Raw genomic sequence first — 72089 nt, forward strand, 5'->3', positions numbered from 1 at the left:
TGAGTGTCGGTTTCTCATCATTATAGAAAGGCGTCTGTTTCTATATAATTCCAAATTCTAATTCCCCATAAGTGATTCTATTCGTTTATATAAAATTAAAAACACACCTACTAAGTCGGCCATTTCAACAGAGTCTAGTGACTTATTGCTATAAGTTTATGGATTTCTTTTTTTTCAATTGCTCGTATATATATATATATATATATATATATATATATATATATATATATATATATATTAGAACGCTGAAGGACACTTTGGGTCCTTAAAATTGTGCGATTGCCTTGCTTCTCTAATATCAATATAATATGCCATTTCAAGTAACCATTTCATGTTTTAAACATTGTATTCTCAGAAATCTAAACTGGGAATACATGCACAGTGATAGATCACATCGGATTGTAGAGGATTTTGCCTAGTAATTAGAGAATGTGCTATTGCATGCCAATTGTGTAAAGGAATATAATTATTTGCTTTCTTAAGCGTTAGCATATATTACTGTTCTTTTACCTTGAAAATAATCTATCAGCATCAGTTGTTAATACTATTAAATCGTGACCACAACTTTGTACGGGACTAATTTTGTTTTAAGTTATATGATTCTTGAAAATCCACGTTGCAGCATTTATTTTGAATGTTTGTTTGGCTCAAGATTATACTGTTTAATCTGGATTAAAATTATTCTGTTAAGTTTCGCCAGTATTGTTCCCCAATGCTTCGAATTGTTCAATAATTATTAAATAGAGATAACTTAGAAAATTCTGTCTCAAAGGCCGAAATGCTCCTTGCAGTCACTATATAGAAAGCCTGTCCCAAATGTTCATGCAGATCAATTTGCTGTAGTACATGTAATATAGAACGATCTATCAATCTGGTGTATTTATATTCGCCGATCTTGCTGAATCAAAATTTTAAGATGTTTTCGTCATTTCTGAGGTACGCATTCTATAGAGTATTATGGTATTGTTTTGAATCACTGTATCTACTTTGACATTATAGTGTATTTTCACAAACGCGTTCTATTATGTTTCTACAAACCTGAATAATATGTATTCATTTGCATTCACGTTTTAATTTAAAAAAATCATGTGATATTATCTCCAAATATATGTTTTAAATTGCTGAAAAAGTAAGTGCAATTCATTGTACACTATTTTTTTAACTTGACAATTTTAATGATATTGAAATATTTATCACAACAAGCATGACGTTCATTCGTAATGCCATTTACATATGGATTTGGGTTATATCACCCAAGTTAAACAACGATTCATCTCGACAGGCTAGATAAGTCAACATTTGCTATAACTCGTACTGAATTTAGGTACCTAGCACGATGTCTAGGATGGCGATATTTGCCCAACGACTTCATTGCAGATATATGTATGGTAAACGGTAACTGAGGATAATCTTCACGATAATGATCATGATGATGATGATGATGATTATGATGGTGCATGATGTTCTAAAGGCTTAAACTGATTTTTATTTTAAACAAACGAGCAACTATCGGCAAACTAGGAAAGACGTGTACTAATAATTATGCGGCTTATTGATTAATACCTTAAATGCCCTGATTGACCGTATTGGCCGTGTTCCAACGAGTTCGGTTTTGAGGTGACATACCGCCTGCACTAGTCCAAGCCTATGTTAAATTTCCGTTTACTTTGAGATTCCTAATACGCGAAATGGATTGCACTTGTTTCTTTACTAGTTACCTATTTGACCTGTCATTGGTTAATCCTATTTCACGAAAGCCAATCTGTGCAGTCCCATTGATGTGATTTTCTCAACGTAAGTTTTCTTTCATAAAAGTAACCGCGCATAATTTGCTTACCCGTATTTTCCACGTTGTTCATAATCTTAAGAAACACCATTAACAATTAAAGATGTATTGCCACTGGATGCGATCAATTCAGACGAATTGTCCGGATAATACGCAGGCAGATACTTCAATTCCGGTTAATTTTATTGATGGACAGACAAGGATGTTTATTTCCTGAATTTATATTAATATTAGCAACCTCTGAACCTTTCACAGTCCCAGATTTTTATTGTCATCGAAATGCGGTACATCGTCCAGCTTTCAATCAAATTGATAGATTGCCTACATTAGTTGGAGATCGATCGCGTTGCACCGAGTTGAGATTCGAATGCCTCATCACAGTGATTAATTTACAATATATTTTTGTATGCTGTGCATTAAAAAGAACTTTCTTCTGATTTTACACAATTGTTTTTATAATGGTTTCAATTAAAATTTAAGATGCAAAATTTAAGTAGCATTTTCAAAATTTAAGTAGCATTTGTCAATCGTACGCCAAAGAAAACATTGATTAAAGGCGCGCCTCTATTTAAAATAAGCTATAACTTCTATAACTGCGCTTTCTACTTAACCAGTGATATTGGTTTAAATTAAAGTTTACAATGAAAAAAACACACACAAGTATCAGAGTTCACTTGCGCTTTAAACAGACACATTCATTTCCAACGTGACACTGAGATATCCACGAATATACAGTTGTTTTTATGTGGCACAGGTTTGTCTCAGCAGCCATGTTTATTTATATTAAAAAAACGATATAAACAAACGTGGCTATTTAACAAGTACACATTGTTGAGCCTTCTCTGGACTTTTTTTCTTCTTGCAGCATTATATAGTCATGTATATGCATTTTTCTATCTGAGCAAAAAAAATATTTTTTTTCTTGAAAGTATATGCACGTAACAGAGACGGTATTAACATAAGAATAACTGTTTGTTTTTGTATAACGAAACGGATCTGTAAGAAAATGTACCAAAGTTTTCAAGGACTCTTGTTCTCTTGTTGTAACTAGGTGCATCGAACTAAATACCTCGTATTTGATGCATATGCGGAGGAATATAGATAGTATTAAACAAATACAGCAAAAACTTTAAATACATAAAACCCTAAATTGGAGTACTCACACTAAGTAAACTGGCTATAACGTTTGCTCGTTCAACGTGCTAAAAAACCTGATCATGGATATTATTGAACGGAATTTAATGTTCGTAGTAAGTTATCATCTTTCACATCCAATCGAAAAAGAAATATTCCGCTCTGCACTATATGGCGATTGTGGTGTTTTTTAAATGTCGTTAATGTAAACGATTTCGTCTTTATCTATTTGCAAATGACGTTCTATGAGTTGGCGAATATTTATCTGACAATACGTAAATCAAAAATACTTATAATAAAATTATATTGCTACATTTGGAATAAAATTATCATCAGATATCTAATGGTTTTATTAATTTAAAGAATTACTAACAATAACTTATTTAACCGGCAAATAATATCTTTAAAAAAGCAGTGTCCTAGCAGTGTATTATATATCTGATTATAAAATAATGTGATGTGACCATACTGATTTTTCCGTTTCCATTTCCGATACGGATCATGTTCTAAATCGTTTATTGTAGTTACGTTACGTATTCCGATACCTCGACAATCGTTAAATCTAATACTTGATATTTGTTTTTGTGCTTGTTATATTGAGAGTAAAATAAAACCTCATGTAATATATGCATATATTTTCAGAATTGTGAGAATATACACTTGCGTAAGGAATTGCATATAGTGACTAGTTTTACTGGTTGTTAAAAATAAAAAATTAAATATGAAAAATAATAATTTAAATATTAAAAATAATAATTTAATTATGAAAATAATAATTTATTCGAAATATAAAAAAAAACTGCTTTATTCAATAATTTCATGCAATAAAAAACAAGCCTTACACACCGGCTAATTTAAGGCTGTTCTCATTAGTCTGTCGTTTTACCAAACATGTCTCCTGATATTCTTCGTTTAAAAAAAAAACTACAAGAGACAGGTTTTTACGAGCATGAAATATCTCTTATGTTAAACGCTAAAACAGAACATCCTAGTTTGTTTCATATCTTTTCTCAAAACCTTCACATGGTAAAAGCCGTTCTTTGACGTACTTTAATCAGGAATTATACCGACGATACAGTATCTTAAGCTATATTGTAATTAATGATTATTGGTAGTTTTATGGCGTCATTTCACTGGTGTTCGATCTTTAAAATGTAAAAGAAAATGCTACTGCCATAACATATCAAGGACTATTTTAATCGAGATATTTGGTAATAAATAAGTGTGATGATAATTCCACCGTATCGCTGAGAAACTTGTTAACTCAGTTCGAAAAATGCTTGCGATCCGACTGATATTATCAATGCATTACAAATAGTCCGACACTCTAATTAAATTTAACACCTGCTTGGCAACCGCCATTCATTTACATGAATTATTATTTAAACACGATAATTTAGCGCTCACGTATCAATAACTACTTTAGGTTATAATAGAAAAGTTGATTACTCATTATTGAGCTCGCCTCGCGCTGATCTTTGTCGTAGGCATTGCATAGCAGGAGATCATGGTTTGATCAAGATAAAATGAGAATACTGCTGGAATCAGATTTTTTAAACAAATGTTTCCTAGAGGAAATTACATGATCTAGTTGAACATCGGGGAAAACATCCTTGATTGATTATAATTCAATTATAATTAAAGGATCTTCTTGGAGGATTTATTTCGATTAAATCTTATAAAGGAAATGTATGCATGTAAAGCTGCTTTCTACATTTATAATTTTGTGGCACCTACACGGTGTCTTCAAGAAATTTTCACAGTTTTTTTCCTATGGACACTTTTATTGATAGTACACATTTGAAACTGTATCCCCCTTCGAAGTATTCTCCTCCTGCTTCAATGCACTTGTGGTACCGCTGCAACAACTAATTGAAGGTGCCATAAATGTCCTATTTTGGGAACGTGTAAATTACCCTCGTCACAGCCCCTTTCATCCTCTCAATTGTCCAATGACGAGAGGATCTAAGGTTTTCGTTTAGCTTAGGCATTAACTAAAATCGCAACGAGTAATGTCTGGACTATAGGTAAAATAAGCAACTGTCTTCATGCCCAACCTGGTCAAATAGTCTGTGACAAAGATGAAGTTTTGGACTGATGCATCTTCCTGGTGGAATGCCATTGATTCGATTTGAAAGTGCTGAATTCTTCCACTAGAATTCTATTCCTAAACTCCCTTAAAACTTCAGCATATTATTCCTTATTGGTTGCTTGTCAAGTTGAAACGAAAGCATATTGATGAGGATTGTAATATAAAACCGGATCACCATAAGTTTTGGGTGCGTTTGCCCTGTTTGGCCTTCTTAGGTCTGGGAGCTCCAACACACTTCCAATGGAGACTCATAGCACTATATTCTACTTTCATGTAGGTAACAAAAGCATTAAGAAAAGCGAGGTTTGAATTGATCAGGTCGACCATTACTCTAGTGTTATGATATTGCTTTTCTTTCTGATCTTCTCTGAGCCCTATTGCGCCAGACTTTGCGCAAATCTGCTCCATGTTTAGTTCCTCGCGAATCATTTCTGTACAGTTACCACACTGACATCCAACTATGCAATTTTTGTCTCTATAGACGCATGACGGTCCTTATTCATAAAAACATTTTATTTCGCTAATCAACTTTGGTGTTCTGATTTCCTCACTCCTTACACACCCTATCCTCTCTCAGAGACTACCTGCATTCTTTGAATCTTTTATGCCACTAGGAAACTGAGGTTGATAAATGCAAGATGGTCTAAAAGCAATTGTAAGCATTCCGTACGTTTCAGGAACTATTTTCCAAGGTTTTTAATAACATTTTATTGAACAAAATTTATTTACAGGATTTAATAGGCTATATACCAATTCCTTCCGCAGTGCTTCCTTTAAAACTGCAATTATAAAAATTAGCCAGTCCTCTCATGAGACATATAACAATAACATACTTTATTTTCAAGAGTCTACGTCAATTTAAAATACCTGTACTAAAAAGTGTGAGAGGTTATTTAGAGTACCGCGTATACACAAAAATAACCACCCAGATTTTCAAAATGCGCGACACGCGTAACCTATCCGGCTTCATAAAAAAACCCGGAGTTAACATCACGCGGACTCTTCATCGAACTATCTCCCACTACATCATGTCGTGGAAGAAGAGAAAAAAAACTGATTGATAAAGGAGTCTTACTCCGAAATATATTTCTTTAAAAATAAACACCTGTTTATTTCATAAAAAAAATTCGCGTTGCAGTTTTGGCTTCAAATGTATTTATACATGTTTTATTCTTCAAATTTCACTCAACGCTTCGAACGGATATACACAAAAATAACCACCTATATATATATATATACATATATATATATATATATATATATATATATATATATATGTAGTGTGTGTGCGTGCGTGTGTGTGTGCTTGTATACAGAGGGAGAGAGAGTGTGACATGGAGAGAGAGAGAGAGAGAATGAATTAGATCGGAAATACACATGTAAGATCAAATATGTATCTATATCATGGTTATAATATTTTATGTTTATTCGTTTCGTTGGATGATAAAAATTAAAATAGACTTATGTTCCTCGAAAAGAAGACACAGTTGTTAGTATTGATTTTCTTTCTTTAGTTAAAAAACTTTAAAATAGTGAAAGCAAATAGAAATCCCTAAAAGTCTAACAGGTAAAGTTTTATTTCTTTAATAATTTGTGAGTAGCTTTCTAGAGAAACCTCATAGGAATTCAAAACACACTGAGTTTAATTTATATATCTTCATATTGATTCATGTCTTTCTCCATAAATATTATATAAGAAGGAATAGCTTTATTATTATGATAATTTTAATTTCTATTTACTTCCACATTTTTTTCAAATTTTTCAATCAAAATGAAAAAAAAATATCTTAAACTCTGGTAGTTTTATCAGAGGTTATAAGTCTATCTTTGATTAATTTCTTGGTAATTGTTCAGCATTCCTCTAAACATGTGTAAGACGAACTATATAAAATAAAAAATACAATGCTTATGACATATTTTATTTGAATGTTTATTTCCGATACATATGCTGTGATTTATTTTATTAAGTCCAACTATTTGTGGCTATTTTGAAGAAAAACATAACATATACAAGATTGAGATTGCGGAAGTTTAAATTTTGATTTTAAATTATGTATTTCCAAATAATATCTCGTTATAAAGCTTATAATTTATATATCATTTTAAAAATGATTTTTCGCTCTATCTAATCGTTTATATTACACACGTTTTAAAATAATTATGTCTGCTTATCAGAACGTTTAATATATGATAGAAAAAAGCAATTTGCCCAATTTACTTTTTTTATTATTAAAGCATGGTAAAACAGTTGCTGAAACACCTCGCGATATTAACAAATCGTTTGTCCCAGGACCCACGATTGAACCCATGATACGAGGGTTTTCAAGAAATTTCGCGGCAGCGACGAGAGTCTTGAATATAAGCGTACTTGCCCGCTATCGAATGCTGACGAAAATCAATTAAGAAGCTTCGTCGAAGCTAACCGATGGACAACTGTTCGGGAAAATGTTTCTCAGTTAGAGGAAACGCATTCGACTATTTCGAACAACCGAGAAAGATTGTGATATTTGATAAATATGTGCCTCACTAATTAACCCACAACCAAAAGAATCGAAGTGTTATTTTCTCTTCTTTTACGAAAAAAAAAACACCAATTTCTCGACCGGGATGAGACTTGCGATGAAAAGTGTATTCTCTACGAAAACCGGCGACGTTTAGCTCAAGTGATAGACCCCAACAAAGCTCCATGATAATCCCCAAAGCCAGAATTGCATTAATCCAAAGTAAGGCTTATCTACGAGGGGAGTGCAATAAGTAGTGCTTCTGACCCACTTTCAGTTGTCTGATCTAGCTGAAATTTTGCACATGCAATGAGTTTTATCTTTATGGAGTATGTGGCAAATTGCAGCTCTGAACTATCGGTGATTTCTGTTTTACAGCTATTTAAACTGAGTCAGGTGTGACATGGAGCCTGTTGAATGCCGAGCAGTGATCCGGTTTTTGTATTTAAAAAGACGCCTACGACAGGAGACTTTTAATGAAATGAAAGAAACTTATGGTTGTAATGTCCCATCATATGACTTTGTAAAACTCTGGTATCGTGAACTCAGACATGGCCAGAAGTCTGTGGAAACAACTCCCAGACCTGGTCGCCCTTCTTCTGCAATTGATGAGGCATCTGTCCGTCAAGTTGAGGCTGCCATTTTGGAAAATAGGCGCATTACTATTCGCCAAATAGCCCAAAATGTCAAGATTAGTGCGCAGTCTGTGGACGTTATCATTCATGACCATTTGCATATGCATAAGGTGTCTGCACGATGGATTCCCAGGTTGCTCACACCATTCCAGAAGCGAGAACGCGTCCAGTACTCGAGGATGAATTTGGAGATGTGCCAAGAGGATGAGTCAAAGTTTTTTGAAAGACTGATTAAACAGGATGAAACCTGGGTCCATTACTATGATCCAAAGACCAAAGCCCAGTCAATGTTGTGGAAGCACTTGGACTCACCACCGCTTGCAAGGTCATGATAACAGTCTTCTTGGACCAGGACAGAGTAGTGATGACAGATTCCCTGGCAAAGGGTACCACAATTAAAGGAGCCTATTATGCTTCACTTTTGAGGAAATTAAGGGCAGATATCAAAATCAATAGGTGGGACAAGATCAGCAAAGTCATTTCCTCCTGCGGGACAACGCTCCGGTTCACAACTCGCATGTCATCAGATCAGAAGCCCGGGCGTGTGGTTATGAAATCCTGACCATCCTCCCTACTCTACTGGCGTTGCACCCTCTGACTTTAATATCTTCCCAACCATGAAGTTGTGTTTGAAAGGAAAGCGTTTCCCAGATGATGCAGCTTCATTTCTGAAGTCACGTCGTTGTTGGGGGACCAACCCGGAGTGTTCTACAAAAACGGTCTCCAGAGTTGCATCAAACGATGGTAGAAATGCATAACTCTGCGTGGTTCCTATGTAGAGAAAGACTAATAACTATGCCAAGTTCCGTTGCTCTATTGCTATGAGCAGGGTGTCAGGGCCAATACTTATTGCACACCTTTCGTATTTCAGTGTTTTGAATACATTAAAAATAGTTATATCCGCGAAGTACTTTGACCTAATGGAGGAATGACATCAGAAATTTCGACAGCAACACTAACATTAGTCAAGAGCCCCCCCCATCCCCCGCAAAAAAATCTTCAACAACAATACCCTACTCACGTTGCTTAACCGGCCCAGCAGATGCTTGGTGAATTGAACTGAAGAACTCTTCCTTATGGGCTATACTCTCCTGACCTCTCACATACCGAGTCATTTTCAAGCATCTCGACAACTTTCTGCGTGAGAAATGCTTAAAAACCTAAGGGATATCAAAACGTCTCAAACGACTTCATCACCACCAGAACGTAATATTTTTACGTTACTGGCAAAACAACCCACGTTTTGCTTTTCAATAATTGTGTTGATTCTGATGGTGCTTATTTGGATCAATAATTTTGAATTTGAGAGGCGACATGTTGAGTTGAATGTTAAAGTTAAAAACCGCAAACACTTTCTAGTGAACCTAATTAATAAAGGTATATATTTCCTTATAAGCATAAGCCTGTATATATATATATATATATATATATATATATATATATATATGATTTTCAGATGAGAGATATTGTATATAATACATCCCACAGCCAAACAACGTCGCAACCCACAAGAGCCATGACAGTCAAAGAACCGGACGTCCAAGACTCGAGTTTCGCCCTCATCGGTTAGACACATCCGAACCCAGGATTCAAAACCCGGGCCTAAGGGCGTTTGCTCCGTTGGTAGAGTGCTTGCCTTGCATGCAAGAGGCTCGTGTTTCGAATACTGAGTTCGGATGTGTCTAACTGATGAGCCCAAATGAGGGCGAAACTCGAGTCTTGGCTCTTGTTGGCTGCGACGTTATTTTGCTGTGGAATTTATTACATATATGCGTGTGTGAGTGTGGGGTTGTGTGCGTGTGCATATAGAATAAGAAACATAGGATCCTGCTTTTTCTGTGAACGCCTGTATATATGTAAATATCTATATAGTGTTGATAAACTGCTTGACTGAGCAGTTTTTCCAGAGTAACTGTTAAATATTTCCTCTAAGTTGTCGTTTATAATGAACGGATGCTTTTTTATCACTAAGATTTTTTGTGTCATTTTCTGACCATTGTATACTACCTAAAAACATTTTTATTTCCGTCTTTCTATTTTTCTCTCTCTTTCACTCTCTCTATCCGAGTGTCGGGTCGAGATTAATTTCCTGGAAACGACATTCGTAGCAATGGAACTTAATATAGTGGTGGTTGCTTCTCATTTGCAGCTAATCCTTAGAAGTGCACCAATATTGGGTACGACACTTCCTTGAATTTTGGCAATATAATATGAATAAATTGCCAGCGATATCACATTGCATTTCAACAGTCTAATTTGTGCACACTATTTACAGAAAGAAATATGTTAGTTGGCTAAAATTCTAAATGTTAGCGTATATATATATATATATATATATATATATATATTACATGTATGCTAGAATGTATATGAATAGCGATTTTAATTTTTTACACAGACAGAGCGGCTCTAAACCAATTTTATCTGCAAAGCAAATTACAATCAAGATATAATGCCACAAAACGTATGTTTATAGGTTTTATTTTACTTTTACTCTAAGTAAGTAAGTAAGTAAGTGTTCTTCATACATTTGGCTGAAAACTAAAGACTTCAGCTAAGCGTCTTAGGAAGAAGTTACTATTCGCGTATCAAGTGTAGTCATTACTATTTGACAAATTTTGCTTACAAATGAATTAATTAATATATAATGTACTTTCAATCAATCAAAAAAATGATATATATTATTAAATTTCCACGCTAAACAAAGCTATGTATATATATATATATATATATATATATATATATATATATATATATATATATATATATATATAGTAGCAATGGTAATTAATAAAAACCTGAAGAAAGTCCTCAATACTGTTGTAGAGCAAATATGCGTTTTATCTTTTATTACCGTATTATTTCTGTTAAGTTACATTTTTGTTTCGGCTACACAACCGTTTTCCTCAGACTTTTACAGAGAAGGTTTTCTGTAAAAGTCTTAGGAAGCTACATGACGGCAAAAAAAAACGGTCGTGTAGCCGAAACAATAACGTAAGTTAACAGAAAAATAGGCAATAAAAATAAAACATATATTTATATAAAATGGGTTAATAAATTCCAACGAAAGAAAGATGTATATTTAAATAAGGGAGTAGTCACCAACAACATGTATTTTTAACAATATTTTATTATTCCGTGTCTTGGTTTTACATTGAGAATTATGTTTGGATCATTGTAATAATGTTTTTATTTCAGAAGAACCAGCCCCACCTCCCCACACATACAAATTAGTAACGACCTCGGACCACAGCCGCCTTCCTAAGGAAGCAAATAACCCCCAAATACTATAAAACCATATACACATTCCAAAACCAATAAAAACAAACTCACACACGCACACACACACATAAACACACACACATACACACACACACACACACACCCTACCCCACCCTAAGGAAAAGAAAAAACATTAGCAGAAAGAGATAGTGACTACAGCGAGGTCAACGTCTCCCTGGGCAAGCCAAATAAAAAAGCAATACAAATTCAGCATACCAATGAATAATAAACACTTGCAAGCCTCCACTCCTTGGAAAAACTTAAAATTATCTACTAAAATCGCCATTTTTACACATTTGAAAATAATTTCTGACGAGGACGCTTAACAGACCGTCTAAAAAGCGCGTAAACGAGGTCAATGACTTAAAAACATTATTACTATGATCCAAACATAATTCTCAATGAAAAACCAAGACACGGAATAATAAAATAATGTTAAAAAATACATATTGTTGGTGACTACTCCCTTATTTAAATATATATACATATATGTATATGTATATATATAATTATTTTTTTACTATAATAATTATTAAATACCTTCAGACACTAGTGTTTCATCCTTTCGGGAATCTTCAGTGCATATATATATATATATATATATATATATATATATATATATATATATATGTATGTATATATTTTATATATATATATATATGCTTATGTATATATATATATATATATATATACATATATATATATATATATATATATATGGTTATGTATATATTTTGTACATATATATGTATGATAATGCATATATTTTCTACACACGCAGGTACATATATATATATATATATATATATATATATATATATATATATATTGTACATATATATGTATGATTATGTATATATTTTCTACACACGCAGGTATATATATATATATATATATATATATATATATATATATATATATTGTAATAATATGTATCTCTCTCTCTATATATATTTAGCAGAAATGGTAATTAATAAAAACCTGAAGAAAGTGCTCAATACTGTTGTAGAGCAAATAGGCGTTTTATTTTTTATTACCGTATTTTGCTTTTTTCTGTTAAGTTACATTATTGTTTCAGCTACCCGGCCGTTTTTTGGCCGTCTGTAGCTTCCTCAGACTTTTACAGAAACGGAAGCTACAGACGGCCAAAAAAAAAAACGGCCGGGAAGCTGAAACAATAATGTAACTTAACAGAAAAATACGGTAATAAAATATAAAACGTATATATATATATATATATATATATATATATATATATATATGTATATATATGTATATACATATACATATATATATATATTGATTGCTGCATCGTTTCAGATGATTACCATTATATATATATATATATATATATATATATATATATATATATATATATATATATATATATATGCAAGTAAATAATATAAATAGCACATGTTTAAATAATTTGTGAAGACATCCGGAAAAAAGGAAAATATAAAGTGTTTTTACATACATCTCTGGACAGTATGCTACATCGTTCATTAATTGCATGAGAGTAGTCTCTACTACTGCGAGAGATTCTCCATGAAACACGTTGTAGTGGAAATGTCTTCCTAAGAATTTATATCTATGTACTTACACTCCTCCTCTTATTACTAGATATGGAAGGTGCTTATAAGAGTGAGGTTTTCTAACGATGTTCGTAATGCAGATTATGTTTATTCAACTTGACAAATTACCCAGAATATGTTAACATTGGATTTGCTATTGTCCATGATGTATTTAGCTAGGACTTATCCTCGTTGTGTTGTGTGCGAAACAAATACATTCCTAGGTTTTGGCATGTTTACTACAAGTTTTCTATTGTTATGGGTTAAAATCTCTCACGTTTAAATGCTTTTTATTCTGTAAATTCATTTTATTTTTCTGTTTGTATTATGGTAATTTGGAAATAATTATTGAACACATACATTAAAGGTATATATTTTTACAATCATACGTGCATATATACTTACACTGGGGTGTCCCTAAATAAATCCTTTTTATATACTCGAGGAACGAAAAGGAACGATACCATAAAATGATGGACATTTTTTTTTTCTTTTGGCTGCAGCATTTATTTTTTCGCATAATCTCCACCACTTGCCAGTTGCAGGAGCAATGGACAACAGCTGTGCATGGTCAACTGGGGGCGCTTTTTCACTCCAAGTACGTAATAAAATGAGTTTTCCTATTTTTTAACTACGAATTAAATGAGACGGGAGATATACTACTTAGACCAGCAACTTTTTGTGCCTAAAAAAATGTTTTTACATAGTCAACCCCATCTTAAATCGACTCTTGCCATTAAGTCACCGATGCAGCTCTACTTCTGATACACATCCATCACAGATATTCAATTTTTAAAGACTTTCAGCGTCAATATCTATAACAAATTGCGGAAACTTTTAGGCAATTAATTCGTAAGTTCTGTCATTATAATTATGCAATTTGTCTATCCCCTATAATGCATTTGAATAAACTAGTAAACTACGCAGCAAAACGTTTGAAAAACTTCTAATATATACAAACATTTTTCTGCTGTATTGACATAAGTGAGCACTGATTTCTCCTTTTCCCTGATAACTGTATTGTTAACGTATTATGTTCGTTTATGGTGACTTGAGTGTTGGTTTACACTCGTGCGACCGGAAGAGAATTCATCTTCCCAACTTATCATGTAGAGTGCAATGTTTTTTTTCTTAAATATTTCAGAGAATATGATATATAAAAGGCGTAATGTTTGGTGATTTTTTAAGTTTAATATAAAATATTGTCATATAATTTTAATATTGAAAGAGCATAGACAATAAACTTCTATCCTTTAAGTTTATGATAATGTAAGCTTATATCTTACAGCTAGCGTAAAAGGTAGGTTTGTACGCAATATATTACAGTGTAAATTTTGCAATATATATTATTTTGATATATTTCGTGTCAGATGTTAAACAGTTATTTTCACAGCAACTGCTTTTCTGAGTTTCATTCAATAGTTTTTTCCGCCGAACTTTCACAAAAGTTACCTGCTCAACAATTTCTCCAAATGTTACGTTGTGGTATCATAAAGGATATGAGTTTTGTTGTATTGTCTCTAGAATAACGGGTTGAATGTGTGTTGCGTCATCTATAATAATGGATTAGAAGAGATGACGTGTTATATTATATATTTATGTTGTATCATAAAGGGAATCGTGTGTGAGTGACATTTATTTTCAGAACCTACTTCTGCTTCTTCGATGTTATACCATCTTGAATTTCTCGTCCTGGAGGAAGACTTGATAACTGTTTTTGGATGAAGATTCAATCACTCCAAGACAAGGAATTGGTTCTATAGTTGATTTCACTTTCCCAGATGTCTCGCAGAAGGTGGAAAGTGAAATCGGCCTGTGCGGGTTCTTCTTCTACACACGTCAGTTTTCGTCCCTCCGAGTGAAGAGGAGGAGACAACGGGAAGCCGTCCGTTGTCTTCTGAGTCCAAATCAAATCTCAACGATTCAGCTAACCTGATCACATGACTCACACGCAATCAAATCAGCTGATCTTTTATTTCCGGTCAACGTGTCTACACTATAATTCCACTCTCCCCCTCTCTCTCTCTCTTGCTCTATCTCTCCCTCTCTCTATTCCTTAACATTCCTTCCGCCATTATTTATAAAAATGTATGTCTACGTCATACATTTTTCTTTTACTTCCCACTTTTTCTAAGGGAATCCTAAACTCACCCCACTGGCAAAGGAACTGTCATACCATTATTCAATAAATCATAATTCAAATAAATAAAATTACATCTACAAATAATACCATGTTGCGCGAATCCTTGCGCCCTCGAAGGTCAACAACTCTCTGTGACCCCATGGCCTCCATCTCGCATCTTAGGATCATGCAGAGATCACGATATCTCTCGTCACGCTATAATGCGTTTCCACAAGCACATGACTCATACGAGATAAAATATTTTTCTTATAATATTACGAGAGCATTTTCCTATGTCTCCCGCCGAATTACGCATCCGGAGAAAAATCCCACGAAAAAACGACAAAAAAAAATTCTACAACCATTTCGAAAATTAGAATAAATATCGACTGAACCTTTGACTCTTCCAAATTTAAGAACTAATTGACCCCTTATTCAACCAAGTAGTGTGTCTTTTTTCTGCACTGCTTAAATCTTATTTCTTTCTCTTTTTTAACATTTTATCATTATTATTACTAACATTATTAATTAATTAATATGTTCTTACTTATAAATTAATCATTATCTGAATAAATCCAACAAGGCAAAAATTCAGTCATCCTCCTTCTGCGAACAAAAAATACATGTCCAAGAACAAGAAAAAACCTGCACAATTCTGCTGTGAGAAAACATCAATCGCATGAAAATATAAATTAAAAAAAAAATTCTTACAATCATGCACAAAGTCTCATCTCACCAATAAAAAGTTACAAATAACAAAACATAGATTCGTGGAAACCCTAAATTGTCCACGTCAGCACATTTTGAGGTAAAGTTACATAACCTTTGACCACCTCACAGAATCTCAAAAATAAAAAAAAATAAAAATCACAGTCGTTTACAAAAGATACATAGACATTTACAATTAAAATACATAGTCGTTTCCAAAAAAGAAAAAACGACTCACTTAAAATTTTCAGACAATCCTTCAAAAACAAAAAATTCAACACAAAATAACAATCGATGGAAACTAAATTTGTCCTCGTCACCCAACACTTGGGGTTTTCTGAAAAAAAAATATCACCTTTTACTTGTCCGAGTGACTTTTATTATGGCCTTTTCTGCCATTTTCTCTACTGCCACTTACGCCACGTAAGGGGAACTCCAATTGCTCCCTGACGCTAGACAGAAACATATTTCGCTTTGCTATATTGGAAACACTTTTTTCCAGGTCGATAACGATGAATGCCTTTCAAGCCATATAGCTCAGCGAAATATATCGGGATTCCATCCATGGATTTTCCATTTTGATCCTACTCAAAATCACAGAATCCCATCACGCTAAGACAACACTTGTTTTTTTTTCGTTTTTTTTCTTAATCTAAAACAACATACATTTTAACATTTCATAAAATAGTTTACATACAATAACATTTTTCCACACCAGAAAAAAATTCTCACGAAAAAACGTGTACAATTAGAGAAAAAAACAATTCCACATTAGCAGAAATATCCATTGTTTCTTAAAAAACAAACAAAAAATACACAAATGTATTTTCCTAAAAGTATGGTAAGCTTTTACACTGTTAACTATATATAATTGTTTAACCTAAAAATTCATAACAAATTTTGATTGACGCGTTTCTCTGTAATCGTGACAAGTAATCTCATTCACATCTGTAACTAAAGTTTATATGTTCTATTTCTTCTTTTTTTTCTTCTTTTTGTTTTTATCAGTATGTCGATTGATATGTCTTTCTTTTTTCAATTCCCACTGTTTATCTTTCTACACCGTAATATAGCATTTTTTCTGTGTTCCCATATGTAAAATAAACAATTCGTTATCTGTATGTTGATCGAGCTATCTGTATTTTTCTTTCTTATTTCTCTTTATTTAGCATATAATAATTGTAATTTAACATAATTTTAATGTGTCTTTTTTTTCGGTTGCCTATATATATATATATATATATATATATATATATATATATATATATTACTTTTCAATGAAAGGATCCTCCGTTGTTGTTTCCTTTTCTTTAATTTTCTTTATTTTTTCCTTTTTTATGTGTAGTGTACAATATTTTTCTTCTTTCTTTTCGTCGTGTCTATATAATATATATTTTTTTATGGTAACCACCAGGTTCGAGAGTATTCTTTATCTTTCACACTCATGACACTAAATGAGCGTTTGTTGTTTTCCCCCCAGATTCGGTATAACATCGTTGATGCGAACTGGTCAACGGGCACCAAATGCGAGTTTGTTGTATTGTCTCTATAATAAAGGTTTGAGTGTTTGTTGCGTCATCTCTAATAATGGATTAGAAGAGATGACGTGTTATATTATATATTTATGTTGTATCATAATGTGTGAGTGACATGTATTTTCAGAACCTACCTCTGCTTCTTCGATGTTGGACCATCTGAAATTTCTCGTCCTGGAGGGAGACTTGATAACTGTTTTTGGATGAAGATTCAATCACCCCAAGACAAGGAATTGGTTCTATAGTTGATTTCACTTTCCCAGATTTCTCGCAGAAGGTGGAATGTGAAATCGGCCTGTGTGGGTTCTTCTACACACGTCAGCGTTCGTCCCCCCAGTGAAGAGGAGGAGACAACGGGAAGCCGTCCGTTGTCTTCTGAGTCCAAATCAAATCTCAACGATTCAGCTAACCTGATCACATGACTCATACGCAATCAAATCAGCTGATCTTTTACTTCCGGTCAACGTGTCTACACTATAATTCCACTCTCCCCCTCTTTCTCTCTCGCTCTCTCTCTCTCTCTATCTTCACATCCATGCCTTCCATCAAATCTGTGTTCGTCAATTGCCGTCAGTTCATATTGATTTGTTTTGAGCAACAAGCTGTAGTAAACTGTTACACAACTGGAAACTGGCATCATCTTTCACAATCTCAAGACTGACCCAAACTGTCATAAATATCGCAATTTTCACTGTTACACCTAAACTGTTCATAATTTAACCCTAAATACATAATCCGTATGCCCGATGCTTTTTTTTTTGTTACCTGGCAATAATTGATTAGCAATATTATTTATTTCCTTAGTAAACAATCCTTCCTCTATTTTCTTAGCTGAGTTCATATAACTTACTTGTCGAGTTATTTTCACTTTTTCATTCGAGATCTATTCTTTTCTTTCTTAAGTCTTGGGAGGAAGTTTGATATTATCAGAATGTAGCAAAAACAATACGTGTTATCATAACCATACAAATAAATAGGTTTATTCTGAAACAACGGATTGTCTGTTTGATTTATTAAATATTTAAACCTCATTTCTATTAAGTAACTGAATAAAAATACGATAATTATATGAGAACTGATACTATACGTTCCTGTTTTGTGAAAGTTTTAGATAAGAGTGATGAGTATAAGTCTCCTTTGGAGGTTCTTAGGTTGCTATCAACCTGTAAAAGTTGGCAAAATACTCATACGGATATACATTCACTGACGGAAATCATTGTTTACAGAAGTATATAAGTGTTTTGGTAGGATCCACCGAATTAGCATACCTGGTGTGGCAACTATATAAATATGGTTGGTGCCGAAAAGACGGGAGAATCCAAAGGAGAGACCCAACAAGAGACAAGATCGAGAGTCGATTACTACCAAGCCGACGGCTTCCCATGACTATACCAAAAGACTATGTGTAAATATCGTATATACATATTTGCTCTCAATATGTCTATTCCATTTCACTTTTGTGTTGTAGTTTTTTTTTTTATTTCCATGTGTTCAGTCGAGTTTCAACAATAATTTTGCATTTAAGTTAATTATAAATGTGACTATCATTCTCGTTACATTCTTTCCTTACACGTTAGGATAAGTAAGTAAATATTGTTACATTTCTAGTTTAGATTAAGAATCTAAGCGGTTTAGGTAGGCGTCTAGATTGAAAAAACCTTTTAATAAATAAGTAAGGACCTAGGCATATGTCGCCCTTTACACGTCGATTATATAATAGACGGTCCTTTATAAACAGAACAATTAATTCACTCACTGGCATTCATGGTCTCCTATCGCATTGAATATTTTCCCACCATTTATTCCATGCGTATCCGGATTCGGGGCCGACTATGCAAGAAGGAATCTAGCAAATAATATAATTTTGTGCGAAAATATATGGATAAAAAGAGAAGTGTAGTTTACACTCTAGTATTAATAGTGGTATTTGTAAAAGTTATGACTGTGTAGAGCCGTCTGCTAGCCGGTAATATTTAAGACAACACAAGTTGTAATGTTAGCAAATCGTGTATTGATGAGTGTATGATACAGAAATACACGCCGTGATTCTGAGGTAAAAACCCGTCAAGAATCGATGGGTTTTAGCTGTAACTTTATTTATTATGGTTATTCTAATTGTTTGTGTACTGAGTAGACTAAATAATAACTTATAAATAAATTAACGACCTCGTAATTTAGCAAACGTTCAACATAATAAAGAAGTGACAAAGTTTGGCATATACAGCCCGCAAAATTCAGTTTCCTTTTGTGCGACGCATTTCATTAATGCCGTAACTTCCTGAGAAGCTGCGACACTAGGATTATATATTGAAAAAAAAAAATTGTTTAAACTGCTGCAGTGGAATACACTCCAAAAACTTTGTATATTTGTATGTGTTAACCATAAATATACTGAACAGCCAGATAAACATTAAAACGACTACATTTCAAGGGTAAAGACTTTAAAACAAAGGGAAGATTTGTACTCGAATAGCTTCGTTTTTAGAATTTGCCTCCTTAAGAATTCCCTCCGCACACCCTTTTTTCCAACTGCCTCGTATTTCCAAAGTTTAATTGTAATATAAGCAAACATCTCCTTGCACAATTGCAAAGCTAGAATGACCCTATGAATATTGCTTGTGATATAAAGTACTTCATTACGTCTCAGTGGCAAGATGATTTGTCCGGGCATAGGGAAACTAAATAAAAAGATATTTCTTCACTAACGAATATAATGTTTTCCATACATTAATAATATGCAGTCTCAAAAGACAATAAATACCCAAGGGAAGTGTAGGTGGGCATAAAGTAGTTAGGAAAGGGATACACACTCTCTAATAACTCTTTCCTTTTTAGCACAGTAGCAAGTGTTACATGATAGGGCTGCCCCCTTTTCATGGAAGTAAAAAAATAAGGAACTTGTCAAATGCAAATATTAAATAGGATAGTCAAGGATTCGAACTTGCGAAGCTAGACTTGGGATTGAGAATTCCAGTCATAAGCTTAAATAAACACAGAATGTTATTATGAATAAAATGTCCAGTAAATTGTTGATTCTGTTAAAATATTTAATAAAAACAAATTTAGCTGGAAATTATTCACATTCTTAGAAAGAATGCATAATAAAAATATGGCCTACAAAATTAGACAAGTAGGTTAAATTCCTTTGTAAAACAACAAAGAGAATGGGAAATTTCCTGGTCGTCAGAAATGGTTTCAAAAACGTGCAAATCGCGCATGTTGGAAACACGTGAGTTGTAATCACGTTGAACAAACATACGTGTGACGCCAGGGCAGAAATGGTTTCTTAATATAGGAGCGTTCGAAGTGAGTTAGGGGAGTTAGATCAGTCCGATCAGAGAAGCAGAGGAGATCAGACGATTCTCCGTTGGAGTCAAGGCTCCCTCTGGGAGCGAGAGGCTTAGAGATAATCATGTAACAACTTTGAATCCCTGAAATACAAAATCATCTTGGACCGTTCGAAGAAGAAAGAAACGTATCATCATATGTTTTTATAACTGACTCTTGTGTTGTGTCATTCTACCAAAACAAAGGTAAAGTAACATTGCATTAATATGAACTTTGTGTTTATAAAAATGTACAACTGTCAAAACGTAAATGTCAAACGCACTCTCGGTCTATCTATCAAGATATTCATAAATCTCCTCTCGTTGAATTACAGGCTTGGTGCTCCTGTAGAAATCTGTACCCTGTCCGTCTCGTTATAAAAAAGAACTGTCTCTCTCTTTATATAGACCCTGTTTATGTCTCCAATATGATACCTCTACTAAAATGAACAACAACAAATATATAAGTCGTCATCTAAATAAGAACATGTAACATACTCTCATATTTGGCACCTTCAAAAATAACACCAAGTACGTAAGACAAGGATAAATCCAGAACGACTGTAACAATGCCGAGATAGGCGGAGAGTACATACAGAACAAAGATGTAGGAAGAAAAACATGGAATAAGAAAATGGTCACGAATTTTATTACTGACCAGTCTTTCTATTGCTAATCTTCGTGGATAAAATATAATCCGGTGTATAAACTTGATTATACCGTACATACAATAATCATTAATGAAATAAATCGAGTCTAACTTCATCTTTGGATTGTTCGGGCATGATTCCCGATGAGTTTCATTTAAGTTTTCTTCTCTGCGAGGCTTTTATTTAAAGCCACATTATTACTGGGGAACCACTGTTAAAATTATAATAGTTTTTCGTTTTCTTGTCACGTTCAGTTTGAAATATATGGGTATAGCTAATCCTGTATTTTAAATTATTTATATGAGTATATACTTTCTTGTTTATTTAAGTGGCATAACAAGCAATCATGCCCATTATTAGCTAGTTAAGTTACGTTTAGCTAAAATCATTTCCTTCCGAAGTCAAACGATAGATAAACAGAGAGGTTAATAGCGACAGTAAAGTAGATTGAATGAGAGATCAAGAATAGCAGTGAAAATTAGAGATGTAAACAGAAAAACAACGCAATGAAAATCCACTTCAATCATCTTTATCGGTTGGCTCACGGATACACAAAATTGCTTTATCAATAATAACAACATTAAAGAGAAAAGGATATCGATCGTTTCTTGGGCTCATTAAAACATATGATGATTAGAAATTTTATACTTTCATACAATTGGTTATATTGCTATAATTACATTATTAGAATAGATCAATTTCTTATCGATCATGACAACAAATAACTGACGTCACCAATGTATATGGATCATATTTAGGAACAAGTAATACTAGCATGATACATGGCGTTGCCCGGGCCGAGAGGCTGTTTCATGCAGTGACAGCTGCTACACTAAGGATCTTGAACAGTTTTTCATTATTATATTCCAATACCATAGTTGGTCCCATAAAAAATTTGAAAAATAAAAGAACGGATAAAGACAAGAAAATGTAATTTCCCCCAAAAGACGTACGTTACAACATCCCCTATATAATTCGGCAGAAGAGATATGAAGAGAAGGGGCTATACTCCAGATATTTTGCACTTGCATGTACCCTGACAAAAATGGCTACTCCCAAGTAAAATATACGAATAGAAAAAAAAACAAAACAAAAAACTTTTCTTTCAATCAAAATAGCAGTTACGAGCAAGCGCGTCACGAGTGGTTATCACGTAATGGTGTTGCAAAATGATTTTTTATGAATAGTTTATTTGGATCTGCGTGCGAGACTTCCGAAAAAAGCGATCCCTTTCAAAAAAGGGGGCCAATTAACCATTTCAGAGTAAATCTCTCTTTTTTTTTTAATTTTTATATATTATGCATCTGAGGCATTGCTATTTCAAATAGAAGTTTCTACCCGATCGGATTCGAACGACAAAAGCTTTTTTGCAGACATACAAACATACAAAAACAAAAACACACACAAGCAGGCAAACGCAGAGACTTGTAAGGTTTATATAATACGTATCTACCTGAGAACGAACACTTTTAGAGATGTATAGCTGAAACTCTGTACAGAAGTAAAATCCATAATGAAGTTTAGTTTTCATAATAAATTTGGTGCTACAAGGATTGACTATTTTAAACGATTTAATAGATGGAATATTTTGAGTGAGATACCATTTGTAATCCAAGTGTAGATGGTGGCGGTCATCTCATAATTAACGACCCTAAATGACAACCTAGTTCTCCCAATTTCGAATTCAGTTCTTTAAAAAAAAAACACTGCTACTCAGAATCTTCCCAATTTTCCCGTGGTTTCTTCTGGAACGATAAAGTATCTTTCTAAAATTATACTGCCCAATAAAAACATCGGAGAAACCAATGCCAAAAATAGAATCGTCGGATCGATTCAATATGGTGATGATGAAATAATGATGAGCCGAGTATTAAATCATTCAGCAAATATGGATGAAATCCATAAGTCTTTTTGAATATATGTATGCAATAATATAACCATAAACCTATTATATAGAATTATATTTCATTAGTTCATTATTTCATTAGTTCAGTGCGTAACAATAAAACTATTGTAGCCGTCTCAGCATATCTTTCACAAATCTCAATACAATGCGCATAAGACTTCCTTTCGAATATCACTTGCCTAGACAGCAAAAATCTAAAACTTGTAGAATCATAAAAGTTTTCTTAATTTATGCCCTCTTCTAAACATTATCTGTGACGGTTTATTCAATTACGCGATAATTCTTCGAAATCATTCTTAATGTTCTCATTTAATTCCTGTCAGGTTTCAGGTTCGTTGATGCAAACTTACTTTTTAAGATCCCTACACAAGATAAAGTTAAATACTTTTCCCAATTACGACAGAATTTTTTGATTCAGGTCTTCATCTAAACCCAGTTCAAGTAAGTATACGGAAGATGCCGAATGTAAAAATGCCAGACGATTCATTTCAAACATGCCCCTCCTTCACCATATAAAAATGGTTTACTAAGAAGAAAGTTATTCTCTTTATAAGGAGAAAGGGAAATTGCATGATGATCTATCCTGTTGAAGTTTTTTCAGTTTTTTTTACTTAAAAATGTCAAGATTTTAATTGAAACCTCTTGTTTTACAGTAAACTTGCTGTTTGGTACGAAAGAGGATTTTTCCGTCAATTTAAGAATTACTAACCCCCTCTAGCCACACATATGTCCAGGCATATAAAAATGACATACACCGCAGAACACTGAAACTGGTCACCCACCTGTTATTTTCTAGGCTCCATCTCGCTTAATGCCGGTGGAATAATGAGAATCGTTGTATTAATGCGATTGTTCCATATATATATATATATATATATATATATATATATATATATATATATATATATATATATATATCGCTTAAACCGTGATAAAAAATTGCATGAACACATTTTCATAGTCACCCCCCCCCCTCTTTGGTTTTAACCAATTGGAAACAAAATCTCAATCGTTTTTCTGTATAGGCCCAAGATGCCGGAAAACCTACTTTTCTAATAACTTATTCCCTTTGACTGCTTTCCTCTTCTGCTTCTATCTGCTTTCCTAGCTGTCAAACACAAGGCTCTTTCAGTCTTTGACAATGGATACCCACTGTAGGGGTGCCTACCAGTGGCAAGTGGAGTGTATGTTCAGGGCAACTGGAAACAAATGCCAAGTTAAATGGATGGCACATACTGCGCCTAGAATTCCCAAATTATTACTCTATCTTGTACTAAACAGGCTCAACATTGCTTAACTTCGGTGATCTGACGAGAACCGGGGTGTCAACGGGATTATGCCGTAAGTGCCTAGCTGTAATGATATGCGGAAAATCCAAAGGTAATATTAATATACATCTAGCTTATATCCTTATTTAGTATATTGTAAACATTATCCAAAATAGCAATCCATTACGTTTGAGTAGACAACTACCTGGTTTGGGGTGCGCAACGATAAAAAAAAATCCTTGCTATGCTTATCCGTATCGCACAGCATCTGCATCTTTTAATAACCTGTTTACTAACCATTAATAATGATTACTCAATACACGCAATCAAATTTTACGTTGTAATCATTTTCAATGCTCTCATAATGTTCTTCATCATTTAAATGTCAATATATCAATCTTATCAATAATAAATTATCAGTAATTTGATCAGTTGATTTGTTGTTTGTGCTTGTGATTTTCCACCTTTCCAAGTTCAAAAATTTTAGACTAAATGACGCAATTTTTTCTCATCTCTCTACAAGTCTGTCTCCCTCAGTTTCTCTGTCTCCCTTCCTCTTATTCGTGCTCGTCGTCAATAAACACATGACGTATTTTTGAAAGAGCCATTCTTTTCACCCTGACACACGAGACATAATTCAATCGAACGCTTCAAAACTTGCTATCATTAAAATGATTGTTCGCTTTATTTAAGACCTCGCCATTTTGATTGAATTCTAAGATTCTGATTCAATATGAATGTACTTCAATAGACTTTTAATTATTTTCAATCTGGCACATTTCTTGGTATTTGTCACACTGCCTCATTTATTTCTTTATATGTATTTATATATGAATATAAGAATATATATGGGCGTTTACTTGTTTTGATTATATCGATTTTGAATAAAACCATACGTATGTGCATAAATATATCTACAATAATATCTGTATACCTGTTATTACGTAATATTTTATAAGTGCTGAAGTTTGGTTAATATAATATAAACGAGAAAAGAAGCACGCTATATAGGTATATATATATATATATATATATATATATATATATATATATATAAATATATATTGGTGGCCATGTATATCTTTATATGTAATATACATTGAAAAAAATATACGGTAAAATAGACAACCGGATGGAATGTAAAAATATAGATACTTTCTTATGAATATACATCTGTGTGTTTGTAGTTAATAAAATCTAGATGTTTGCAACTAACTACAATATCTTTAAAACATGTGCGATATATATATATATACATATATATATATATCACCTTTATGAGTAAAATTATTTAATCATGTCTTGTTTGTATAATGTTATTATATATATATATATATATATATATATATGTATATATACATATATATACATATGCATATACATATATATATATATTTACACAGATAGAAACCTCTACAAATACACACACATCATATAATACTGCAGCTAGTACCTGAGTATTATGTATCCATTTATTGTTCCTAGTGTGTTTGTAAGATGCGATGAGTAAAACATATTCGGACATTAAATTACTCAGTATATTTAACTTAACACATTTGATTTTGGTCAGCGATTGGCATAATATTTTCGAATCTGCACTCTCTAAAATTATATTAAATGTATAAAATTTCGCTTTGTTATCCCTATTTATATAAAATAGACTCATTTCTCCCTATGATTTTGACATTAATAGGATTAAAAATCAAGACATTTCATGCGAATGTAATATGCGCACACAGCAACACAATATCTGAAGTGTGTTATAGGCACATTATCTCTCAACTCCCTCGATAATCGTTGATTCCTATATTTTTTCTACTGAGTTTACTGGCACAATCGCTTAAAATAAATGAAATTAGTAAAATCTTTTCTTTCTAATTAATTCCTTCTTCTTCCGCTACCACTTACACAGTTTCCGGATCGTCCACAAGAGACAGTTACGAAGGAACACTGGTTTGGGTTTCCTTTACTTCGTAGTTGCTTAAAAAACTGGAATTATTAAAGGGTTATGTATACAATTATTTTCGATTTATTTCGTGTTGTAGTTGCTTAAAAAACTGGAATGGAATTTTAACGATCCTTTTCGTTCTATGCTTTCTACTGGGTGAAATGCACCCTGGACTTAACAGAATTGAACGGTTATTTATGCCATTTTTTCGCTTTATTCGTTTTGTAGTTGCTTAAAAAACTGGAATGGGATTTTACCGACGTCGATCCTCTTAAACGGCTCCTCAGCCATTATGTTATCTATATTTTAGTTTTATTTTATTTTATTTTTTAAGTAATGCGTTTCATAGAAAATCATCTCGTTGTCGATTAACCAGCTTGTGGTGTTCTTTAAGTACGTATCATGAGCTGCATTTAACGATCTGAGGAATGTGTAACTTTGCGCAAAGTCTATGTTAAAATATCTAAAATCTAGTACACGTTCTGTTTTCTTACAACTATCAAGCAGTGTGTGAGCAGCATTATATATTGTAACGCCGCACTCCATCTTTTGTGTCTTTTCCTAAATAGTAAACATTGTAACATTGTAAATAAGAATAAGAATTCACTTTCAGGGATGGAGTATTGCTCTCACATCAGGACTGAAGCTGCTATGAAGACCTTATCCTACCTTGACATTGTCCAGAATAGACTGCCTAGCCTCGTGGGGGATGCCTTTTCCCTTCCCCACAACCTCTTTCTCACAGAAGAGACGTTACGAGCTTGTTTTATCTTTATTTTCAGGGCAAGTGCTCGTCTGAGCTCCAATCTATTGCCCCACCTCGACAAACATTCACGAGGAACACTCGTTTTGCGGTAAACGCAATCAATAATTTCCCCCACTCTTTATCTGTGACTAAACATCAATGTAGATTCCATGAACAAAGCTTATTTCTTAGAATTATACACCCCTGGGACTCTCTTCTATTTACTTGCTTTCCAGCTTACTAAAATATGGCCGTATTCAAGTCCAATGTAAACAAGTTCTTTATTAGCCGTTCCCCTACATTTATCCAATTTACCAAATTTACACTTCTAACGATTAGTATGATATTGCCCTTTTGACAAATGTACACTCTTTAACATTTATCCTAAAGTGGCTTCTGGACCTTGGTAAGTGCCGACTCGTTTGTAAATAATTTTAAAACACACATTATTCTATTTCGTGATGCCGAGAAAAGACATATGTTGCCCTTTTTAATCATCTGCAATGTTCGATCGTTTCAGTGGCACAAAATGCGTAGTGTATATATTTAAAAAGTAAAAATAAAATGAAATGTTTTTATTTTGTGGGATACTTTGTCATTTGTAATTCCGATAAGCTTTTCGAGTCTTAAAACTTATAAAAAAGGCATTTTTGGTGATAAATAATACCCAGAAATTGATACCGGCATAAACATAAGATACAAAAAAAAGTTATTTGATGTCGGTCTGTCGATTAATTACTAGAGTATTTATCTCGTTTTAATTCCATTAAAACCAATTACTTTTCTCCTTACCCGAAATTTCTCTAATTCTGCTTTTTCCGAACAGGAAATCTTTCTTTAGTTTTTTTTTTTCAATTATTTTTTTAACCTTTTTTTTTTATAATGTTTGATGTTTCCTTTATATTGTTTCAACGCAAAGTTAATCGATGTTCGATCCACTTTTTATTGCTTTATTATAAGGTGTTTTTACTGTTCCTTTTACACAAGTATCAGACTCTTTTTTTTCGAACCTTATAATTACGTACAGTTTATTTTCGGCTTCTCCTCTCATTACGCTCCTCTCTTTCATTTGGGTGAGATTTTTCGTTGTATGAATATGTTTTTACTTTTTTTTTACTTATTTAATTTTCTTTGTATAATTGCTAAATGTTTGCTCCATCTTTTTCTTTCATCTTCTCCGTAGCATTCTATTTGTCTACCACTCCTCCTCTTTCATCTTGCATTCGTCTTCGTAATAGAAATATTCAGTTCATTAAAGGCTCTCCATCGTTTCTATTTGCTATAATGGTCTTCTTTCGTAATTTTTCGTCTTCTTTTTCCTTTGTCATCTTTCCAACATTAAACTCATTCCCATTGTTATGTAAACATCTTTTTCTGTTGTCTATTTTGTTCCGTGTTTTTCTTTTACATAGACATCAACACTTGTCAAGGCCAATGTACCACTCGAGGATAAGGGTTAAAGAGTGTACAGTAGACATTGGACAATATAGTAATCATTAGTAATGGACATACGGTAAATTTTTTAACTCATATGGAACGGCTCATTAAGAACTTGTTTACGTTACTCTTAAAGACAACCATATTGTAGTCAGCTGGAAAGCACAGAAACGGAAGACAATTCCACAGGCGTGCAGTTCTAAGAAAGGAGTTTTGCTCATGGAATCTACGTTTAGGTGTAGGCACAGATAAAGAGTGGGGGGATTATTGATAGTGTTTTCAGCTAGACGAGTGTTTCTTGTGAAAGTTTCGCGAGGGGGGCATAGATTGAAGCTCAGTCGGACATTTTCTATGAAAATAACGATACAGCAGAGACGAACTCGCAACATCTCTTTTGTGATATAGAGGTTGCAGAGAAAAGAAAAGGGCATCTCCTACGATGCTACGAAGTCTATTTTGAACTCAATCAAGGCAGAACAAGTACTTCCTAGCAACTCCTGCCCAGATGTGGCAACAATACTTCATCCTTACCTCTTTTACTTGTTATGCTTTGTTTTTTGTTCTTTCTCTTTATCATTCAGGTTCTACTTTCTTTTTTTCATGTCCTTTTTGTCATATTTAGATGAGGAGTTCTTTATATTTCCTCTATCTTATCCTTTTTTACATGTTATTCCTTTCCCTACGACCCCTTTGTCTTTTTGTCGTATGAAAGTATTACTATAATCGCAAGACAATCATTTCTGATGATTTTTTCCCGTTTTACATTCGTACTTATCCTTATTGTTGTCTTTAAACATGTTATCGTTTTTTTTACTCTCTCATCTTTTTACAGTTTAAAATGTTTTCGTCTTCTACTGCTGCTTTATTTCGTCATTTATATTCTTACTATTCTCCCATCACCTTATTTAAAAGCTAGTATTTGCCCTCGCTTAATTGTTTATTTTTCTCCTTATTCTTTATGTGCTTTAATAGGTTTTATCTTAGTTGAATGTTCTCCTGTCCTTCCCAATTGGCTATCACTCGCTTTTACGTCGCCACTTATAGAATAGTTCTGCCCATGATAATCATTTGCGATTTAATCGCACTAATCAATCGACAGTTATGGTTTTTCTTGGTTGTGCTTGTGTTTGTTTTTTGCTCATGTCCTATATTTTGTACACCATCTTGCTTTTAATTATTTTCCTTGCCTCTCTCGTAATACATTTTGGTAGCTTGATACGTATCCCTTTATAGATGTCCAAAAACTTCATGCAAACTGCATCCCCATTCCACTACTTTCACTACTTTAGTCTCTTTCATTGTGATATTACATATTTGCCTTCGGTTTCTATTGCTGTTTTACCGCTTCTTGTATGCTACGTAAACATAGTTCAGTTCTTACTGTTACTCTTACAGCAATCTTTTTTTTATTATCACTTGGTAATTTAATTCATTTTTGGAATAATTGCTGCTTATTGGTCGCGTTCAAAAATACAATTTTAATCATCTGCTAAGTTTTCCAACTTTAATCCTAGTTATAAATGATAACGGTGAATGCAGAAAAAACATTGAACACCATTCTCTAGCAATTATGAGCATATACTTGTAAAATCTATTGCATTTTATTAGGTACCCGCCTCTCACATCGTATTTATGCAAGAATATACAAATAAAATTAATACTCTTTTCAATCAACATTAACATGTACGTACAAATAATATATATATATATATATATATATATATATATATATATATATATATATATATATATATATATATATATATTATAGCAAAAGTACCCGTCGTTGACTGGGTTCAAAAACATCCTACAGGAAATTGACTCTGCTTTATGAAAGTATGATAGGTTATGAAAATGAAGGGTTGTAAAGAGATAGCTTCGAGTTTGGGGGTATCAAAAGTATGGTTAAGTTATGTGGGTTAACCACCAGATTAAATAATGAAACCAACTTTAACCAATCTACCGATCAATTACAAACTAACCATATAATAATCCAGCACCAGACCTAACGGAAAATAATCACAATAAACAAGAGGCAATATATTTTGGTTCCACATCTGGCCTAATAAAACACAGGATGTAAACGCAGAAATATTTTTTTAAAAATAACTCTCTGTCAAACCAAACTACTATATCCAAGTATATTTGACAACTCAAGAATAACAATATCCCTTTCAAGTTGAAATGGCAAGTAATTGAATATTGCAAACCATATAAACCAGGAGATAAATTCTGTGCACTATGTACGAAAGAGACCCTAAAAATTTTGAAATATGAAGATATAAAAAATACAACCACCCTATTAAATTCAAGAGAGGAACTAATATTCACATGCAGTCATAAACGTTGGTTTAAATTTAATAAATATAAACCACCTTAAATCATTAAAAATTACTTATTAGTAAAAATAGATTACAATTTTTTTATTATGCTGTAATAAATTAAGTTTGACTAACTATCTCCCTTACATCCTTTAATTAAAGAAATATGCCTAATTATCCCCCTTACTTTATTTAATTATACAAATAACATTATCCTTCAATTTCTTTCGAATTATAAACCTTGGTGTCCTTTAATCGAAAGTACGTTAACGGAAATAAATTATTACACAAGCGTTCTTTTTGAAAATGTATCATTTCATAAGCTGAAGAGCTATAGCAAGCATCTATATGAATACTTTTACCATAGTTCCTGATTTCAAACGGCGAAAAATTAAAAGGTAAATATTTGTACGTATGTGTTTATGTATATATATATATATATATATATATATATATAGCTATGTATATGTATATATATGTGTGTACTTTTTCATATATATGCATGTATGTATTTGTGTATGTATGTATAATATTGTACTTAAACCAAATTCATATTTATAATTTTACTCTATTTTATTTCTATCCCAACCCATATAAACTTTCTTATCAAGTTTAAATCCATATCTTTATTTTATTTTTCCCGATACATCCGCCTTACTTTAATGCTAGGTTTATTTATGGTGTCTTTTACATTTAATAAAACCCTTTCCAATATTTGCTGATGAGGAAACCTTGTTTGATAAAAAAACTATATGTTATAATTATTGTCCGTAACTTGATGCCTACCATAAGGAAAACACTGTTTTCCGAAACGATCGTACAAATAATTGATTTTGTTGTTGTTCCTTCTTATGAAATGGATTTTTAATTTAATTATAATTTGATTTTTAAATTATCAATCACATTATTATATATCATATTAGCTCTAGGATATTTACCTATCGAGCTTATTATATATCTAAATTACAACGAGCACGTTTCTCTCCTTGTATTTTTATTAAACTAGAAATTTTACTATTAAATTAAAATACACTCTGCTCTTAAGACTATTGTTCTAATCTCCTTTAAATATATATATATATATATATATATACATATATATATATACATATATGTGTGTGTGTGTGTGTGTGTTTGTGTGTGTGAATATGTAATCACTCCCTACGGGACAGAGGAAGACACCAGGTTCGTTTTTTTTTTAACGTGGAGAAAATGAAAAAGTTGATAAATTATAAAACATTAACATAGTTCCAAAAATAATTATTTTTGGAAATAGTTTAATTATATAAAATGACACTATTCTACGATATAAAATTTTAAACAAAGCTTATTTTTAAAAAAAGGGATATTTGATAGGAAAAATATGTTCGTCTTCTATAATATACATCTTACTTGTCTGTTTAAATGCATGTATGTGTATATGTAAATATATAGGTGTGTATGTATGGATGTTTGTATGTCTGCCTAAAACGGTTTATAGACACTACGGATTTTCACTGGATCCGTATTGTTTTTAAGCGTGACTCTTCGGACGATGAATACCGAAGAATTTGTTAAAAATACTAATTACTTCACCCTCAACTTGGCACTTTTAAACAGGGGCGGGTCGCTTTTTAAGCAAACATTTTCGAAAGCCGTCTCTTCTTTTTGATTAACTAGCCTTAATTAAAACGTCTATATATCGTTTTCGCGTTGGCGTTAGTTTCAAAACCAAACACGTCATTTTTCTTCAAGTTTGTTTTCTTCTTTAGCGGTACGGGTTCGAGCCATCCTGTCTACTACCACTTTTTTGCTCAACACACACATCCAAACACGTAGGCTATACCCGGCACTCAGGCTAGTCTATAATATAAATCTCAAATGTCTGTTTAAAAGTATGTATGCATGTATTTTTTCCCTAAATCTTTCGTCAGAGTCGAAGAATTTTAAAAAGATCTGTGGCATTTTGAACCGGACCCTTCGACCGACCAATATCGAAAAATTGGCTTAAAACAAGCATGCCTTCATCTTAAACTGGCCACTTTTCAACAAGGAGGGGTAGATTATTTTTTCCAATAATTTTCTAAGTCATATCATCTTCTGAATTGACTAGGTGTTATTCAAAAATTGGTCACTTACGGTTTGGCGATAGGCGCAGCAGCAATAACGCCACTTTTCCCCTTCTTTTACTTCTTCGCGGTAGGGGTTCGAGCCTGCCTGCCTACTACTTTTATTTTTCTCAACACCCACCTCTAAATAACCAGGCAACGCCGGGCACCCGAGCTAGTATTATATAACAAAATTACTATTGGTAATTTTAAAATAACAAATTCTACCAAAACTTCAAATTATTTAAATTGTTAAAAGATTTAAATGTCTTGATTGCTCGACTTGATTTTAATGTTGAAAGGCATACAATACACACATAAACACTTTAACGAAAAGAAAGTTGTTCTTATATTTATTTTAACATCTTTGAGTACTCTTAAAATGTACCGCACTGTGATAGACACAGAGAGAACCTACCTAGGAAACGGTCGAGAATTTGTCTCGGCAGCAAGCTGAAAGACAGAAAAAGAAAAAAAAAGAGGCAAATATGGCGGCTGTTGGTTTTTAAAACCTCCGGTCACGCGTAGCTCCCGAGCAGTCTCGTGTGCTATATGCAACTTGGGTGTGCCCGAAATATTATAAAACGCGAGTGACTGGGAGGAATGGGAGAAGCGTTTAAGACATGCGAATAGAGAACACCGACGTGTATTTCGTGTTGTGAACAACGAACTCAACTCGACTCAACTTGTTACTAGCGAACCTCTGCTTGACGTTTTAACAAAAACGTGTTGTAGCTTTGCGTTGGACAACGACTTCTGATACAGTTACTTCTGATTACAGTTAGACACGCTATGATAACGTGGCTGGTATTACGTAAAGCGTTAGCTATTTTACACAAATATTCTGGGTGTTCAATAAATATATATATATATATAGTAATACTATGACCACAAAAGCACATTCAAAAATAAAAAAAAAATACCGTATAAAAACAACACTAGCGAATAAATACTGGGAACTCAAAGAAAGCGGACATTCGCCGGTAGTCGAATGGAAAATAATGAGAAAAGCTACCACATGCAGACATTTAGACGACCCATGTAAATTATGCCTCCATGAAAAATTTTCTATCCTGTACTTTAAAGAACCTCAAAATCTATTAAACCGTAGGCGGGAAATAGCAAACAACTGTGTTCACAAAATAAACTTTACTCGAGGATAGCGATACAAAATAGCTGTAAAGCTAACAATAACAATAGAAAACAAACAAATAAATAAATTAAATAAACATGAATATACATAAACGATCACACACATATATGTATATATATATATGTGTATGTGTGTGCATGTATGTGTGTACACATAGGTATATTTATATGTATAAAAAAAGGAGAACGTCTACCTAAAACCACTAACCTAGTTCTAAAACAGATCCTTTGTTTGATAAAATGCATGCCCATTGGCTGATAGGAAGGGCGCGGTGGATACTAGAAATCTGATTGACCAACTAGACATCCTCAACACATATAAAAACAAGAGGCAACCACAGAATTCGCGCATAAGCCTGATGAATCCTATAGTTGGATGAAACGCAGAATATTCAGTGTAGCTTAATCGCCATATATATTTTATAAATTACTAACTAGCTCTACCTACGTATTGAACACTTTTGAAGTAAATATTTTCAGTTTACGCATAAATCTATACATTCGTATATTAAATTTATGTGAATAAATGAAGTAGTTATATATAAATATATATATATATATATATCTACTAGAAGATGTACCCGGCGTTGCCCAATATTAAACGTAACGTTAAATTTCTTTAAGAAAAAATGAAGTAAAAAAAATGCAAAGAAACTGAGACATGTGCATGCGAGTATTATATTTTTTCTAAACAGTTCACTTCTTATGAGTCAAAAACTTTTTTTTAATACTCTCGCTGATATCAAAACCAAAACCTAAACACAGTGACTCAAGTACGATAACTATTAGGCCAGCATGACACGCTCTTTAAAAAGTGTTTTCAAAACTACTTATTTTTAACATAATATGAACGATTTGCACATGTGCAGTCATGAAGCAGTTGACAAACAGATAAAAATCCGATGCCCCGCAAGTACTAATTTTTCAATTTTGACCCCTGAACAGTCTTTTTTTTCTGGGTGAAAACTGATTAGAAAGTTTTCAACATGTCTCATTACCCTATTTATATACACAATTTCAAGTCTGTAGATCAAACATTTGTTGAGTATGTAGGTTGAGAAGTGTCTGCGCACACACACACATTCTCACTTTTATATATATATATATATATATATATATATATATATATATATATATATATATATATATTAGCAGGGGTGCCCGGCGTTGCTCGGGTGTTTGGAGGTGTATGCTGTGCAAAAAAAGCAAAAAAAAACAAAAAAAATGGTTTATTTTTTAAAACTTTGACCCCTATTATGACCCCTTAAAATTTATAATTTCGGGCTCAAATCACTTTATTAAGTTAGATGCAGGTTCAAGGAACCTATATCTAAAATATCAAGTGTCTAGACCTAAATTGTCGGAGGAGGTTGGTAGAGTTCTTAAAGGTCAAATCGTTGAAATTTTACCCCTTAACAGCCAAATGTCTGGCTGACACCCGTCACATCGATTTTCCCAAATCTCAGTACCCGGTATTTCAAATTTCGAATCTATAGACTAAAAATTGACAGAGTTATTGCGTAGGGAAATGTACACAGACAGACAGACACACAGACACACAGACAGACAGACAGACAGATACGTTCACTTTTATAGATATATATATATATATATATATATATATATATATCTTTCTTTAACATACCTATATATGCATATACCACTTTCTTAATGTTATTTCTTTATTGTTGACTTATTAATTTAAATTTATACGATATAGTTATTTATTTAAAATTCTCAATTCTAGCAAATTAAATTCATCGTGCTTTGCAATTAAACTTTACCGATATTAGCACACTTGCGTTAGTATGCTTATTATTTTTTCTCTGTTAGTTTTCTTATACCTTTTTCTTCCTTTATCACTCGCTCCCTCAATTGTGTTTTTATGCTTGATACTCTGTATACACTTGAATAATCCGGTCTATTTTTTACTATATCTCTTCACTATAACCAGTTGTATACTTATTCCATCTAGTACTTCTTTGTAGAATGCTTATTGCTCATTTCTATCCCGTGCTCCCTTCATTGTTTTTTTTTACTGTGTGGAATACATATTGCCGGCTCTTCTTTAAACGCGTTGCTTCTACTTGTAATGAGATTGCTATTGTTCAGATTTATTCTACCGTCTTTTCCTAGTATTCATTTTGTTGATCGTATTCATTTTGCCTTCTTAAGATTGCTATTGTTTTTATCTATTATGTATTATCTCGTCCTAGCTTTGCTATTGTTCTTATTCATTCAGCCTTCTTATCGTAGTGTCATCATAACTGTAGTTATTCATTCAGCCTTCGTTCCGTAGTAAGATTGCTGGTTATAATTTATTCGGTAATTTTTTAGATTAGATCCATCTCCACAATGTTCTTCTAAATAACGACTTTTCAAGGTTTTCGACTATGCTGAATATTGAAATTTTGCAGAAATATTTAGTTATCGAGATATAAAATGTTGTACTATGCATTGTATTCTTTGGCGGCCATGGATTTTTACGCGCGTGCGCGCCATAACCAAATCTACGCGCGTAAAAAAGATGGCCGCCAAAGAACACACTGCATAATACAACTTTTTATATTTCGATACCTACTTATTTCTGCAAAGTGCCAATGCGATTTCCATATTCAGCATAGTCGAAAACCGTTAAAGTCGTAATTTAAAAGAAAATTGTGGAGGTGGACCTAATCAAAAAAATACCATTCATTCTGCATTCTTCTCTCACGCATATTCTCCTTGTTTTTTCAACCCAAGAGTGTTATTGTTTTCAAGTTATTCCTCATTGTCATCATTTGACATTTATGTTGTATGTGTATTCATCTCTTTTTGACTTTAATTAACGTAATCTTCGTCTCGTCGGTCCTGGATATGACCTTAAACTATATCCGATGGTGAGGCTCCAGCTTGCGGGTTTAAGAGAGTGTGGAGCCACCCTTTAATTGCCATTGCTCCCAGGTCCATCTGATCCGAAGCGGTATTACTGTTAAGGTCCCAACTTTGGGTTAAATAAAAAATGACTGGAACCCCCCCCCAAAAAAAAAAACCCAAATATATTCTATTAAAAACTTTTTTGTTCAAAATCACTGGATTCGGCATTAAATAACCCAAAAAGGGTTGATGCGCCGTAAAACAAAAAAAGAAAAGAACAACTTCGTCTCGCCATGATGATGCTCTTTGTCTTTGACACCATTTGTTTTTCTTATTTTTGTACGATTTTCTTTACTGCTTCTGTTTCCATCTACTTTTTCGCACTCTACTTTGTCACATGTACATATACTTTCGCAAGTTCAGCTTCGTTTGCTTTTACACCGTCATCCGTTCGTTACTTTACATGTTTCATTTATGGAAATCACTCGAAACAAGAAAAGACACCACTTGATCAAAGGAGTTAACAAGAACAAAAGATGAGTATTGCAAAGACATTATACGCCTTTGACCTTAGTCTTAAAAAGACCTACACTGTAAACAAAATATACGGCATAATCACGTTGACAAACCGGCTTCAGTCAGATCACCGAAGTTAAGGAAAGTTGAGCCTTGCCATTGCTAAAATGGGTGACCAACTTGGCAATTCGAAATGCGAAAGTAAACATTTCTTCTGTATAAGCACTATCGCCTAAATAGTTATCTAGTTGCTAGTAACTAGCTGACAGAAACATGCTCATGAAAAAAGTTGCAAAAACCTAACGTCGTCATCTCCCCTAACGGGGATATACATGCGACTGGAGACCGCTTGTGAATTTCATACTCCCATGAAACTTCCTCCTTCGAAGGAAGCCGGTTAAACCCGAGTAGGGTTGGTGCTGACTGCACACACACTAGACTGTAAATAGAAAGGAGTGCAGTGAGCAAAAAGTGTTCCCTAAGCTCACTACCCATAGAAAAAAGCAATTGGAAGAGGGATATGAGGTATTAAAACATCCAGTTAATGGAGCAACCTTCTTTCTTTAGTGAATGAGACAGTCAATGGTGTATTTGCATTTTCCTGGATGAAAATGCTTTACCCCAAACCTTATGACTACTAATATGTCATGGCCATCTTTTGATGTAAAAAAAAATGCCAACGTCTAAAATTGATAATGCGATCTTTATAGTCTGCGTTACTGCAAATGTATATCCGGGCATTTTTATATTTTTCCGTTAAAAAAAACGGTCCGCGTTTTGCTGTCGTTGAGAAATCGCTCGTAGTGTAGGAGGATAGGCGAACTGTACAAAGATATTCAGAACTTTGGTCTGTTTAATACGAACTCGCTGTAAAATGCTTAACTCTGGACATTTAGTTGTGATTTCGGAATGAGCGACACATCAGAATTTTCCATTATTTCTTATGTTTCCTGTCTTAATTTTCTTCTTCCTATTATTATTATTATTATTATTATTATTATTATTATTATTATTATTATTATTATTATTATTATTATTATTATTATTATTAATAATAATAATATTATTATTGTCATTATTAATAGTATTATTGATATTATTAATATTACTATTATTAATATTAATATTATCATTAATATAAATATTAATATTATTTTATTATTAATAATATTAATACTATTATTAATATTATTATTATTATTATTATTAGTTACATTATTGTTATTATTATTATTATTTTTATTATTATTATTATTATTATTATTATTATTATTATTAAGAATGCGGTCCAAAATAGAAACAAAATGTCAGTGTTGATCTATAATACCAAATACATGGGGATGTATAGGTGTGCTGCCGCTGAAAATGGAAACATAATGAGATAAATCGGAAAGCCAAGAACCCCCATATTTAACTGCAATAAATAATAATAATAATAATAATAATAATAATAATAATAATAATAATAATAATAATAATAATAATAATAATAATAATAATTCATCGTATTTTCGTTTTTGTTCAGAAACATGAAATTTAATCTCTAACTATAACTTGGAATCATGGTAAATTCATTTAAACAATCTATATTCGCGAGTGTATGTACTATCGAATACTGAAAATATTTAATACCACGTAATAAATCCCGACTGCTCTTGAAAGATACTTGAATGCTTGTGCCGATCATTTACAGAGAGGAGTGTTCGTAACTCGTACTTTATCAACTAATTTATTAGACTAGAGACAACATCTTAAAAGGGGCATAGAAATCACTTTAGGGGGCGCGAAATGTAAGGAGCCGGCATTCCTTTCAGATTGTTTAAGTAGTCCATTAAAATTGTTCAGGTGAACACCCATTGAATAAGGCTTTTTATTAAATTTTTACAGAAAAATTAAAATGCGTCCATAGTTGAAAATACAGAATTATAATAACATAACACAGCTTTTTATGTGCTTTTAGATAATGTTATGAAATTTGATGTAGTTAAGATGTTATCATGGGTGAACCTAGTTCAGATACCTTTCTATATTTTTATACATTTAACATGATTTTATTTTTACTTTGTAGCCAAATCAAAGATGGGCGTAACTGTTAAAAAAGGTTAATTATAACAAAAATCACCAATCTTTTTTATGGTAATATCATGAAATTTTCAAGATGCTCTCATGTTGCAATAACCAAAAATCTTGAAATATCATCTCATAGTCATCAGGGCACAGTTCAAAATATTTCGACAAGTTCCCTCAAAACAACCACAACCGCGGTGCACCGCAATTACTTCAGACGATAACTGCATCTTTGAGATTCACAGTTCTTGCACTGGCTTTGTGTGAGTGTAAAGTAAATTCCTTGCAATGGGATATAACTCACTAGGTGAGGAAACATATTTCTAGTCGTGTTCGCCTGGTTTTATCCATAATCATCCAAGGGAGATATGTCTAATCCTTCGATCAGTAAAGGGGTTAAATTGTACACTGATGGCGTGCTTGCTGACTGTGTATCTTAAAGAAGACCGAGTTTGTGATCGTTTTCCAGGCTTATGATGGATTTCCCTGCTTATGATGGTTTTCCAGGCGTATGATGGTTTTCCAGGCTGTTGTTTTGGCAATGCCACAAATTGACTGACTCTGTCCGAGCCTGAAATGGCGTAGTATACGGGAAGGTTGTGGCGGAGAACTGGATCAAGGTCTAAATTGTGTACAACAACAAAGCTCCGTAGCTTCGCTATTTTTGTCTGTGATTAAGTCACTGGCTAAGTGAAGAAAGAGAACAAAAACGTATGTGCCTCTGGAACTAATGGACAGCCACTTGAATCGAAGATCCGTAAGAATATGTAACACTATTCTGGTGCCAGCGTTGTCGTGGTTATACTTTAGGAAATTGAAGTTTGTTCCAAGGGATGATTCTGTAGCCATAATGTCAGGAAATCCTCCAAACGTCACGAATTCGCGATGTCTTTGTGTTAAAATTGCTTAACGAATCAGCTCCATGCCCAAGAAGTGTTCTAATTTTTTTTTGTTCCATGGGAAGTACAATAAACTGTATACAGGTGACAGATAGTTGCACGTCCCTGTTATCGACATAATTGCAAGCTTTTTCCTGTCTGTGAAGTCTGAGTAGTATATTGATGATATGTGCTTTATACCTATCAAATACGACAGGACTCTGGAGCACGATTAACTGAAGTCAGTGACGATTGAAGCGACAAAACTGCATGTGGTTTGTCCAAAATTGTGTGTAGTTTCAGGCTTGTCAATAGATTAAATAATGCCTGACCATCGATGATCAATACGTTTTTAGTCTTGTTATTGTCAGTTTTTCCCCCTACAGCTGTGCTTTTCTGGGAAACGTTGTCCAAAGCTGCTTTGTTTTTTAAACCCATAGCTCCGGATGTGTCTGAAAGTATACGTGGAATTGGCGAAAGTTCATAGCTGAGGATTTCCTTCGGGTCAACCCCACCTCCAGTTTCCTTGGACACGAGCAAGCCTTGGATTAAATTTCGGTCGGATTTCACCGTCTTTTACTTAAGAATCGGATGTTTGCTCTGAACTTCATACATGTTTTTAGTATTGGGATTTTCGTCTGTCGGGGCTTTTCATGAAGACAAACATCCTTTTTGAATAAGACGTAATGCCAAAGTTCCCGCCAATTTTCTTGTCTTTGTGTGTGTGTGTGTGTGTGTGTGTGATACCAGATGAGATTCTGTAATAAGAGGATACGCTACATCTCAAGTTGCTAGACTAAAAAAAACTTGGACTTTTGTGTTGGACTATGCAATATTTCTACAATTGCTGGACAATTCTCTGAACATAATATTTGTCTCGTTTTATTCTTGAGAATCCAGCTCCTTTAAAATATGAAGGACTGTAATCTTAATCTGTAAAGTGCATTGCCCAGCATAACGTTAGTTTTGTCGACGATTGACATGCGCTCATTGAATATGCGACACTGCTGATATCCTTATCATTTTCCTCTTTATTCCAACAAAGTCACCTGCAACTTTGTCGACTTTGTTGAGGCTCTCTCGGCTTGATCAGTAGACAGCTTATTGAATGCGTTGTTTGTCGTCTTGACCACTAGGATTCCATTCATAGAACTCTTCGTGGAAGTAAGGGTGGGCTGTTTCTAGGATCCACAAATATATTGGTACAAATTCATGAGCATGTTTCAATCAGCTAGTTACTAGAAACTAGAGAACTTATCAGGTGATACAGCTTATACGAAAGTAAACTTTTCTTTCGTATAAGCACTATCGCTTAAATAGTTCTCTAGTTGCTAGTAACTAGCTGACAGAAACATGCTCATGAATGTGTAACAGCATATTACTGCTTATTTAAAAACAAATGTGTAGTATATATAAGGTTGGTGCAAAAATAATGCCCTTTTTTATAAGATGCACCAACCTATTATATAAAGAGGTTGCTTCAGTTATGTACAGACTAAGGATACCCACGAAGCGTTGCCTGCGCGTGAAATCTTTTTTGTGGCAGTAGGTGCGCAATCCTCAACCACACCTCTTTTGAGACGACAATGTTAAATCCAAGAAGCAAGTGACGCACAGGACGACTGGAAACAACTGCCGAGATAAATAGAGAGCACATACAACGCCTAGAATTCCTAAATGGTCACCTATCTGATACTAACCAGACTAAACGTTGCTTAACTTCCGGTAATCTTATGAGAACCGGTGTGTCAACGCGATTATGTTGTGTTTATATATATATATATATATATATATATATATATATATATATATATATATGTATATATATATATATATATATAAACACAACATAATCGCGTTGACTACCCCCTTATTTAAATATATATATATATATATGTATATATATATATATATATATATATATATATATATATATATACATATATATATATATTCATTCCGTTATCTATGTCACTTAAGGCATTTAACTCTTAATATTTTTATCTGTATTGGCTATTAGCAAAATTATTGCAGACCAATATAAGTATATTGCTAGAAATGTCCCTCTGAGGAGATGTGCTTACATTGAAAACTCATGAGTGTAGTACATTAATTAAAACCTATATTTTGTTTTCAAGCTGTAAATTGTTAATTTTATTTTAAAATGAAATTTTAATTGGAAATTAAATGGGATTTTTTAATATATAAACTACACTATCTATCCATACCTCTCTCTCTCTCTCTCTCTCTCTCTATATATATATATATATATATATATATATATATATATATATATGAGTTTATTCTCTCACATTTACGATCGAGCTGTTATTACTTTATTTGTGACATCACAAGACCTTATATATCTCTACGTAAGATTAAGGTATTCAGTAAACAGTTATGCCAAAAAATAAACAGCACGAATCTCATCATATTGAAATTTTATTCACGAATACAATAAACCAATATTGTTAGACTAATTGGTGCTCTATAAAAGAAACAGAGTTCGTTCATTCATGTAACTTGATATTTTCAATAGCATGGCGGCATAGAGGTTTAATCATATAAGTCAGAGAATTTATTTTAAGAAACGTCGCTTTCCCGTTTTTGGCGCCAATTTTAATCGAATTGTGTACAAAGTTCATGCTAACTAGACATGAGTTGCATGCAAAGGAACGCACGAACGATCAACAAAAATGCAATCTTTCACCCGATATTTATAATAAAAAAAAACACAAAGGCCAATAATTTACGCAGACAATAACGATTTTATGATTATATTATCTCTTTCTTACTATTTTTAGAAAGCACAAACAGTATAATGCATATAATTACTGATCCTAGCATAATCGGTTTCATGCATCAATTTCCATTAGATAACCGAGTGTAAATGCTGAGTCTTGCAAGCAATAGAGTGATGATAATATAGGAATATCAATTGATATATTCATTAGATTTTTGTGCCAAAAAAACAAAACAAAACAAAAACTAGTTAAGATAATAAAGATCTTGCTTACAAATGAACAGATATAAACATTTTTTAATATATACTAGACTACCCTTGACCCGTGGGATCAGTGTGTTATATTAACTATGGAATTAATGTATGAGCGTGACACTTGTAACGTAAATAGATTTTTTTATTGGCATAACAAACATTTCTATGAAAGTATACGCAAATGAAAAAAGAATATAGATAAACTTCTATGAGTATTTCTGTTTATAATTGTTTATTTTTGAACAAGAAAAAACACTACAACCATTGAATTATAAGTGGTTTGCAATACTTATAGACAAATGTGCACTGAACAGATACCATAATACTTAAAGTTACATTCGAATTTTAATATATCTTTTAATTTAAACGCGAAAAAAAAAACAATTGGGACGCTAAAAAGTACACGATAAAAGAATACGTTTTATTGTTGCATTGATTATTTATTTATAAAGCAAATTAAAGCAAGCATATATTCGGGGTTATTTATTTAGGTTAGTAATCTAAAAGAAATGTATGAATATATTAAAATAGAGAATAAATTTAAAAAAATGAAGGCAGTGGGTAAATAACAGTTGTAAAATTCTCTTACGTTTGTCAACTGGTTAAAGTAGATTTATTCGTAAAAAATTGCGTTAAAATAACTTAAACGTAATACGGAAATGAACGATCAAAACTGCATAAAGTATTAACAATTGTTCATTTGGATAATTTCAACGTGAAAAAAATCAATTAATCATTACGTTATATTGTCTTGTTGATTATTTGTGTATGTGCGTATGCGCTACCAGAAGTCGTAAACCCGATGTTGGTTTACAGCACCCGTTACAAGGTCATTTGAGTTTTATAATTATATAGATTTATATAATTATAAAACTTTGTGAACTCTGCAGGAGTTCTACCTTCCTAGCATTGATTTTTCATCAACGCCCACGCTATTCATTCTTTAAAAAGGGGTGGCAGGTGAAGGTTTAAGCGTGGCTCAGATGGTTTATAATATGAGTGGAAGTGGCGGTTTGGTTTCGATACTAGCTGATACAAAAGCATGCATATATATATATGTGTGTGTGTGTGTGTGTGTGTGTGTGTGTGTGTGAATCTTCAACATGTAGACGAATATAAATTGCGACTGAATTTTATCAATTGCTTTTCTACTATATTTCGCGTCTATGGATAAAATGTTGGGGACAATACATTTTGAAACAAACTTCGGACTTCTACGCAGTCAGCGTTTGACGGAACAAGAGCATGGTACTCCAATATGTTACGTGGTAGTAACATTTTATTTCTGACCGACGTTTTGCAGATAAGCCTCGCAATAAAAAAAAAAAGAAATTCGACACGGATTTTTTTTTCTGCTGGGAAAAAGGGTATTTACTCTCGGCTGTTTAAACACGACACATCTGCTACGTTTTTCTCCATGCCAAGAGAATATAGAGGCGTACTTGCTTTTATATCCCTGGTTTTATTAACAGTTTTCAAGTCTGCAGTTATAACGGTAATATGTGTAATTCTTTCGACTGTTTACATTTGTCAATGTCTTGCAAACATGTGAGTTTTTACTTGCCCTGCATCGTTTTTAGGGTGCTTTTCCTATGTCATTCTGATCCGGATGCCCCTAAAACAATTTATTTCTGTGACGCCACGATAGTGTCACTGCTTGATCATTTTCATACTTGCCAATAACTTGCTTACAAGTTGATTAAATGAAATGTTCTGTTAACATTTCCATGTGGATTTCCGAGTTCAACACAAAATACATGAAGAATATCCATAGTTACATTTACCCGAAACGTCGTGAAAATACCGTTAAACATAAGAACAATATTCTAACAACTGCAAGGAATAGCAATTAATTGTCCTTATCTTCAAATAAAGAAAAATAATCCTGTCTAATTTGTATTTGGTTGTAGTATTAAGATCTCTATATTATATATGCTATAAAAAACATATAGAAACCATATATCAGATATAATGCTACTATCATAAATTAAAAGCTTATCTGTTAATATACTGTAATCATGCATGCAAAAAATATCTCACGCGTTATCGTCTTAGTGCAACTGATATCCAAGGATTGTGTCGCAGTCTTTAATTGCTGTTGAGGTTATCATAAGAATTAAAGAAACTTCTCTAGTAAGCCAGTTTTTGCCCTCTATTCAGCCGCCAATGAGATAAATGCCGAAACCGCTAGAAGAAAAATAGAAAGAGAAAGGGGCCACAGACAAAAGCTTATGGTGGACTAGTGTCATCGTGAAGAGCCATGTGGTTGGAAACCATGTTTAATGTCTGCGTGCTTTACAAAAGATAGACAATGAATCTGGATTGTTTATATTTCTGTATACATTAAAAAATGATTTGTTTTTCGGTATAAAGTTATGCTAAATTCTATTGGGGCAATCTAAATATGATTATGCATTGTATTACAATATAAAATAACAGCAATCATATTTAGATGCATATTTTCACAATGTTTCAGTCAGGTAAATTCCGACAGGCTTTCTGTGTATATTGTCGAACTACGGTTACATTTTACGTTACATTGAACCCGGTTAACTAAACATAAATGTGAACAGAAATGTTATTCAATTTACCTTGGTAGTATACGATGGGCCAGTCAGCTCTTCCTTTGTGAAAAGTTTTGAGTGAGTTGCAGTTGAATTTTTGAACGCCAGCACTAAGGATTGTAGTTTTTAACTGGATTTATTTCATGTAATATACATTTTGTTGCTATTTAAAAACATTATCTTTCATTTAGCAGTTAATGATATGATAATGATTTTTTTAAGTGCAACAGAATGCACATTACATAAAATAAATCCAAGGTAATTTTTTGATTCAATTTAAATTACATTTTTATACCTTACTTAGTAAAAGTTATAAAAGTGCACTGTGAAGATGAATAAATTTCAAATTGAATCTTGTACCTTTATTCTTAAAGCCTATAGTAAAAACATTTTGTTTAAGAACTTTCATTCCTTGGATAAAATGCTTTTCTAACTTGTATCTTACCTTTTTAAGATTATATTTTATTTAATTTATTATTTGAATTTAAAAAAAAAAGATGAATGTTTTTGTATGTATTTATAAAAAACTCTCAGCCTCTCTATTTCAGATTGTATTTCTCCTCACACCACAACTCATTTTTGCAACCCCCTGTTAGTATTATTACAGATCTGAATATTCTCTCTGTTTCAGTTCGTAATTCTCCTTACACCACAACTCTTTTTTGCAACCCCCTCTTTGTCATACATGTCTGAATAATGATTATTTAAAAGTTTTATCTATTAATTGCTGACGAAAACGACTCGGCTACTTTTGTGAATTGAAAAAATATCCGTTTAAAATTAGCTGCTTATTTTAGTTTCCAACAGAAAGATCCCGAGCTCGTCAGTAATAGGAAACCATATTCTGTAAACATCAGATAAATATTAATTATTTTTTGTTTGCTCATCTATATATTTAATTTGATCACAACTTACAATTTAAATAATTTGTATGAGGAAAACTATTCTACATCTTTATCAGAGTTTGTTCTCACATAATAAATAAGCGCTTTTGTTAGATATATTAATCCTGATGTGAATATTCAGAAAAGGATTGCGCAATTAGATAGAGATATATGGGTAAGATAATTTCTTTAACGAGCTCACCAAGCGGACGTGTTTATCGTCCGATTCTTGATGCTCTGAGCTTAAACGTCTTCCATGCTTCACGGAGATACTCACTACATTATTCCAGTATTTTATTGATCCAAACGGGAACAGTTCGCAGAATAATAATTCACAAGAAAAAAAAAACGAAAGCAAAAGAATATTTTAAGATTAATATCAGCTTGGAACTATAGTATATTATCAGACACAAACTAATGGACATTCTCAAAACCAAGTGTGACACGCTTCGAAAAATTGCAATAATTGCTGAACTTTGCTCTCGTGGCTAAACCATGGCGTCCCATTATTCAGGAATGCCCGGTTTAAGAATGAAATAAAGTCAAAAGCCACTTAAATGCATATTATATGTAGTCTCTGGCAGTTGGCTGAAAACTATTGTACGATGAGAAAAGTGAATTATATTTGTATGGTAGAACAACCGGGCAATAAAATGAAATGTTCTCGTATTTCCGGGACGCATCGGTGAAAACAAGTCTTATTAGAGACGTGTATATCAAAAATATGTACGTTTTATTCGTATGAGATACGAACGCTTCGATGAATATATGATGTAAAAGTCGCATATATCATATGGCGGGATTTATTTACATTGATGATTTGTAGTTCTTACTTAATCTTAAATTCATAACATTAAACTTCTCTCTTCTTATATCTCTCCATTTCATTCCTCTCTCTATCTCTTTATTTCCTTATATATATATATAAGGTTCGATTCCTAAAAATAGTCAAGTTACGATGATGAGAGGTAGTCACCTTGAAACACGCGTGTACATAGATTACTTTTTTTAAAAATGATAAAAATAAATAAAATGTTATATACGTCCAAAGAAATTATGGGGGGGGGCTTTCTAAGTAAATAAAAAATGAGCTCTGATGCGAAACCACTATTTAACCGTATTTATCTTTTAAAAAACCAACACACACACACATACACACACACACACACATATATATATATGTGTGTGTGTTTGTGTTTCTGTTTTATATCCTTATAATACATACCAATTCTTATTTAACAAGCTCAGTATGATTACAGAGCAATATAGTAAGTAATAGTGGTGTTTCATCGGTTTGTGTGGAAAATTTTTAGTTACCAATAAATAAATATATGTATATATGTCAGTTTGCATGTCTGCTTAAACTTTTAATGGAGGCGACGGATTTTACCAAGACTAGTATCGTTTTAATGTTCGATCTTTCAGAAGAAAAATATCGAACAATTGGCTAAAAAACACTAATATCTTCACCTTAAACTAGGCACTTTTTCCAGGGGAGGGTCACATTTTTCGCCAATATTTTTTCAAGTTATCCTCTCATTTAGATTGTTTAGCCTTAATTTAAAAAAAATGTCGCTTCCGGTTTGGCGGTGGTCGTAACAGCATAAACGTTAGGTTTTACCGAGTCTTTTCCTCCTTTGCGGTACGGGTTCGAGCCTGCGTTCCTACTACCACTTTTTCTTTTTTTTTTTTTTTTTTTTGCTCAACATACACATCAAAACACACGGGCACTTTAACATCCAAAAATCGTTTCGTCTATAATAAATGATACATATACTTAAATAAACGTATATGTTTGCAATCGGTTGCATTATTATGTGAATCGAAAGTTTAATGAAAATATATCTGTTGTTTGAGTTCGTTTATATAAGCCAAATTGTGACCTCTTATAACACTTTGAGTAATTTTAAAATTAATATTTACAGTTTGTTGTTTGTTACTGGGGTAACATTGCCCGGGTATGCGAACAGCAATGTATGAAATTAGAAGTGACGTCCTGGTCAGGGAAATGACTATAAAAAAGAGCAATGATCTCGTGCGAGTTGAGGTAACGTTCGCAATCACGTGCCACTCGTAAAGGACGCTCTCAAAGGACATCATGTGCATGATGCTGCTGTTGTATAAACAAGAAAAACTGTTACGGCTTAAATAAACAAGTGAGTAAGAGATATCACTTATACTTTATCTTCATCTAATTTACGACTGAACCTGCACAAAAAGTTTTTTTTTACATAGGCATAACCACTTATAAAGACTTAGAGCCCACTCGAGGATAAGGGTTAAAGAGTGTACAGTAGAAATTGGACAATATAGTAATCGTTAGTAATGGGAATTCCGTAAATTTGTTAACTTAAGTGGAACGGCTCAGTAAGAACTTGTTTATATTGGAATTGAAGACAACCATATTGTAGTCAGCTGGAAAGCAGGAACACGGAAGACAATACTACAGGTGTGCAGTTCTAAGAAAGAAGCTTTTTTTCATGGAATCTACGTTTCTTTTGAGGCACAGATAAAGAGTGGGGCGGATTATTGATAGTGTTTTCAGCTAGGCGGATGTTCCTTGTAAAAGTTTGACCAGGGGGTACCATAGATTGAACTTGCCATGAAAATAACAATAAAGTAGAGACAAACTCGCAACATCTCTTCTGTGAGATAGAGGTTGCAGGGAAGAGAAAAGAACGTCATCTACGAAGCTACGAAGCCTAATTTGAATTATATCAAGGCATAAGTCCTTTCTAGCAGCTCCTGCCCAGATGCGGCAGTAGTACGCCATCCTTAGATGTACCTGGCTCTTATATAGATAGAGAATTGCATCAGCAGTGAGATATCTACTGGATCGATAGAAGAAGCCCACCATTTTTTTTCAGCGGCCTTGGCAATAGATTTGATGTACGTGTTCCATTTAAGATCAGGAGTAAATGCCAAGCCCAGAAGCTTGTCAAAACATTAGCCCTCCCTAATACGCGACCCATTCATTTCAATTGATGACAGATGGGGATCAAAACGTTGATGCTTTAAAGATAGAAGCTTGGTTTAGATGCATTAAAAGTAACCAGTCACGCATTTCCCCATTGAACTGTTGGTTTGAGGACAACGTTACACTTGTAATGTCGGATTTCCTGTAAAAGTTTATAAGCAAATAATGCATTATTATCATTTATATCATTAAAATGACAGAAACGAATGCCGTAATTTACTCTCAGTTTCATATTATACTAGTTCATATATTGATTGGCATCGTTATTTCATCTTCTGTGGCTGTTGTTAATTTTTCGCATGTATAGGGAATATATATGCAAGGTGCGTGGAAAAGAAAATAATAACAATGAAAAAAATAATTAAAAAGAGATTATATGCAGTATTATACAGGCGGTTAAAATTATTGCACGACAATAAAAGTTGAGATATGCATTTATATGTAAGAACAACTTGACAGAACTCAATATTTCGTATTTGTCTGAATCTATTAGTAAAATGCCATTCGATTGGAGAACATTATAAGAATGATAGGGGCGTTTTATTGGCACTATTACGAACGTTAACTGACAACAAATTCAGTCTAATACTATGACATATTAAGGACTCGTCGTCGTCGTTGTTAGTGTTATTGTGAAGAAGAAGAAGGAGAAGAAGAAGAAGAAGAAGAAGAAGAAAAAGAAGAAAAGAGAAGAAGAAAAAGAAGAAGAAAAGAAAGACGCAGAAGAAGAAAAATAAGAAGAAGAAGAAGAAGAAAGGCGTAACCGATGCTTTTAAAATTGCTTACGGAAATGAAATGTTCCGCTTAACAGACCGGACCTCAGGTTTGAATTTCATTTCGCTAGCAGCCATGTGTAAGAGTAATAGTTGTTTGTGTGTAATTACAACAAAATTTTGTCACCCTCACTAAAACTGATCGAAACCAATGAAAAACATATTGTCGTACATCGTATGCATTGTATGTTTATTTGAAAGAATTCGAACATAAACAAAACAAAATGATTAAATAAACCGTGATTAATTATAAAGTACGTTTTCAGAGTCGCAGTTTGTGTGAAACTGATTTTGTTCATATGTTCCTGGCAAATTGAAATCGTATTTAAACCAAATATGAGATACCTGTTACAAAATTTAAAAAAAAAACGAAAAAAATTAACAGTATACGATTTTAGCGTCCCAAAATGTTCAAAATTCAGAATACAAGTGACTGTAACTGCAACAGGTGTTATGTCTTATTAGTTTCATATATTATAGTAGATTCTTTAAGAACACTAACTTAGTCAAAACGAATTAACATAAATAATTAAAACCGAAGTAATAACAAAGGTATTTAAAAAAACACTGTAAAAAGAAATTGGCCTCTGCGGTCTCTACCAAATTATTCAGTTTATTTTTGGTCTGAATATTTGTACTTTTTTGGGTAGGCTGGCAAAAGTTTCAAGTTAAAAGTATGTAGCTTTGCAGACGCTACCGAACTCCTCCTCCAATTTTAGGTCTAAACACTAGAAATTATAGATGAAGGTTACTTTGAAATGAGGCAAGCCGGGAAAAGCTAGCAAAGCCGGTAGGACCTGCTAGTGTATATATATATATATATATATATATATATATATATATATATATATATATATATATATATATATATATATAAAGAGAGAGAGAGAGAAAGATGGTCACACATACAGTATAACAGCTTTTTATTTAACAAGACTAGCAACTACGCTAATCTAGGTATCGAACCTAAAACCATATAGTTGACAGCAATACTTCCTTTACAACGAAACTGGTGCTTGTAAATGGTACCCGCACCCCCATTTATTTTGAGCTCGACCGTTTAATTTACAAAGGTATTTGCATTATGCAGTAAGTACAGCATGATATATTTTCAGAACATAATCTGGAAAAAAACAGGGATTGGTTTCTGTTAAGTATATCACCAGGTATACTGTTCTGTTGTATCGTTCCCTCAGAGTATTCTAATTACGGATTCAAGGTTTATGTTATAGTCTATTTTACCACCAGGTAAAATTATTATTTAATTTATAAAACAACACATATGTTAAGGTGTTCTTGACATCTATTTTCTTTCTTGTTCAATGTTTTCTCATCCAATGGATAATAATTACATATTAAAAAAAGTTAAGAAAAGGGAAAATAAAAATGTGATAACAAAAAATAAGTTGATTTATGTCTTATGCAGGCTTAAAATATTATATATCTTTCTCTCTCTCTCTTTCTCTCTCTCTCACTCTCTCACTCTCTCTCTCTCTCTCTCTATATATATATATATATGTTTAGCATTAAAATCTGGTAATGTTTCCACTGTACAAAGATGACATGCACATTACACGATAAACAAATAAAAATATAAATATACCTAAGATTAATGCACAAAATACATTACGATTTTTTAAATTTGGACCTATTTTTGACCCCGTAAAATCTATTTTAACCTTCTTAAGACCCATAAAAGATCGGCCCGTAAAACCAATACCGGTTTTCAAATATCATACTTGTATATTTTTAATTATCCGTAGGAAATCTTTAAATCATGATGAAACGTTGATAAAGATGTAACTTTGTTTGAATACTTTTTATTCCCCTATATATAAATAAATGTATATATAAAATTGCAGGAAGGGGGGTGGCTTTGCCCGTCCGTAAAATACGTTTGAATGTATTGTCAATCGTCCATATTTTGTATATAACATTAGAGAGTCGTGATTTCAAAAGCCAAATTATCTGTTATCTGTTATCAGCAGGAATTGAAACCGAAAATTTAACATTAAACTCTGTTAATGTTTCCACTGTACAAAGATGACATGCATGTTACACGCTAAACAAATAAAAATATAAAAATACCTAAGATTAATGCACAAAATACTTTATGATTGTTTAAATTTAGACCTATTTGTATACCCCGTAAAATCTATTTTAACCTTCTAAAGACCCATAAAAGATCGGCCCATAAAACCAATGCAATCATTTGAGGTCTCTAGCGACGCGCTGCACCTTTTAGTCTCGGAGCGGATAGAGATTTAAAATATGGAGACAAACAGACATATAGCCGTTTATATAATGATACATGCGAACACAAATATATACGTGCTCATATGTATATACATATATGTGTGCGTATATATATATATATACATATATATATATATATATATATATATATATATATATATATATATATATATATATGAATATTTCTAGCGTGATGAATACGTAAACCTACTTATATTCCGGTTATTAAAATTCTTTGAGAGATCGTCTGTCTCGTAGTGACGAACGTAGATCTCTCGTCCGGCGCCTAACAACTGCAGCGTTATCTGCCGACAGAGAACCCCGTAATATATTAAGTAAGATGAGAAATGCGGGTAATATTACATGACAGATGCCTCCTTTTTCCCCGTCATGCTTTCTTACTCGAGGAATGCTTCGGTTTTTTATTTGATTTGACGTTTTATTTTAAATGCTCACATCATCCCAGAAGTACGAATTTATCGATTGCATTCTCGACATTTTTTTCATTTTCTTTTCTTTTTTTTTTTTTGTTTGTTTCGGGTGAAAATAATCTCTATGTTTTCTTTACTTTCCTCTAGTTCTTATTCATTTTTTAAAACATTTTGTGTATCCGCTTCTCTCTAGCTTTAAGGAAGCCGATTAATAATACAACCGAAATTACAAAAATAGCCCGATTATTTCTAAATATAAATAAATACGCAATATTAATGACTTAATAGCGTAGGTATTAAAAAAAATACCCATCGTTATCACCAAATATTTTCCACGCGCCCTGCAGTATCCTCCTTTACAATATATTTTATCGCCAAGATCTCTCATACGAGGTGTCTAAAATAAATTTCCAAACATTTTTGTACAGCCATTTAAAATTCTTTTTGTCTCTTGAAAACTTACTATGTTATGACTATACGTCTTATGAGATGACTGACAATTTTTTTATGACTTGTGCTAAAAAGGTCAGCTGCAGCTAGAATTTGAATACACCTTGCAAAAGCGTGATTGGGGATTTCATGCAGTCTGGATGTGCGTTCCTTTTAGAAGAACGATATGCAATATAATTTAAATTTAAACTTGAACATAAATGCCAAAAGAAATGTATAAAATGTCTCAGACTGGTTTTGGAACTATTTCCATGAATCGAGTATTATTTTTGGAGTTACATAATAGATCGAAAGAACTCATGAATACTGTAGAGGCTGATGAGTTATGTGGGAGAAATAAGGAAGTCAGAATACCAGAGTTGATTGACCAAATTAAGAATGTTATTGATAAGAGCGTCGCGTATTCATAATGAAAATAAGTGCAGAGTTAGATGTCAGTGTGAAACCTGTACACAGAATTTTTCGCGAGGAGTTAGAGACGACGAAATTTTTCTCGATGTTTCTTCTCAAAGGATATCCGATAAGTTCAGAAAAAGACGTTGTCAAGACAGCATGGAGATATTCGAGCTGATCAATTAGTATTCTGTAGTTCCTGATGCTCTTTGACCTGCGATTAAAGCTGGATCATATGCTATGACCAACAAAGTGTCAGTCAGTATTCCCAGTTGGAAGCATGCTGGCACCCACGGATGTAAAAATGCCATGGAGACAAATCAACCTAGAAACTTATCAGTATCCCTTTTTTGACAGACCGCGCATGATCTACCTGTATTTGGGTCCTCACTTGACAGAGAATCATTGAAAATACTATGTTATGGTTTTCAGGTACTTTAGAAAGAGATTCGCTCGGAAGAAGCCAGCACTTCGAATCGTATTAATGGCATTTCAATCAAGACGATGCACACACATAACGTCATCCATGTCACAGACTATTTAATAAGATCGGCTTTCAGACGGTTTGTCATATTCCTTATAGTTCAGGACTTGCTTCATGTTACTTTCAGCTATTCCGTAAGTAAAATCTACAGCCAAGGTAAATTACTTCGAAAAAAGATGGCGTTCGTAAATTTTAGTATGTCTTTAAACTTCTTGTTGATGACTTTGTTCTCGCGCTAACCACCTAAGGTTTTTCTTACTATCCAGCATGGTTATTTGTAAAAATATTTATATTGTATAGGAAATCAGACACATTTATTGATGCCAGTGTTCTGTATAACATACGTTCGCATTATATCGTTTCGAAATAATTTCTAGTTCCTCGTCGTAAGTTATGCATATTAAAGTTTAAAAAGATAAAACAAATACACCGTAATATGTTTCTTAGAGATCTCTGTATAAAATTACAAGATAGAATGTCGGAGAAACTGAAGTGACCGTACCTCTGAGATGAAATGGTGATGAAGTGGAGAAATAAATTTCCTTTTGACTTAATTGGCGAAAAGAAAGCATTTTGTAAGATAGATTCAATATGTTAAATGCATTTTTAAAAATAATTGCTTTTTCGAGATTAGCTCTTCATTGCATCTGTTTATATTTCGGAATTACTGTTAAATGCGCAAAATAACGTTTCATCAATAGTAGATGCCATTGCATTGTTAAGAGAGCCGCCATTTATAGCGTGAGATGTTTAAATGCACGCGATTATAGAGAACACGTCGAATCTAAGGGATAAACATTTACGAGTAATTATCGCACGTATGGCGGCAATTGGCAATGTGATGATAGAGAAAAGAAGAATATTACAGTTCAGATTAAAAGGAAGTTTTACGACAGCCGTAAATAGAAACTAAATGGAAACGTTACAAACATAAACAGCATTCGCGTCAATATATGCTATTATTACCTACTAAAATGACAATATCCCGATTACCATGACTAACTGAAACATTAATGAGATGTAAAAAGTAAATGTCTCTGTAAAATGTGGATACTGTAGGATTAAAAGAATTTATCTCACATATTTCTAATACTATATATCTCTATGATTTTCCAATGCATAGCTGCTTGTGTATTGGAGAGTAGAGCACCTGGTTCTTAGTTTACACACGAAGTAAATAGGATCAAGTATTATTACTGAGAAAGAATCCCGTAATCGAACGCAGTTATTAAAAGTTCAAATGAATACATTCTGTTAGATACGATTCTAGGACTTCATTAAATTATCCATTGTAGTGAGGAATGCAAATTAGAATAATTCATACAACAAAGGAATGCGGTAAACAGAATCCTTTGTTAGTTTAATTTGGGTTGAAGACGGAATAATGGAATAATAAAATCAAGGAATGCCCACAGAAAAAAATGGGGCGTGTGTTGCCACGACACGTGTTGGAAGAATGTGCATTAAACTCACAAGTTTAGCCCGCGTGCTGACGTCACAAATAAGTATAGAATTTTAATATACACTAAAGTGGGACTAGAAAAGAGATAGTCCGATTATTCCTCGTCGTTAAAAGGTATTGGGCTTTGTCTTCATCGTACTGTATAAAAATAATTTGCATGCAAGCTCCCTTCTAAAAGCTTACGATATAACTCTCTTCGATAGTGCATCTCGCAACGACGAACATAATTTTGTGACACGTATATACAAACGTATAAACACTCTATGTACACACATTCATTAGAAGAACATTTTATATACAATGCACTTTATATGCATTCACTACATCTATATTGACCAAAACAACGTAACAGATATATTGTGATCACATAAATACTTGTGTATTAACCTATAATATCTTCCTCTTATACATGCTTCAGAAAAGAATCTCTCCCATCGCTGTAATGTTACATCCAATGTTTTCTTTTGCAATCGTTTTAATAGAATGTGTTTTAATAGGTCGTGGTGTTGGTGTCTGCCTTACTGACGTACCCCTCACCAATCTTATAATCAGCAAATTAAAACTATTTCATTGCATATGGTAAAGACAAAAATTGTAACAACTAGAGGATTTCGCATTTTATATACTTTTGGTTTATATATTTTTCCCACATCAATAGCACAGATTCTAAAAATGAGGCAACTCGTAAAGAATCTGTTCAGAAAATCTAAGTATTTATGGGGCATGTGCGCAGTCAATCTTGGAGACAAAATGGTTGAATATTTCACCTTCAGTTCTATTTCAGAGCACATATGAAATAAACATTCCTCTCTATAAAATTCATATATATGTGTGAATATATATATATATATATATATATATATATATATATATATATTTATATATATACTGGTGGGGGGTACCCGTCGTTTCCTAGGGTTTTGGAGGTGTGTGTGTTAAAAGAACTGTAAAAGCAAAAACGTTTTGGTCGGAAAGTCGGATTGAACCCCGAAGCATTGATGCGAAGGTGGAAACGAAAGGGGAAAAAGCCAGTAACCTAACCATCTGTGCCACGAGGGGGAGGAACTGTTCAGGGAGTTATATGAATTTTTTATGAAGCGAAATGAACAGGTACGAGAAAGTCTGACCTATTTTGCGGTGCAAACCAAATCATTCGCGGTCATACACAAGAAGAAGCGAACATACATACACACACACAGGCACACACATTTTCGCTTTTATATTTATAGATGCCCCACCTGGTTTATTTAATTCGGGACGGGGCGTGAATTTTACTCGTCTAGCTAAACGTTTTTCTGGTTTAGCTAAAAAATGTCCTGGTTTAGTTAATACTAGACGGGAGTAAATTTTGTGTAAATGCAAACAGCGTACGTTATTTTTAAACGAAACAAATCGGTGATGATTTATGTTGAATTTGTTCTTTTTGCGTCCAATCTGGCGAAGAAATAAAACTTTATTTGTCCCCACCCCTGGCAAGCAAAACAACCCAAATATGTATAATATTAATTTTATCTTTCTATTTTATGCCCGTAAAATTGAAAGAATTAATGGCAAAAACTGAGGGAAAATGTAAGAAATGGCGTTAACAATCATGTTTAGATGTTAAGGCCCAAGAAAAAGTGAAAAAATGAAGGTAGTCTTGCATAATTTGACCGGAATTCTCGTGAATTCCCGTCATGCATTGATCGGGGGAGACCGGCAATCGTCGGTGTCAGGCGCAGACTACCGGTAAAAAACAAAACAAACCAAAAAAAACTAAACAAACTGAAAAGAATAGAACTTAAAAAAAAAAGAAAACTCCCAGAAAACTTACCGTGTAAAATGCAACCAGTTTCATTTTATTTTAGTTTATTTTTATTGTTGGTTTGTTTTCTGTAAAAAAATCACAGAAACAAAATAAACAAGGAAAATAAAAATGGAAAAAAATAAAACCATAAAACTGACCGTATATAATGAAAATATGTTTAGTAGATTTTAGTCATATTGTGTTGTTAACGTTGGTATATTTTCTGCCAAAAAATATTTTAACCGTATTATTGTTGATGTACGTACAACGGTTTGTTATGTGTATTTGTTCGTTTTCTATTTTATATTGTTCTCTTTGTTGTCGCTTTTTACCAATTGGAATGTCGTATCATTCCATATCAATAGGGTAATAGTAATTGGGCTTATGAAACTCTCAGAAATTCAATGTAATAAACACGTAATTAATCTGATAATAAGAAGGCTTCTACCCCCTAGTATCACGTAAAAATCATTGGAAACATAATAGAAGGAAACATACAGTAAATAAATAGAGTAATCGTATCGACATTTAAGGAACGTTCGCGGCTGTCTACTTCGCGGCTGTCTGGATAGTTTTTTTTTGTAAAACCTGGAATCCAAGGTTAGTTCGTTGACTCGCAGCCCCTCCCCAAAAAAGGAGAGAAAAAAATTAAAAAAACGGAGAAAAAAGGGAGAAAAAAGGAAGAAATAAAAGAAATAGCATAAGTAACCTATAGAATAGATGAAATCGAAAGTTGCGTTCCACATGACGGTAAAATGCCAATCCATTTTTTTAAGCAACTAAGAACTCTAACCGGTGTTTCATCGTAAATTCCCCTGTGGACGTATCCGCAGCGGTGTTAAGTGCTCGCGGGGGGGGAAGTATGAATGTAATAGAGAGAAAAGATTTTACCACTTCCATTGATTGTAACAGATTTCGGGCGTGAACTCTCAGCAGAAAAAATATAGTGATAAAAGATTATCGAGGAAGCGGGTAGGTAATAGGCCTATAACCAACCATAGACATTGTGCTGACGTCCGTGCATATTACATTCGTATGCAATGTTTTGATTTTTAATATTATTAAGGTCAAACTCAGAGGGGAAAAATGAGTTAATTTTAGTTATATAGAGATATATACTTTAGCATATGTAAGTTAATATATATATATACATATATATACATATATACATATATTCACACATATATGTGTACATATGCATACACACACATATATGTTTGTATGGTGAGATGAAAAAGGCACAAGCAAAATTATAGGTTCATCACTTCTCAACTTTATTTCATGAACATATAGTTTGGTTTCTTGTCTCTTTTCTTCTTCATAACGGCGGTATAGTCTTTCAACTATTAAAATCGCACACACACACACCCACACAAACACACACATATATATATACATATATATATATATATATATATATATATATATACATATATATATGTGTGTGTGTGTGTGTATAGCAGGATGGTCCTCTAAGTAAAATCAGTTCATTTGGTATCACTCGAAGAACACATTACGTAATTAAATCCCTCTTAAGTAGGAGAAGTATTCACGTTGTCCTCGACGGGCTTACAACTAAGCAATATGACATAAATGCGGGATTACCTCAGGGGTTTACCTTTAGGCATTCATTTTTTAAGATAAATAAAAAACGATCCTGAGAATATGGTCACTGAGATGGGTATATTTGCCGATGACACCACGCTCTATTACAGGTACAAGGTGAAAACGAATGAACACATATCTAAGGAAATAGCAAACACATAAGAGCAATACCTCCAATTTGTAGAGGAATTGAGACAAAAATGGAGTGTCATATTCAATACTGTCACGAATAATCTTTTCCCCATCAATAACTGCAAGACACCTTCTCCACCACCAATAGCAATGGTCAAATACACATTACCAGAAACTATATCCTTTAAACTCCTTGGCCTAACGTAAACAGGAAACATGAATTGGAACGGGCACATTGAAATCATTGCCAAGGCTGTTGCGAAGACTGTGCCTCTTTCTGCAGTTATAGAAGGCTATATACGCCTGAAAGTATTCTGTTCCACTATAAGGCGACCATTCGCCCATGTATGGAGTCACATTTGCGCTGGTGCATCCGCTACTAGTCTTTCAGTGCTGGGCAGGGTTGAAAAGAGAGTTACCAACCGAATACGTCCTGAACTTTCATCTAAGCTTCAGACTGTGTCCCATCGACGAATGGTTGCATCTCCTGTTCTTTAAGTATTTTAATGGTGAATGCTCTGATGAACAACAAACACTTGTAACCCCTCGACGTAAATACTCCATACAAACCCGAGAAGCAGCCAAATTTCAACCCTAAACAGTGGAGATCCTTAGGTGTAAGAAAGCCTACTACTCCAACACTTTCTTCCCCAGAACTGCTAGACTTTGGAACTTCCTTCCGGGTTTCTACTTTCCCAAGTGTACTGACATGCAGAATATCAAGTGTAATGTGAACATATATGTTGCTGCTCGTCTCCTTTCATAATATACCTTCAACATTCGTCCCCGATAGTCGCTCCCTATACAAAGTTGCACTATTCATTGTTTCGGGTGAAAATTAAATATATATATATATATATATATATATATATATATATATATATATATATATATATATTAAGTAATGTGATTTATAATTTAAAATTTAAAAATCAAATTTTAATTAAATTACAAATCCGTTTCAATATTAAGTAATGTGATTTATATTTTAAATTATAAATCACATTACTTAATATTGAATTAGCTCTAGGACATTTAACTATCGACCTTATTACATATCTTAATTACAACGAGCACTTTCTATTTCCTGTATTTTAATTACACTAGTAATTTCACTGTTACATTAAAATACACTCAGCTCTTTAGACTATTGTTCTAATCTCCTTTGCATATATATATATATATATATATATATATATATATATATATATATATATACACACATTGTAGAGACTATTAGAGTACTCATCATAACTGTCAAACAAACATCCAGATTATATATTTATAAGAAGTCCCCAACGCACACCTCTTGATTGTTGTGTGTAGAATCGTACAGATCACGTACTTACGATTACATAATCAAATAATCGGCGGCATGTCATGTAAAATCAGTATTTGTTTCTATGTGTCGGGTCTTTATTATCACGACGTCTGTTTACATGTTTGTACCTGTATCCTACTGACATTGTTCTTTAGGTGAACGAACTATTTCGCTTTAACGATCTGTTGTAGTCTCAACATAAACAGAAAAGCCCAGAAGTACCAAAGTTTATATATATATATATATATATATATATATATATATATATATATATATATATATATATATATAATATATATATATAAACATACACGTCTGGGTGTAGAGAGGAACAGCAAGAGAGAGAAACGGGGCAGATAGAGAAAGATAACAGAGTGGTGTTAGATTCCAATCGAATTTGATATTCGCGTTAGGAATGTAGACGAAGTCGTTTTCATCGAACCTGCGCATTGAAACGGAAATGGTAAGCTGAGACCCATCATCAGATTTGAACGCATTTGAGAGATCTCCGGTAGATTTACTTTCTACTAGAAACATTCGAAGTAGAAATTAAGATTCGGGAGATAGTAACGCCAGAGCCAGAAAAACGACTGACTGATTTCTGTTTGAAAATCTCATATGAACTCTTTCTCTCCTTCTGTTAGACATCAATCCTCAATCAATGAATCCCCTCTTATCTACATATTCTCTCTATTTGGTTCTATCTTTCTTAGACAATAATCTTCATTCATCTATATCCCTCTGTATCTCTCTTTTCATCTTTCCCTCTTTCTCACGGCAAAACTAACGGACTAGGGCATATTTTTCTAAAGCCTGAATACTAAAATAGTTACTCCAAAAATGTTATGAGCATAACGAGCCATGTAATACAGAAATCTTGAATAGGGAGTGAGTAGCAAGTTGCGTGTTGCAATTGCATTTGCATTTGTGAATGGTGGCATTGTCAGAGATGTAGGGAGCAAGTAGATACTTTGAAATAATAGGCGTAGTAGAAAAGAAAATATTGAAATAAAGCTTTTTGGCGTCTAATTAACTCGACAGCGAATACCTTGGTTTTTCTTATTGTCAGCTTTGTCTGAGATACTTATTTCGAACTAATGCGACACATTCACCTGTGCAAACTTCAATTGACGTGATTGTTAAACAAGCATAGAGGTGAACCATTGCGGCGATGGGTAAGTTGCTGAAGCTTAGGATACAGAGAGGGAACTGTGTTTTTATTTGACAAGGTCTAAGATGAATACATGAGACATTGATACACCAGCCTTGACGTGACAACAATACATTATGTTTTCGAACGAATATGAAAATTAGTATACTTTCATGTAGTAGCTTGATTAATACCAATGATAAAGCGTAACACAGAAAAAATACCTCTAATGTATAAATTTCAAATGTTTAGACCCAGAATTGGCTGAGTAGTTTGCTAAAGATCAAAAAGGTCAAATCTTTTAAACTTTGACCAATTGGCAGACGAATTTTCGGCAAAAAAGCGATGGAAAAGCTTGTACTATGCCCGATTACACTTCATGTAACATTTCAAATGATTAGGGCAAAATTGGCTGAGTAATTTCATAAAGAGGTCAATTTTTTGTTCAAATTTGACGCCAATAATGACCCCTTAGCATTTTTTGTAATATATTGTTTTTGGCTCACTTTGAATTATAAAGTTAGATCGTCAAAGGCCTAATCTTTCAAATTTAACAACTTAACAGCCAAATTTCTGGCCGGAACCCGATCAAAAAGATATTCCCAAATCTCAATAGCACGTATGTTAAATTCCGAGTCTGTAGACCTAAAATTGACAGAGTTACTTTGTAGGTGAATATACACAGACAGACTAACACTCAAACATTTTCACTTCTTTAGATATACTAAGATTTCAGCCCGGCGTTGTCCGAGTGTTTGAAGGTGTAAGTTTAGCAAAAGAACAAAAAAAAATCGGTAGTAGGAGGCAGGCTCGAACCCGTACCGTGTATATATATATATATATATATATATATATATATATATATATATATATATATATATATATATATATAAAAATGTAAAGTTGGTTCGTTCTAAAGAAATAAAACCATGTTTATACGTTACCAATTTATTTGAAATTTTCAGACAACCCATTTTTAGAGTCGAGATATGTTTTTATGTTATTAAAATAAATTTTCCTAATTAAAATTAAAATATTAAATAAAATAAATATTTATCGTTTTTGCGAATCTGTTCTGTTGATAAAACTGAACTTCCGGTTCGATTCATTTCACAGCCACGAATTGACGAAAGGTTTAATTTTCTGTTAACTCGATAAGTAAAAAAAAACAAAAAAACATATTTCATTTGTTTATCTTCCAATTTTTTTAATTTACACATCTTTTCTTTATTATATAAGGCCAAAAAAAAGTTTGCTGCTTGCTTTTGAGGGTTTTTGTCTATATAAGATTACTCATGCAGAGAGTGATCCGTGCTGAAATACTGTTATTATTTAAAAAGTAATTCTTAACATGGGGAGGAAAGGATGTTTTGTACCTATTCTGTACTTTAACCTTACAATTGAATCAATAAAAAAAAAACATATCGTAAAACGTTATTTAAACGTGGAAATATGATTTAAAAAATAGCGCGGCTCTCTGCATTAGCACCATTTTTATTTATTGTTGTTGTTTCACGAATTTTCGGCCAACTATTCCTCTGACCTTCATGAAAAGAAGTCCTTTTATAAATGTTCAGTAACTTTTTCCTTTTATTATTCTTAAAGAGTAAAATTTTCTTATTCATGAAAGGAGTTAAGCCTACGTAAATAAATAAATGTTTGTACACGTGACAAATAATAAATAAAGGCTTTAGTTACTTCTTTTAAAAAATGTTTGTAAAAGTGCGAAAGGCGACGTCGTTGTACAACCATTACTCCCATGCTTTATTTCTATACTTATAGGTTTTTGGAATTTTTATTCACTGGATTATTATTGATTGGACACTAATTAAACAGATTATTTAAAAAAAAAATGTAAAAAAGAAATCATTATTTCGACATTTGAAAGTGGTGCTCACTTTTTAGTTGCAACGTTCTGATAAATCAGTCACCCATTTTGTAAGCAATAAAAACGCGGTATATCAAAACCATAGAAAGTAAAAATAATGAGTCTCTACCGCATTTGTAAGTCAGAAATATATTTGTTTCTCGAAAAAAAAAATAGAGAGAACAAGGACTTTTTTTATTGTTTTCATGAAAATAAAGTTTCGAGATTTTTATTTTTTTTTTTTACTTATTTAGTCAGTTTGTGTTTTTTTTTTTAATTGTTTTTGTGAAAGGTGAGTTTTTTTCCAAACTTTTGTTTTGTTTCTTTTTAATTTTTTTTAAAGTATTATAAATTTCAGTAACATGCTGGAGAAATGTTTAATAATTTGGTATTTTTTTAGATTAGGTCCACCTCCACAATTTTCCTTTCAATGACGACATTTATAGGTTTCCGAGTATGCTGAACACGCAAATTGCATTGAAATTTTGCGGAAATAAATAGTTGTATTATGCATTGTATTCTTCGGCGGCCATCTTTTTACGTGCACACGCGCCATAAACAAATACACACACGTAAAAAAGATGACCGCCAAAGATAACAATGCATGATACAACTTTTTATATCTTGATAACTACTTATTTCTGCAAAATTTCGATGCGATTTTCGTATTCAGCATAGTCGAAAACCATTTCAAGTCGTCATTTAAAAGAAAATTGAGGAGGTGGACCTAATCTAAAAATTTACCAATAATTTTTAATCCCGTACGCCTCCCGATACATTGCTTCGTCAACATGCGACCATTTTATATCTCCCGAAGACACTTCCGTATTTAGAAAAAAAAAATAAATAAATAAAAAGCGACCGATTTACTAGAACGTGGTAACTAAAAAGTGAGTATCCCTTTCAAATGTTGAAGTGATTTTTTTTTTTCAATTTTTTTTCATAATCTGGTTAGTGTTCAATCAATAATAATCCAGTGAAAAAATTTCAAAAAACCTATCAGTATAGAAACTCAGGTAAGGATGTTTTGTACCTATTCTGTACTTTAACCTTACAATTGAATAAATAAAAAAAACACATATCGTAAAACGTTATTTAAACGTGGAAATATGATTTAAAAAATAGCGCAGCTCTCTGCATTAGCACCATTTTTATTTATTGTTGTTGTTTCACGAATTTTCGGCCAACTATTACTCTGACCTTCATGAAAAGAAGTCCTTTTATAAATGTTCAGTAATTTTTTCCTTTTATTATACTTAAAGAGTAAAACTTTTCTTATTCATGAAAGGAGTTAAGCCTACGTAAATAAATAAATACACGTGACAAATTATCAATAAATGGTTTAGTTACTTTTTTTAAAAAATGTTTGTAAAAGTGCGAAAGGCGACGTCGTTGTACAACCATTACTCCCATGCTTTATTTCTATACTTATAGGTTTTTGGAATTTTTTTTCACTGGATTGTTATTGATTGGACACTAATTAAACCTATCAGTATAGAAACTCCACCACGTAAGTAAATAAATAAAAACTGTTACGTGCGCATGCGTTAGCCTTGACGAGGGGGTACTAAGGGAACGACCATTAAATAATTCTGCGGGTCGCCATGGAACTCAACGCCCAAGGAATATCAAAATTGTTTTCATGATCTGAAGAAATTTTTTTTTTGAAAAGTGGGTGATCACTTTTCCATCTAAATTTAACTTAAAATGAGCACCCACTTTCTGGCCACCTGAGGAAGGGGCATTTATTTCCGTGTTTATTGGCTTAAAGGTTTTTTTGACAAGGCAGTTTTGTACGCGAATGCATATTTAACAGTTTTCGTTTATGCTCACGCATAGCATAAACAAAGGCTACGTCTGTGAAATGGAAAATAGTCCTAGAGTTCAGGGGTAAATACCATGCAAAAGAAATCAAACAAAAAGACTTTTTAGCCAAGAAACACACAGAAAGAAGAAAAAATAGCATCCATTTTTTTTCTATCGAATTCATTTGCTGTTTTTATTGACAACTATTTTCCCCCGGATTTTTGATATAATTTTCCATTAAGGGTTGTGCGTCTCACGTTCGTAAATAACAAAATTTTTTTTGTAGATTTTGGTGTGCTAAAAACGAATCTGCAAACCGTTTCCGTCACAAAAAATAGTTTTTATGATATGAAGAAATTACTTTTTCGAAAAAAGTGGCGATCACTTTTCCATGTAAATTTAACTTAAAATGAGCACCCTCTTTCTAGCCACCTGAGAGAGGGGGGATTTTTTCCCATGTTTATTGGCTAAACAGCTTTCGTTTATGCTTACGCATAGCGTAAACGAAGGCTACGGCTGTTAAATGGAAAATAGTCCCAGAGTTCAGGGGTTATTACCATGCAAAAGACACCAAACAAAAAACTTTTTAGCCAAGAAACAGAAAAATGCCCCTCTCTCAGGTGGCCAGAAAGTGGGTGCTCATTCTAAGTTAAATTTACATTGAAAAGTGATCACCCACTTTTCGAAAAAGTAATTTCAGGAATTTCATGAAAAAAATTTTTTTGCTACGTAAACGGTTTGCAGATTCGTGTTTAGCACACCGAAATCTACAATAAAATATTTCGTTATATATGAACGTGAAACGGGCCATAAAGTAAAATAATACCGGATTTTTTTGAGCAGATTTGCCGTTTAGTTGTACAAATATCCTCAAACCAGGTAATCACTAAAAGGGATTTTTATAAGTCGTCACCTGTATCGAGCAAAAGTTTAAAACCACCGATTATATGCCAGCCTACATCATGGTAACATATATTGAGTGAGTTCCTAACAGTATTTTTAGTTTAAACTCATTTTCCCAAAATTACCCCAAACTTACCATGTTCGATACAGTCTGCCGCCATTTGTATTTTTCAGATATACCGATAGCATTGAATGTTTTTGAACCGATTATACATTACATAAAAACACTAAAATCTTATCCAGTTAGGTTGAACACTTACTTTTCTTGCCTTTGATAACATTTATTTGTTATATATTTCTTTTTTGACAACTTCTTTGTATCTGTGTTTAGTAATATAAACCCTTTTCATTTAATGTAACGTTTAGTCGGCTCGAAAAACAGTGTTTATTGGTGTATTTGAAAGCTACAAATGGTGGTGGACACTGTTGATTACTTTAAGTTAGAGAAAGTGAGTTAAAACTAAAAAAAACTATACAAAATACTGTCAGAAACCTATCCATTATGCCAGCCTATGTCATGGTAACATATGTTCGGTGAGTTTCAGACACTGTTTTGTATAGTTTTTAGTTTTCAACTTACTTTCCCAAACTTAACGTATTCAACAGAATTCGCGACCATTTCTGTTTTTGAGCCAATTAAACATTTTACATTACATAAAAACACTAAACAATTATCCAATTAGGTAGAAACGTTAATTACCTTACCTTTGCTTTCAGTTATTTGTTTTTGGACGACTTTTTCGAATCTGTGTATAGTAACCCCCTCCCCCCACCATCAAGCAAATATTAATTACTAAATCACATTTTTTAAAACAACAAAAAAAAGCATTTAGCGTTTCAACATTTTTGCTACGTTCGGCTTCATCCACTGATTGTTGGTCAAGTCCAAAAAATGAATGATTGACAGAAACTCTCGAGTATCCAGATCAAATTCTGCAAGAGCACCATTTTTTCCAGTTTCACCTTCTTTTTCACTTTTTGCAGTGGATTGCTGTACTAATATAAGAAACATGCATTTTCTCTTTTATTAAATTTTTCCATTACACCACATTGAGCCATTGCAACGCGTGGCAGGGTACAGCTAGTATATATATATATATATATATATATATAAAATATATATATATATATATATATATATATATATATATATATATATATATAAATTAATCGGTTAAATGCTGTTTAAGTAGAACTATGTTACAGAAATAAGGCCGAGCTTAATTTTCTGGGGAGTAATTACCACACATTGGTAAAGGAACACCGCTACGCAATTTCGGTTAATACTTAAGTTACCCTTGAGATGTTCCTACTATTATTAACCGTTATATCAGATTTAGTATTTAGATAAATTGGTATGACTCGTTTGAGGATTGAACTCTAGCTCTACATCTTTTTATCGGAAGGCAGGATTCGTACGATAAACGATAACGCATGAAATGTTTATCATGCAAACTGGACTCGACTACAGCTAACTTGCCTTGTTTTAGGTTATTAAAAGTGCAGATTCGTTGTTTCTGGTCAGTATTTAAAGAATATGGGAGTTTTTTTTAAAGAAAATCACCAGAATTAAAAACGAAGAGAAAAGCGACTTATATCAAAGGCAACACATCGATTATGTATCTATCTATATATATATATATATATATATATATATATATATATATATATATATATATATATTTATATATATATTTTTATATATATATTTTTATATATATATTTTTATATATATATTTTTATATATATATATATATTTATATATATATTTATATATATATATTTATATATATATTTATATATATATTTATATATATATATATATATATATTTATATATATATTTATATATATATATATATATATTTATATATATATATATTTATATATATATATATTTATATATATATATATATTTATATATATATATTTATATATATATTTATATATATATATTTATATATATATATTTATATATATATATTTATATATATATATATTTATATATATATATTATATATATTTATTTATATATATATATTTATATATATTTATATATATATATTTATATATATTTATATATATATTTATATATATATATATATTTATATATATATATATATTTATATATATATATATATATATATATGCTTTTATCATGGCTATTATTTTGAACGTAGTTTCAGAATACATCTACTCATCATTTACTAAGGAATATAGAATAAGCGTTTGAAAAGCGATTATATTTGAAGATTTATTTCCGTAACCCACTTTCCAATAAATCCTGATGCGCAACTACTTCAATCCACCTTTTGTATTATCCCGGAGGAAAAATGTTCTGAACAATCACAAAGTTTGGCTGAACGGTTTTCTGCTGATCAATCGCTAGGTCACGTTACAGTTCTATACATCACACTAAAGGTGCATGTATTGTCGTTTTTATTTTAATTGAATAATTGGATGAATTAAAAGAACATTTGGAATGAATACGGCTTCTGGACTTTTAAAGCAATTTTTCATTCGCTATAGCTATTTACAGCACAGGCTCCTTCAGTCTTTGCCAGAATATTGATACCCACAGAGAGCTGCCTGCGACTTAAATTTTTGTAGCAGGAGGTACACAATCTCCAGCCAGACATCTCCTGAGTCGACATGATTAAATGCCAGTGACAAGAGAATTGTATATACATTACAACTGGAAACAAATACTGAGGTAAGCGGAAAGCAAATACAGCGCCTTAAATTCCCAAATGGTCACTCCTGTAGTGCTAACCAGGCTCATCGATGCTTAATTCCGGTGATCTGAGGAGAACCGGTGAGTCAACACGATTATTCTGTAGATATAGCTATTAAGCATTCTGATTTATGAAAGTATGACTGGTTATGAAAAGGAATGGTTGTAAATAGTTAGCTTCGAATTTGGGGGTATCAAAACCAAAGCAACATATGATGAAAGTAAAAATAAAATAGATAAACCCAATAATTTATTATACCATACCTGTTCACACTGAAACACTTATCACAATATTCTGTTGATCTATATTAAAAAACTTGTTAAACTTTGTGACATATTTCAATTCTATGGAGAACGAACACTCCATATCACAATATTCTGTTGATCTATATTAAAAAAAAAAAACTTGTTAAACTTTGTGACATATTTCAATTCTATGGCGAACGACCACTCTATAATTTTATTATACCATATTTCTTCAAACTGAAACATAATTATCAAAGTATTCTTACGCAGATAGATATGAAAAGTCTTTATAAAAGTTTGTGCCTATTTACATTCTATGGAGGGCGGGCGCGAACGCAGACCCCAGAATTTTATTATACCATCCCTATTTAAGTTAAATTATACTTATTAAAGTATGATTATGTACATCTATATAAGAAACACTCGTAAACGTTTTCTTTTTTTAATTTTTTTTATTTCCATACTTTGTGGACCGGACGCGAACGCAGACCCACAATTTTAATAGAATTGCCAGATCAAACATACCAATTCGTGTACGTATATACACCCACATTGTCTCTCTCTCTACTTAAAAAAACACACACATTTTTCTGTGTTTTTATGCATTTTTTTTTTCATTTTATTTTCCGGTTCAGAGCTCCCTATCAAAATATAATTTTTTTTCGCCTTTTGCACGTTTTGCGTATGTATAAGTATATTTAATATGTGTCGATTCTCATATCAGTAACTATATACACTTAGAGACAAAGGAGTTTGATATTTTTTGTAACTGGTAATGTGCGTCATCTATTTTCAGTATTAGCCCTTTTCTCGAGGACATCTATTTCCACTTTAAACATACGCTTCTGTACGTTCGCGTTACTTGCAAAAATTATCACACTGTTGTGTTCCTATATTTTTAAGTTTCTATCGCTGTTTGATAATGTTTATCGCTTTGACTGTATAGGTATGTTATATATGTACGGTAGATCATTGTGGTGGTATTTATTACCATATTAAAATAACAAGTATCTATAAAACTAGATCGTTCCAAAAGTAATTCAATCAATTTTAAACTAAACATAATGTTGAAGAGCAACGAAGACAAAAGTGGTGTCATAAAATCACGCGATCTTTTCTGGCTCCAAAATATCCTATTTTACCTAGTCTAACCCATTCACAATGCTCTTTTGACGGCGATGATATACATTAATATCTGATCTACCTCTGCATTCCATGTTTAAAAAGGATGTGTCCTCTATAGTATCAGATCTAACCGTAGGCATAGACCGATTTATACCATCTAAAAAATTCCAACAAAAACCTAACAGCCAGCCATGGTTTTCCCTAGAATGTGCAGATGCCATTGTGCATAGAAATCACTTTTTCCATAGCTACCAACATAATAGATGCACTGAGACTAAAGCTGCTTTCAGGAACGCCAGCAACCACTGTAAAAGAGTAATAAAAAATGCAAGAGAGCTATATACCCAGTCTGTTAAATCCAAAGTAGCTGATCAGCGTGTGGTTCTCACCAGTTTTGGCAAATAACAAACAGGATCCTGAACAGAAGTGTGCGTTCTATCCCAACCAACACGTACATCAAGTCTGTTGCCAGGGTCCCTGGAAAGATGGTGGGTTCCTTATACCGCTCCAGAAGATATCTCACTACTTATTCAATTCTCTATCTATATAAAAGCCAAGTACGCCCAAGTATTGAATACTGCTGCCATATCTGGGCAGGAGCTGCTAAAAATAGCGTATTCTGCCTTGACAGAGTACAAAATAGACTTCTTGGCTTAGTAGGGGATGCCCTTTTATCTTCCCTGCAACCTCTCTCCGACAGAAGAGACGTTGCGAACCTCTCTTTGTTTTACCGTTATTTCCATGTCAAGTTCTCGTCTGAGCTCCAATCTCTGGTCTCCCCTCGCCAATTTTTTTACGAAAAACACCCGTCTAGCTTAAGCCACTGTCAAAAATTTTCCCCACTCTCTATCTGTGCCTAAATCAAAACGTAGATTCCATGAACACCTCTTCTTTCTTAGAACATCACGCCAGTGGAACTCTGTTCAATCTGCCTGTTTCCCACCTGACTACAACTTGGATGTCTTCAAATCAAAGGTAAACAAATTCCTAATTAACCGCCCCCTTAAGTAGACACTTTATGAAATCTCAACACTAACGTACAACGTACTGTACATGCAATAACTCTTATCCCTGAGTGGCTTCTGGGCCTTGATAAGTGGGGACCTCCTTGTAAAAAAAAGTGGGAATGCTTAGACATCCGGATCGCCCTTTTCTACTCACATCTGTGTCACTACTCTGAAATATATATATATATATATATATATATATATATATAT

Source organism: Euprymna scolopes, chromosome 28 (genome assembly GCF_053919585.1).
Source record: "Euprymna scolopes isolate OS-2025 chromosome 28, ASM5391958v1, whole genome shotgun sequence".
Classification (NCBI taxonomy): Eukaryota; Metazoa; Mollusca; class Cephalopoda; order Sepiida; family Sepiolidae; genus Euprymna; species Euprymna scolopes.